Source organism: Alosa alosa, chromosome 1 (assembly GCF_017589495.1).
Source record: "Alosa alosa isolate M-15738 ecotype Scorff River chromosome 1, AALO_Geno_1.1, whole genome shotgun sequence".
Lineage (NCBI taxonomy): Eukaryota > Metazoa > Chordata > Actinopteri > Clupeiformes > Clupeidae > Alosa > Alosa alosa.
Window position 1 is genome coordinate 8,321,012 of NC_063189.1, and position 67,912 is coordinate 8,388,923.

General features: G+C 43.3%; 3 protein-coding genes across 3 annotated transcripts in view; 1 reads left to right on the plus strand and 2 right to left on the minus strand.

The window, feature by feature from the left end:
* Positions 1–966: 966 nt before the first annotated feature.
* Positions 967–29,436, minus strand: LOC125300199 (macrophage mannose receptor 1-like). The gene is made up of 30 exons (XM_048251909.1): positions 29,315–29,436; positions 28,536–28,922; positions 27,699–27,848; positions 27,394–27,549; positions 27,147–27,260; positions 26,863–27,000; positions 26,596–26,772; positions 25,949–26,106; positions 25,279–25,392; positions 25,066–25,181; positions 22,374–22,522; positions 22,073–22,272; positions 21,863–21,972; positions 21,647–21,719; positions 19,810–19,951; positions 18,953–18,988; positions 18,569–18,735; positions 18,231–18,292; positions 17,772–17,872; positions 12,307–12,452; positions 12,048–12,150; positions 10,974–11,140; positions 6,744–6,846; positions 5,461–5,690; positions 5,163–5,328; positions 4,617–4,751; positions 4,186–4,302; positions 3,930–4,088; positions 3,121–3,144; positions 967–1,527 (listed from the first exon to the last, which is right to left on the minus strand). The coding sequence occupies exons 1-30, from the start codon at positions 29,379–29,381 to the stop codon at positions 1,340–1,342; spliced, it is 4,155 nt and encodes a 1,384-aa protein (XP_048107866.1). The 5' UTR covers positions 29,382–29,436; the 3' UTR covers positions 967–1,339.
* A 1,999-nt stretch (positions 29,437–31,435) lies between these two features.
* Positions 31,436–33,563, minus strand: LOC125301109 (serine/threonine-protein kinase pim-3-like). Its single transcript, XM_048253388.1, has 4 exons — positions 33,486–33,563; positions 32,625–33,003; positions 31,794–31,970; positions 31,436–31,676 (listed from the first exon to the last, which is right to left on the minus strand). Exons 2-4 carry the CDS (start codon positions 32,962–32,964, stop codon positions 31,564–31,566), a joined length of 630 nt encoding a protein of 209 aa, XP_048109345.1. The 5' UTR covers positions 32,965–33,003; positions 33,486–33,563; the 3' UTR covers positions 31,436–31,563.
* A 15,734-nt stretch (positions 33,564–49,297) lies between these two features.
* Positions 49,298–67,912, plus strand: part of si:ch211-106h4.4 (MAM and LDL-receptor class A domain-containing protein 1) — a 30,617-nt gene continuing 12,002 nt past the window's right edge. The window contains exons 1-33 of the mRNA XM_048264039.1: positions 49,298–49,397; positions 49,663–49,755; positions 50,069–50,197; positions 50,295–50,394; positions 50,515–50,677; positions 50,823–51,060; positions 51,146–51,269; positions 51,552–51,679; positions 53,781–54,015; positions 54,399–54,673; positions 55,586–55,676; positions 55,848–55,988; positions 58,921–59,049; positions 59,220–59,347; positions 59,498–59,663; positions 59,840–59,959; positions 60,644–60,798; positions 61,163–61,258; positions 61,437–61,527; positions 61,775–61,897; positions 62,264–62,366; positions 62,655–62,808; positions 63,820–64,045; positions 64,155–64,269; positions 64,510–64,639; positions 64,771–64,849; positions 65,330–65,491; positions 65,807–65,932; positions 66,185–66,400; positions 66,664–66,783; positions 67,130–67,294; positions 67,408–67,496; positions 67,628–67,798. Of these exons, the coding sequence (XP_048119996.1) occupies positions 51,251–51,269; positions 51,552–51,679; positions 53,781–54,015; positions 54,399–54,673; positions 55,586–55,676; positions 55,848–55,988; positions 58,921–59,049; positions 59,220–59,347; positions 59,498–59,663; positions 59,840–59,959; positions 60,644–60,798; positions 61,163–61,258; positions 61,437–61,527; positions 61,775–61,897; positions 62,264–62,366; positions 62,655–62,808; positions 63,820–64,045; positions 64,155–64,269; positions 64,510–64,639; positions 64,771–64,849; positions 65,330–65,491; positions 65,807–65,932; positions 66,185–66,400; positions 66,664–66,783; positions 67,130–67,294; positions 67,408–67,496; positions 67,628–67,798 (3,753 nt within the window). The 5' untranslated portion in view covers positions 49,298–49,397; positions 49,663–49,755; positions 50,069–50,197; ... (2 more) ...; positions 50,823–51,060; positions 51,146–51,250. The remainder of the gene's footprint in view (positions 49,398–49,662; positions 49,756–50,068; positions 50,198–50,294; positions 50,395–50,514; positions 50,678–50,822; positions 51,061–51,145; positions 51,270–51,551; positions 51,680–53,780; positions 54,016–54,398; positions 54,674–55,585; positions 55,677–55,847; positions 55,989–58,920; positions 59,050–59,219; positions 59,348–59,497; positions 59,664–59,839; positions 59,960–60,643; positions 60,799–61,162; positions 61,259–61,436; positions 61,528–61,774; positions 61,898–62,263; positions 62,367–62,654; positions 62,809–63,819; positions 64,046–64,154; positions 64,270–64,509; positions 64,640–64,770; positions 64,850–65,329; positions 65,492–65,806; positions 65,933–66,184; positions 66,401–66,663; positions 66,784–67,129; positions 67,295–67,407; positions 67,497–67,627; positions 67,799–67,912) is intronic.

Here is a 67,912-nt window from a genome sequence, read left to right on the forward strand (position 1 = left end):
GTTATCTCTCCAAAATGATGTTTTGTGCAAATGGGTTAGCACAACAATAGCTTTAGGTGAACAGAGATACAGATCATCTCACTAATTCTTTAATTTGTGCATAATATTTGTGCAAGCCCATAGTCTCACACTCCAAACGAGAAGATGTTTTTGCAGCTTTGCCATCGCAATAGGCTATTTGCGTGATAGCCTATAAGCGACATTAATCGTTTTAAACTTACAACAGCCCAATTTCTAGGTGAGGCTAAGTGTCTGTGTCACTGGGCTATTATTGCATAGGCCTAAGCTATAGCCCAATTCAGCTATAATATCTATTACGTACATGTAAAATACATAATGACGGAACTGTAAGACCAAATACAAAAAAAACTTTCAAGTCAAAGCATTGTGAATCGTGTTTCAGCAAAGTTGAGGGTGGCCACCACAATGACATGGGCGTTGCAAGCAGGGGGTTGTTTATGAATGAAACAAACATACAAACTTATTTTGGCTTCAAAATAATGTCATGTTTTATATCAAAATGTCCCTGCACATTCAAACTTTTGTGTTTTACTGCTGCACAACCTTAGGATGAAAACTTGCATTGTCAGCACATTGTTGTGCTTGATGCTCTTGTGAAATCAGCCATGCTTGCTGAAAGCAGGTTAAATTAGGGAAACGTTTTCCCAGTATTTGTTTGCATTGCACAACCATTGTAATTTCTTCACCACACACTGGAATTGCACTATTGCAATTTTTTTTTCCTTCTTTTTTGTAAAATGAACCCTCACTCATGGAAGTTGAATAAGGCTAGTGTGGGTGGCAACTGTAGAGGCAAGGGTGGGGACAGTTCCATGCATTTGTTTTCTGCATGTCAACAAACATGTTATTAATGTTACTCAGGTTAACAATGAGTCTTTCAACATTGTCTTTGTTGTGTCTGGTATGATGAATAACTCACAATCAAATGTGTGAAACACAGACACGCATGATACTCACAAATAGGTATTTTAATGTATAAAGACATGAGTAACAAAAAGGGAAACAGAGAAATCTACATTAACTGAAAAAATAAATAATGTAGTAGTGAATAATGTGCAGTGATAAATGGTCACTGTAATACACTCAAATGCAGTATCAATTCTCTCATGCAATGTAATTGAAAACCAGCATGTAATTTTATGACTGATGATTGATGATTTTTTCTTCCACCTTTGCATACATACATGTATGCATTTATCCATACAGTTGCATTTATCCATACTGTTGCATTTATCCATACAGTTTAATTTATCCATACCGTTGATAAATGATTTGATTGGTAGCTGTTTGTTCTTTATTTATAAATCTTCTTATTTATTTATGATGAATGTGGATCTATCTCTTTTATGTATAGTGGGTTCTCAAAAGCAGGAATGGTGGCTAGAACTGTTCGTTTGTAGTAGTCAAACATTGCAAACATTACTAATCCCATCACAATCACCAAAGTAATAACAACACCAACAATCAGCCCTGTATACCAACGGTGAACCTCCAGAACTGGGCTTTCTGAAAAGAAAAAGGTTAGAAAAAAGTAAATGACAGCACACCAAATGGTCCTCGTCCCTACTCTATATATAGTGCCAGTTCTGTGAACACCAATCTGATCTCCATATTATAAGATTATTGTGCACAACATGTCAACAGCTCATAACAGCTCATATAAATGTTGAAGCTACTGTTTTAAAGGTTACTGGAAGAAGTAACTGTTAATAATTATTAAAACATATTAAAATATTTTAACATTATTAATTCTGATTAACATACTGTTATGTTCAAAGGAACTACTTTTGTTAAAGGGACTATGTAGTAATGCGGCACTATGTTTTCCTATGAAGCTGCGGATTTATATAGTTTACAGAGATGCATTGAATGAGTCTGTCCAGGTGGGTATCCCAGAAAGCGGGTTTACTGGCTTAACTGGGTATGTTAACCCAGAGTAAGCTGTAAACCTGAGATTTCAGTTCCAAAATGATCAGGCTATGTAAGTAACTATGGTAACATAGGCTCTGAACTTAATTTGGTGGGGGGTAGGCTTTGTTCAGGGGTGCGTTTCTAGAAAAGTTAGCAACGATGTTGCTCAACCACTGTGGTACGACGCAACTTGTGATCAAATAACAACGTTGTAACACCTGTTTCCAGAAAGTAGTGAACATGTGTCGCAATTCGCTACCTCCGGCGTTCGAACACCGTAGTTCCAACAATATTGTTGATGATGCAGCGATACATATCATTGGTGGAAACAGTGGCAACGTGTACCGGTAATACCCCACCCCTAGAAATCCTCTGCCACAGCCTATGCTGACATTTCTCCAATTTAAACCAAAACTGATTAATGCTGGCATTGTCATTGCCATCAGCAAAAAAAAAAAAAAAGATGCTAATGGTCTAATCCGATTCAATGATCTATGCTAGGCTGGAGCTAAAAGTGGTATCGCCAGGCTCAGAGAACGGCTGGATGAACTGGAGAAATCAATTGTTTAACTCAAGGGGAGGTGGAAAATGAGTGTAATTCCCCAAATGGTGGAATATCCCTTTAAAGTGAAACACCAGCGAAAATTGACCCAGAGTCTTTTTCTGCAATGCAAAACGAGGGAGCCCACTGAAGATTTGTTCCAGAAAAAAACAAGTATACTTTGTTGTTTGTGGCAGTTTGGCCAAATATAAGTTAATAACAGATGGTATAAAACTTTGGAATAGTTTGTATAAACTTGGAATAATTTCAAGACAGCAGCCCTCTCTGCACTATTGCATTCGATAATCGACTTCCTTCGAGAGGAGCTGGTAAGGGGACAGTTGGTTAGTCTTCTTAATAGTCTTCTGTAATAAACTCCGGGTTCACTAACTACAGTACGTAGCTGGTGCTTCGTTTCATGTGTAGGGAGGGACCCTGAGCAAGCTACTGATGAGGTTTGGTGCCGTTTTGAACAATATTACTGGTTTACAAAATGCTATTTGGGAAGCGTTTGGCTCACTATTTGCGATAACGAAAAAACTGTCTCCATGGCTTATTTGATGTGTTTTCATGCAGAAAAAGACCCTGGGGTCAATTTTCGCCAGTGCTACACTTTAATAGTGAAGGGTACTGTTTCAGTAACTTACCTGTAGGTTTTACAGTCCCTGGCTCTGAAAAGAAACATATGGAAAGCATGAGTTACTGTATCTTGATATTAATGTATGTAATCTTATAACCACGTGTCTAGGAAGCTAACAATAAGCTAACAATCAATTAATAGGTTTGATGTTTAAAACAAAATTCTATGACTTCTGTAATGTGATTATCTTCATGATTTATTTTCTCCTCTTTGACAGTAAACTGCCTTTGAGGTGTGGACAAAATAAGACATTAAAGGATGAAACACTGCTTCATATTTTTCACCATTTTCTGACATTTTACAGACCACACATAATTGACTTACTTGTTGAAATAATTGACAAATAATTGATCAACAATAAACATAATAGTTAGTTATAATAAGAATAAGAAACATGTTACAATGAATTCTGTATTTTTGAGAATGACCATGCCAATTTTTCCCATACCAAAATGTTGGAAAGATTTGAAACGTTATTTATCCCTCTTCCCCTTTTGCTAGCATGTGGTGTGATATCAATTGCTGCGTTAGATTGTCTAGTTTATTTTGATGCCATGATCCTAGCTGTAGCTTAGGACAGCCTCTAATGAACAAAGCTCAGTCTTGGGGTCAATCTATGGTGAATCCATGATAAATTACAATCATCAATTACAATTTCTTTAACATGTTATTTTTTATTATCATTTACAATGATTAAAGCAAGCATCTGCCCCACACTTTGGGGCATTAAAGCAAGCATCTGCCCCAAACTTTGGGGCATTAACGCAAGCATCTGCCCCACACTTTGGGGCATTAAAGCAAGCATTAAGGTCATACCTTTGGGTTTTTTGCAGATATATGGAAAATTCATGTGCTCGTAATGATCTGCCCATTTAAAGTCTGATGTTGAGATTACGGCATGGTTGTGATTTGCTGGACGCCCATCTGCCCAGTTGGTATAGTCCAGCACACTCTTGTCCAGCCAGTGCCACTGACCTAAGTGCAAAACGTATTGAATAATTTAAGAAGGTCAATATCTGGCTTCCGCTGACAAAGTGCAGTACATTGTACATTAATCTATGATAGGAATTACCTCTGAGGGTTTTGTACAGGCCAATCCAGTAGGCATCATATGTGTCCTGTTCAATCTCCAGTTTACCATTTATATACTCAGCTTCCTTAGTATCTTCAATGCTCAGCAGAGATGCACCTGACAAAAGTGTATGAGCAATGAAATGACACAAGCCATAGACAAAGTTCAATTCCAAATAAGTTGCCCATACAGTACATTGATGTGGCTTTAGTCAAACAACATAGTCATCATTATAACTTAAATGGAAAAGCTGATAAAGTGTACTGGTACTTATTTGAACCACACGAAACAATACCGAACAATTTCAATACCTTACAATTTAGGAAACTTTCTGACGCTTAAGTTTTCCAAATGTTGTTATGATTCAGATTGGGCCAAACCTTTTGAACCCTTTAGTCCAAGTAAATGCAAGGCATAGCAGTATCACATACCCATTAAAATACAGTCTGTAGAAGCTTCTGACCAGTCTCTTTGTCTGTTTGAAAAGAGGTAGCAATGGCCCTGAAAAGGCATCCATTTATCTGAACATTGACCAGGAAAGTTAGAGTCTGGTGTTGGAGCAATCTCTGTGAATGACAATGGAAAATTGAAGTTAAAAACAGCCGACCAGTGCTGGGATCTTTTTTGTTGCACATAGTTTGACTGATGTTCTACGACACCTGAAATATTCTTTCTTTCAGTAACATTCCAAAAAAACTTTGGAACAGATATTGTTCAGTATGAAAAATAGATTGAAAAAGATTCTAAATGGCTTGTCATTGGACACGGTATACTACATTGTCAAATCAACAACAATAACGACAACAATAAAAAAAAAAACATGTACTGAATAGCTATATTTCATCAGAGAAATATGTTGTTCTTTGACATGAGGTTGAATAATTCTTGGGCTAATATTTAGGACTAAAGTTTAGAATACAACAGCTCTGCTAACAACATGGTTGTCACATGTAGTGTATCAAATGATTTTTTCATACCAGTCGAGCGCTTGCAGACACTGGGAAGGGACTGATTGCATGGAGCAGGCACCCACGATCCAGACTGACCCACATACACACAGGAAAATTGGTTTCCGGGTTGTGAAAATTTCCAGTTCTCCATACTTAGGGGCCAATTATCAATCCATCTAAAGTAACCATCGGTCTGTTGGTGGGTTAGAATGACATTTTGAGAAAAAAATAATAGGAATAAAAGGAATAGCATGTAAAACAATTTTCTGAATGATTATCACTGCAAGGAACAGCTTATCATAGATTTGATAAAGTGGTATATCACCATATTTTTATTGAGGCCAATCCACATGGGCTGCTTGAGTTTGCGGAGTTGCAGTTCTATGTAGGCTTGGGTGATGCTGTCCCGAATGCTGGCCAGCTGGGCTCCATCTGCCTCACACCTCTTCTTGGCCTCCCACCAGGTCAGATTGTTTGACTCCACCTTGAAGGAGTCGTTCCCAATCTTGATGTATGATTGGGGCAGAACTGTCGTCTGTGGTATGATTTGATTATCTGTATATGAACAAATAAAGAAAAAAAACAGCCTTATCAATATCAGCAAAAAGATGAACATTACACATAGAGGCCTAATCGAATGAGGGGCACTTTATAGTGACACATTTTGACCATCATATAAATGAGGGCCTATTAAGGTTATGCTGACTCTGAACTGGTCCTCCTGACTAATGAAGTTCAAATGAAAAGTTAGTACAGTGCGATCTGTGGTCCCTCTTTACTTGGATAGTCTACCCATGAATCTACAGATGCTCAGAATATCAACAATTTATGGTTAAGGTTAGGGATTGAATTTGGATAAGGTGATGTTTTATAAGTGTTCAACAACAATTTTAAATACTGAACTTGAATCTTAAAGGATAATTCCGGTATTTAGCATTTTGAGTCCCTGTTCTGGTTTGTTTTGGATGAACTAGAGTGGTGGACACCAAAATTTTGATGATGGGTCCTGTCTCGACTTTCTGGCTCTTTTGAATAGCCTTTTCAGAGTGGCTGGCTGTGGGCATGCACAAACATGTCCTTAAAACAACCCTTAACGTTCGTTTTCAAAACTGTGCAACTCGCCAAGAAAACAAACCAGAAAAGGGACTCAAAGTGCTAAATACTGGAATTATCCTTTAACGGATTATCATTGTAGGCCTACTTAAGATAGCAAACCAAATATGAGAATGAGTCGCAAATTAGTTTAACTTCATATCAGTTGCTACAGTCCTGACACGCTGATAAACACTCCGCCAGTTGCGGGCAAAGTCCATGAAAGAAATATTCTAAGTTACACATACCCTTGTATAGGTGGCCTTGTTGCAAGTACCCACTTCTGAAGTGAGTGCTACCATGCATACACACTATACTTAAACTAAACAATCATAAACACACAGACACACATACACACACTCACACACACACACAGACACACACACAAACACACACAGACACACACATACACACAATAGTCGACTGGCTGCTGTAAGAGTGCTGAATCTTGGTAGGTAGAAGCACTTACTGATGCACTCAAACTGGGAGAATAACCATCAAATAATTATTACTCACCAGTGGGTCGTCTGCAGATAAATCCCATATTCTCAGAGCATTCGCATTTTTTCCACTTGCCAAAAGCTGTTCTAGGTTTGGTAATAATTGCAGTACAATATTCCTGGCCGGGCAAAGAAAGGTATTAGTCAAAAGAAGTGTTGTAGTCACTTTGCTTGCACGTCATGCCTGACAACTCCCCTTTTAGCTGTTCTAGCTAGCCAGAAGCTGTTCTAAAATCAGTGTAACTCACGGCCTCTCGGGGCTTATTGCTTAAATACACCTATGCTTATTTATTGTATTCATTGTAATAATATATGTTATTGCTCAGCAAGCGGCAGTGATAAGACCTATTTTCTGGTATAGCTGATGTTTGGCATAAATCAAATTATATTCAGAATTTGAGTCTTTTGTCAGTCCATTTGGATTTCATTATGGATTATGGGCCGTGTTACCGATACGATACAACCGATACCTCTGCATGCAAATGGCTGATGGGAGACCAGCCAAATACATCCTTGTTCTCAAAACTGGCCTCAATCACTCTTTTATGTTTTTTAAAGCTGTCAATATCTTGTAAAGCTGATGTGATGACAAAATCTAAACATCTAGCTTCTCTAGCGACAGGCTTTTTGTTGTAAGCAATATCAACTCAAGCAAGCTCAGGTGACGTGAATGAATAGGCACCGTTGCTCATCTGTCCATCATTGTATAAAGCCAGCACACATTTGATTGGTGCAAACCACTCTGGTGCAGGCATAGACCTCTGAAATTCACCTACAAAAAGGACCCATCTTTGGGCATCTGCCATCTTTGTCCATTAAAGGAGATCCTGGTCCTGACCGAAGCTAACTACTGATGGCAAGTTGGCTCCCATGTAGCAAAAAATCAAAATTTGCCGACTTAACGTATCGAAGATCTGAAAATACAGACAAAAGTCTGTAAGGTAAAACTTCTGCATTTCAGGCTTCTTTGTCACCACGAGAGTTTAACAGGGGCGATAATTAAAAAAAAAAAAAAAAAAAAATTGCAAGTACCCAGATCTCCTTATATGGGCAAAGATGGCAGCTTTTTTGTAGGCGGACTTCAGAGGCCTATAGAGGCTTCAATGTAGTGACTCCAGACCAGACCGAATTTCCTGACCTCAAATTTTGTCCCTAGCAATGTGCTTCTGAGTGTTTTATTAGCCTACCCTGTGTGTTTTGCTCATTGTCCTTTTATTTTATTCACTCTTTTCAGAGATGAAAAACCCAGGCTTCAGAAAGTAAAGGTCCTACCATTTATTGGTTCTGCCTGTGCATGAATGGTCGGAAAAAATATGTGACAGGACTTTTAAGTCTTTTTGACATGAGTGTGGCATACTCTGCTTTCAGCATTGGATTATAGATTTAATTGTTTTCAATACAACCAACCGTGGCCAACATGTTTATTATGATTCAGTTCTATTTTTGTCAGTGCTGCTTAATGAAATCCATTGTTCATCAAATGCTTCATGTCGGAGCCTGTACGCAGAGCGCTTTACTTTCTGAAGCCCAAGTTTTCCACCTCTGTCTCTTAAATGCTGTCTTGCCAATGGCACGACTGACTGCAGTGCCATGTTTGACGCTTTTTGAATAAGAAATGCAAACAATATTGTTAAAAGAAGCACTTTTGCCATTCTAGCCACTGTAGCGACTCCCCCTCTCACACTGCACAGCACTGAATCAGTACACACTGGTAGAAAAGTTATACAAGTGAGTGCTGTACCGAGTAAAATGTTTGGATGTGAAATATGCAACATAACAAACAGTGAAAAACAGCATAAAAACAGTGCTCTCAGTGCTTGAATAAACAAACGACAATTCCAACTTCACTGAATCGAAACAAGCGACAACTGCTAGATCCAGGATGTAAGGACAGGTTCAGAATGCCACACTCATCTACAATGAAAAGCTATTCTGGCCAATAAGTATACTGTATGAGTATATATACTCTTTTTGATCCCGTGAGAGAAATTTGGTCTCTGCATTTATCCCAATCCGTGAATAAGTCAAACGTACATAGCGCACACAGTGAACACACAGTGAGGTGAAGCACACACTACCGGAGTAGTGAGCTGCCTGCTACAGTGGCACTCGGGGAGCAGTAAGGGGTTACTCAAGGCTTGCTCAAGGGCACTTCAGCCGTGGATGTGGGCATGGGAGAGCAGTGCTCAACCACTTCCCCGCCCAACTTTTTTCTACTAGGTCGGGGATCGAACAAGCCCGAAGCTCTAACCAGTAGGCTACGGCTGCCAGAGTGCAAATTACCCCACCATAATTGGGGGGTACTGCTCCTTCACTTCTTCTGGCCATCATGGTCTATTACCATATCAATCCCCACCGTGATCACCAAGTGCAACGTGTTGTGCAACACACGGTCTAAACATGCGACAAACTGATAATCAGTAGGCTACAGAATATCTCATCGTTCTTATACTGTATATCCAGTGAGAACTGTTTTGATCAACTCTGCCCTCTGCCCTAATCGTGTCGTCTCCCTGCGGCCTGCTCACGGCTTTTATCCTGTGCCTCTCCTGTCTGCTGGGTACCCCTTTCCTTAACACATATGAACAGTGTATAAAACCTAACTGCACCTACACTTTTAATGTAATTGTAGATCTTAGTGTTAATATTTCCTGCTTACTCTTTTAGCACCAAAAAAGTGCCTGATGTCTGTGTGCCCTTTCTCATAGTGTCTCTTTGAATAAAATAAAATAGTTTCATTAAGATAGTATCAGGGTTCTCAGATGAAACTACATTTATCAAACTAAAAATATGAAATAATATAATGTAAAAACAATACCAACCAATTAAAAACAAATTCAAATACTAGCAGATATTTAGCCTAGGCTACTTGGGTCTTTTTATGTTTCCACAGGTTTCACTGATATTATGTAGGCTTAGCTACATCAGACCCTCTTGTGCATAATATAGTATAAAAACACAGGATCTGTGCCAAACTAATTTCAAAAGGGCACAATAATTTATTCAAGATATAATAAGAATGGACACCTAGGCTATGGAGTTCATCTTCTTGGAAATGACAATTGATTTTACCTACAATGTAGGCTAAAGGTTTATTTAAAGAGAATTACCTTGGTAACTAACCAAGGTCCACTTTACTAGCCTCAGTGGGTAAGTAAGTAGCAGGTAAGTAGCCAGTAATTCAATGTATGAAGAGGTGACATGAGCTATGAAAGAACAAACACGTTTATAAATGAAGGTTGTAAAATAACACATTTTCAACAAGCTAGACGTCAGTTAGCAACTTGCATTTACCCATGCACGTCAGCAGCAAACCGAATTTTGCCTACTGGAGGAATTTACCTAGCGTTTTGTCATTCAATGTTGACACTTGCTCAGTTGCTTCTAGCGCCACGGTGGTTAAAAATGGTACGGTCCACAATAGGGGTTTCTGAAATCGCTTTACATTAAAATGTTCCTACAGTGAAAATAGGAGTTGACTTGTATTGTAACTGTAATGATATTTTTTCACAATATCAGAAAAATTATCTGACCCCCCCAAAACTGATATTTCTGTCTCTTTGAGTACCCCCCAGTCCCCCCTGTAATTCGAACTATGACGGCTGCCCCCATAGCCTACAATGGCAGACACAGAGTGGGAGAGCGTGACATTACTTATGTCAGAAACTTTTTGGAAAGTCACACCGTTGCAAATTTCATATGACAATAAATCTTTCCATAAAATGGCGTTTATTTTCTCCATCATCAAGTTCTTTTAATAAGGCTAAAATAGCCTTAAAGGTGCTAGTAATAAGTAATGGGCAGCTAGCGGTCGTGAGGAGATGATTGCTAAATGTGACAATAAAATGTGATGGGCTTGAAATCGCGTAAAATCCCTGACTGCGCCTTTAACTCAAAACAGCTGTGTTAGGCCTGTCATTCTGATCTGTTAAAAAAACATTAAATGCAGCGATGCTTACTGCATGTATATTATAAACATTAGGGAATGCTGGAATTATGTTTTTTTCTGACTGTCATCTCATTTTTAAAGAAGGCCTACCTGCAGGCATGCAATTGGGGTACGGGTTTTCTACAGGAATAGGCATGTTTTGAACGGGCACTTCAGTAGTAATATATAATTTTAGCTCATTATTTTAAATAAACTTGTGTAAGTTGTAACAGTTTATGTTATATATGACTAATGGTTTTAAAACAAAGTACAAATTTAAGTACATGTTCTGTATAACTCACTTAGCAGGTGACTCACCCGCCTAAAATGTGACCAGTACGGAAATCTTGCATAGCCGCCATTCTGAAAGTTGTTATAGATGAGCTTCTTTCCCTCAGTCCACACGGGACTGAAAGGGCTTAAAAGGGTGTGCAGGCCAATCCACAAATCATGTGGCGCATCTGCCACCATGGTTGTCAGAAACGCTAAAAAAATAAGTAATTAAACATTAAAAGTCTAAAAACTGTTACATGGAGTGGCTACATTACAGAGAAATTGATACATTTGGTAGGCTATATAAATCATTTAGCCTATGCATTGAGATTTTATGTTTACTCTTAAAGTAACACCATGCAATCCTGTTACCTTCAAACAGCTTCAGACTCATTTTGATGCCACACTGACTCACTAGGAGAATGAAGTCTGACATTATGTATTGTATTGCACAATAAACATTGTTGTTGCATGACCTTTTTATGTCGGTATTAAACAAATTGGATACCCCCTTAGCGTTAAATTGAGAATTGACTAAAAGGGGAATTTCGACATTGTGTTACTTTAAGGAAAACAAATACACTGCTCGTCCAGTAACAGGCTTGGTTGAGGTGCTGGAGTTAGAAACTACAGAACCCCAGATGTCACTGCAAGATTTTTTTTTTGTGTATATCCAGACAATGTGCGCTCATTTTGCTGAAATGTGCGCTCATTTTACTAAATCATGCCTCACTCAATTTACTAGATTGTGCTCTCGATTTACTAGATTGTGTAAATTGTACAATTTAGGAAATTATGCACATATTTTCCTGAATTGTGCACACAATTTACTAAATCATGCGCACATTTGAATAAATAGTGCGCTTATTTTACTAAATTGTGTTCTCATTCAAATTGTTGTAAAATGTTTTGTAAAACATGCATCTAGTAAAATGAGACAATGTGGTAAAGTGAGAGCACATTCTCTCGATATACAAAAATATCCTGCAATGACATCTTCTGTGCTCCATAAGAAATACTCAAATCTGTGTAAAAATAAATGCTGCACAGATTTACGTATATGAGTGTGTGGATGCATTTCTCATCATGTATTTAATCTTACCAGAAGGTGATACAAACCTTGTTCATCTCTCTTTAGAATAGATACCAGATTCCCACCCACTGCTTTGCAGTATGACCTGGCTTCTGTCCATTTTTTCTTTTCAAACTGAGCTTTGTAGCACTAGAATAGTGTAGTTATTAGTTAATAATTGTACTATTTCCACACCGACTGGATTATTTCATCTACATAAACATATCTACATAGATTACTGTTGCAGTATATTTTATCTATCTGACATCTAACAAGTAGACATGTAATAATAGACATTGTGCTCACATGTTCTCTGTATTTAGTCCAGTCAGGGGCACAGCCTCCCTTAGGGCCCTCAGTAGGAGCCGCCAGTGTAGCGTTTGCAGCAGGAGTTTCATGACGCTCACAAATAAATCCCAAAGTTTTACCACAGTTAGTGACAGACCAGAGACCTGCATAAGTTAACACCAAACACAATAATTTTAGAAACTGGAAAAACTACAAGTTTATGTTAAAGGAGCTGTATGGAATTCTGTGGGCTACAAACTGTCTTGGAATACAGCCACAGCGTGTGCGTGTTACAATGTGGTATTACAAAAGAGCCGGTTGGTATATCATGCAGGTTCAGGTATTTTTGGTGACTGTAGAGCTCCCCCTAGAGTCACAATATATTTATATTTTACTCTGCCGTGGTAAATAGCTTACATGTCTTAGAAATCAAAATATTCTACGCTACGTGCTAGAATGTTTGATGGAAATGATTTTGTTGTGGAGGTGAAGGCTTAAACTCGATGATATGTCTCCTCCGCTGGTGCGTCGGGGTCCGGTTCGCCCTGTCGGGACTTATTTTCCCCATAATGACCGGCGTTCTATACATTATCCCGCTTATTATACGGCTACTTGCCAAAACGCTTTGACTACTTGCCAAAACGCTTCTTTACACTTATTTGTTACCGTTTCATCGTGGCTTTTGCTGAGAAACAAATAGTTCGCAACACACGCTGAACTTGAATCAAACATTCTTTAGAACACAGCTGATCAACCGTCTGCTTTCACTTTTGAATGAAATTCCAAGAGCAAACTCTGTTGCCATTGACAGCGGTCATTCTTGTTTTCAGAGGTCCTTTCCCAAGAAATAATGACCGCTAGAACTTTCGGAAATCCCATTCAAGTCAATGGAGCATTCTACTTGCATTGTGAAGAGCCGTATAATAACAATAGGTAAAAACTCCAAAGAGCTCCATCTCGAAAGAGCTATTAACGTTATTCATGTGATGTATTCTAGGTTCTATAGCTTTGTTTACATCCAGCTGGTAGGCAAGGGACAAGTTGAACCCATTGAACATCGTTGTCTGCAGCTGCCTCTCAGTAGGCTACATCTCTGTATTTCAGCAATGTCATATAAAGGTGATGATGAAACTTATCCCATTGTTCAATATTTGATAGCCTGTCACAGGAACGTTGTTTCGCTAAAATCGCCCTGATTTGGTGCATTGATCTGTATCGGAGAACCTGCATGTAGCCTAATGGTAGCCTAACTTTTTTCTCTGTTCAAAACTTCGGTTTACACTAAGGCGATAGCCTTTCTTAGAAGCTGTGAAATTTGACCAGAAAGGAACATGTCTTCCTTCTGAAAGCTGACACAAAATCAAACAATATTTGATCATTTAACTTCAACTGAACAGCGACAGGTTTTGGTAGGCAGTAGACTCAGCAGACTTTAAAACGGTAGCCTAGAAGCTACTGTTATAGCCAGCGTCAGTCAGCATCATAACATGCATTAGTCATGAATCCTGTAACATATTATATCATATAACAGCGATGGCTTATTCCAAGACGATCTGCATGGATCTATAACCACCCAGAAAAACTCAGAATGATAAAGTTCATTAATTGTGTGAAACTTTTTATTAGTTATCCATTGCAGCATCGCCTATATTAGGCTGTTATGCTAGCTCAGCCTTTAAATATGTTGTTATTTTGGTCATGTGGACTTGATTAAACGGGTAAAGATAATTCATAAACTGCTTATTTCTTACATGACTGAAGCAGTAGCCTAGGTTCAACAGTGGTGTTTGAGGTTGCTGTGTTAAGTTGTTGTGTGTGATCGCTAAACTATTAGGATCAAATCAGTTTATTTTGACATACGGGAGTTAGCCTAAGTGACCTGTAACGTTAGCCTATAGCACATACATTCTGTTTTCATTTATTAGCATTTGTTGTGATTGTATAATCAAATGACACACATGATAACTTGAAATAGAAGGACAGAAGATAGGTGATTGATGTCCACAAGCACGAATTTCACGAGACAAATTAGAACAAACTGTTCGGTAAAAATAATCTTGCCATGTTTAAAATGCTGCACTTTTTTTTCCTTCATAGCCTATCTCTGGCAATTCATTTTTGGATGACTGTAGATAGTTGTATTTAAGCCTACGTCTTCGTAGACAGTAGGCTACACCATTAGGCTATCTTGAGAATAAAAGACTTCACAGCTGCTAACGATCATCCTCCACAACCACGAGGATAGGTAGGCTAAACGGTAGTTCGTTAAGCCTTTTGCTTCTTATTGTAAAACCAACTGTTAGGGCCTACACAAGTGGTCGGCATCCCGGTCAATATTTGATATTAAAATTTCAATTTTGAAGCTATTTGTAACTATGTGTAGCCTATGCAACCCGACTGTTGTAGGCTTGCTTACCACTCTCTGCAGTGCCTTGCCTACCATTCTTGCCTACCACTCTAGTTGTAAACAAACGGTCACATGACATTATGACGTAGGTGCAAAACCTTAATATCTTCTAAAAAAGGTAATGTTCACGATTCTTGCGAGATGACTTCAGGCAGCAATTCTTGAAGTTGCATGACTGGTTCATTAGTGACTCGCTGCGGTTGTGCTGTCGTGCTGTATGGCTATGCTAAGTAAACGATTTTCCTATTACAAATTTGTTTAGCACCAAATTGGCTTGGTTATATAAAGGCGCTCTAAGCAATGCTGGGTAACGTCACTTCTGTTGACTTTCAAACAAAACAGAGGGCTAGATCGCTACTTCCTCCCCATCTGTGATTTGCTGGAACAGTTTGTTATGTTTTTATGGGCTAGGTTTGCCCAGGTTGTTTTAGTTGCCGTTTTTGGAGCCTAGGCTGTCCACAGAGATCGCGTTTTTTTACAGTGTATTATTCAGGACACAGACAGCTAGCGGTTGGATAGGTGATGTTTGCAGTAGGCCTAAGTGGCATAAAATATTTTCGCCTAAAAAACGTGTGGCATCGCTTAGAGCACCTTTAAGGTAAAATTCATGCATAGTGTACGCTATCTTTAAAGGAGAAATCCGGCCAATTTTAACACGGAGATCAGTTGATCATGTTCACAGAATACTGTCAGTCAGAAAAAAACATGGGTGCTGTCTGATGCGAATTAGCTGGCTAGCAGCTAAAGTAGCCAAAGTGCTTATGGAGGCATGTTCTAAACCAGGGCTCTCCAACATGGTGCCCGGGGGCACCAGGTAGCCTGCTGGAGATGAGGCGCCTGCAGCGCACCTTCTAAAAATAGCCAACAAGCCCAGCAAACATGCAACGTTCTGGGAACGTTCCCTGAAGATCACATTCAATTGTTGGGAATTTAATTGATTAACACATCACATAAACTGTTATTGAGTGTTGTTGATACACTGAACTTGTTCCGTCGGAACCAAATCTGACAGCAAGCAGCTTTAGAGTTTTAGAAGTAGGCTGCAGGCAGGCAGCTGGTGGATACATAACTGGCATGCGTAAGGTAATGGTAAGGTAAAAGCAGAGCCCGTCTATGGAGAGCCTTGCCACTCCGTATTAAGTCCCATTGTACCGAATTTTGGATGCAGTTCCACCAGAGTTCCACTGGGGGCGATCACCATGAGTGCAGAATGAATGGGAGTCAATGGAGCTAGTCTCTTTCACCTGATTGTCGTTGACAAATCTCAGATTTAATTGTAGTTTGTATAACTTCAACATGGGTTATAAGTCAAAAGTTGAATGAACGAGTACTTATGTCCTTTTGATTTCTTACAGGTTGGGTCGTTGTTGGACATAACACGCTAGCATTGTGCTAATGAATGACGTCATTGACACATTTGAAAGGCTTTTAAGAACAATTAAGTGACTTTAAAAAATATAAAACTCAACCAAGTGTATTTTCTTTGCCTCCCCTTTCGAATACAATACTCAAATTATTTGATAAAAAAATATATCCCGAGAAAAGTGGATTTTGAGGGGTACAGCTCCATAGACCTCCATGCATTCTGCACTCGTGGACGAGCGCCCTCATGTGGAACCACAGAAGGAACTGCAACCAGTTCAGAAACCGGAAGTTTTCCGAGAGTGGCAGTTCTCCCCTTATTAGACATTCTCTGGTAAAAGCAACGACCGAAATGCAGTGTTGAAACACGTGTATGAAACGTATTAAATATGCAAACACAGATCCGGTATAAACACTGATAAAAAGCTATAAAAAGCCCATTGTAAGCTCGGTGATGGGGATGGAGTTCTAAATATTTTTGAAAGTAAATTGATAAGTCCTACAAATGTACTATTCCTACAAAACAATTACCATAAATCATCAAATTATGGACGGGATTCTATTTATATCCAGGCCTCGGATAATAGCCGGTCGTGGTCAATTCGGACAAATAAAGGCCAGTCCCCACATACAAGCCAAGGTAATAATTGCCTACCAGTAGGGCTATCAGTCCACGAGCACTAGAAGACATTGTTTTGAGTTAACTCAATGAAATAAGAGCTCTTCTTAATATTTTATATTGTTGGTTGGTTTAATAGTGTTGCCAATGAAAAGTCGTTGTCCTACACCATGGGTCTCCAACACGTCACTCTCAAGCTACCAGTCGCTTGCCGCCCCCTGCTGAGCTTGCCAGAGGCTGAAACAGTACATTTAAACACAATTGCTGCCACGACTCGAGGCATTCCAGACTACGAATTTAATAAAAAGTAAATCATGCATAATTAAAAATGAACTAAATTTAGGCTACTTGGCTACACAATAAGGTTTCCATTACAGCACAGCGGGTACATTCAATGCATGAATGAAAGCAGCTGTCTTTGTCTCGCAATAAACAGCAGGTGGAAATCCCGACACTCTTTCAACTAGCTCAATGAAACATAATAGAGAACCATCCAGCAGTCCCAACATTTAGCAATATAATCAAACAGTCCAAAAGTCAATTAAATCCCAAACCAAACCAAAAATATTCTGCTTTTGATAGCCTACCAGTATGCCGCTCCAAACGAAACGCATCTCTCACAATAAACCGCAGTAAGAAATAAAGGCCTGCCTCGAATAAGCCTGCCCCAAATAAAGGCCTGTGCTTTGTGCAGCCCAAGTAAATAAAATACCATTATTAAATGTAGAGCAAGAACAACCATGTGGTGACCCTGTTTTAGTGAGTAAAGATTAATTTAGGAATCTAGGAAGACATTTTGTGGAAACATGAGAGTGTGCTACGGGAACACACGTATAAAGAAAAACTTTGTTTGTTGTTGCACTTGTATGTTTTAAAAATGAATGTTTTATGAGTGAAGTATATTGCCATTGCTCTTAGTTCTTTAGAATTTAAGTTTTCTGTTTTGGTTGGTTGATAACATGTCAAAAAACGTTTTTTTCGTCACATTCTTCTGTTATGTCAAGGTCATTTTGGATGTTTTAACCTAAGAAACATCACATAGCACCTTTAATATTAGCTTACTCTACCAAACACATCATAGCAATTTGTACATACCAAAGGAAGAATCCATTTTCACACAGGTCTCGTCATTGGATACAAAGTTTGGTTGGTTTTCATCCCATCTTTGAAAATCCACTGGAGTCCCATCCATCCACCTATAGGAAATGGTTGAATGACCTTGATATTAGTCTATTTTGGGAAGAGTATGCTTTACTTTTAATTTCAAGTCATTAATGCCACAATTGTTCTTTGACCTAAAAAAGCAGCTATCCAGAGCCAAATGAATGAACACTTCATGGCTGAAAATTCAATACAATCAGGTATAATGATTAGCTAAATTCTTTGTTCAGGCTCACCATTTTTTTCTCATAACTTGCCACGACTATAAACACTATAGAATAACCGAATAGAGATATTCATGGTTTTGTAGTATAGTCTTGTTATTCGGCTATCCTAGTTATAAATTAGAAATCACATTTATAATTGGAGTGAATTTTCTTAGCTTGGGCTTACTCTGTGTTTTGATCCAAGTCTATTTTCAGTCCAATGTAAAATCCACGATATGCCTTTTGAATCTAGAAGACATAAAGATAGCAAAAATCTGTAAAGGTTACTTATAACAATCAGCATTAGTATTTGGTTGTAATACTACAGCTATGGCTGAACAGCCATGCAGATGTCAAATACCAACCCCATTCTCACTCTCATTGCCAACCCCATTCTCTGTCTCATTGGCTAACCAAAATATGAAGTGCCAATTGTAAATATCTCTTGGTAATATAACACATACAACAATTTACAAATTACAATTACCATTTATCAACAGTATCTATAGCAAAATAATGAATTACCTGTTTCCACAGAAACAATCTCTCTGCCTCACTATCGATTACAGCAAGGTCCCCATGTCCTTTTTTGCAAATTTTTTGAGCATCCTCCATTTGTTCCATTCGGTACTTTTTGATATAATACTGATGACCGTCGAATTCTATCCATCCATCTTCTGTGACATTATAACCTAAAGGCATGAATTAATATTTCTTTTGAAGTTATTGGTAAATGTTACTGCAATATATAATTTGTTAATTTATAGGTATGATTTTACTTGACAGACCAGACAGCAATACTGTACATCAACTGAGAATTAAGGTCTACCTGACATGTCCACAATTAAAAATGACATAAAAATTAAAACTACATTTCATAGATAAATCAGACACTTGGAAGATACTTACTTGGAATGGTAACATTGGATTCCAAAGGGGTCATCCCTGTGTTACAACAACAAAAAAGATTTGTAGATCACTTGACGGAACACACAAATTATCTTTGGTAGCCTATTTTTTTTTGGTAGAATGCACCACTGTTAAAAAAGATTAAGGCCTCTATCGTGCACCCTGCAAAAAGTGGCGCAAAGCTTATTCTTATCTTACACTCAATAAAGTGTTGATATTTCACATGCGCTTCTCTTCTATTGAACCTTGTGCCCAGGAGTGTGGTAAATAGCAACATAAGATGTGGTCTGGTGCATGATCCAAAAATCGCTGTATTACTCCCTCTAAAAATCATTACACCACTGACCAAGAAAAACCTGCTCTATAGCGAAAGGCGCATATAAAGGAACTAACAACTGGCCGTTGGCAACCATCGATTTAGAACTAGTAACGGCAGTTTGTCCTGCAAGTTGAAAAATGAGTTGATATGTGGCGGAAAGAAGTAGTTCTACAAACAAGACAGTTTTAGTGATTAAAAAGTGGAAATTATAAGAGCAAATGAACACAACGCAGTGTTACAACAGTGGTATAAGCGGAATAATGGACATGGCATTCGATCATCAGAAAATCAGAATTAATGCACAACGCCGTTGCGTGTAAGCATTACCACCTCGAACATGCAATAGGCTACTTTTCTGATAACTGCACACCGTGTCATCCATTATCCCTTACTGTATATAAATAATATTTTTCTTTCAATACAAAATACCGAAGTTATCAAAACCAAAGCATAAAAGTGTGTGTTTTAATAGCTGAGTACAGTTTTAGGATTATTATACTTAATTTAAATAGGCATCTAAAGAAAAACTTTGTTCTACCTTTTCGTATCTCACAAATGAATTTCAGATTCCTTTCACAAGCAAAGTCATTCCACGTCATCGATGAAAAATAAACTAGAGCACAATTCTCCATATTGTTTTTATTATTTGGCTCTTCTGGCGCCCAGTTTGTGAAAGAGGACTAAAAAGGAAAAAAAAATGATTAGTTAAACTTAAATTAGGCCTAAATATAACTGAAGATTAATAAACTATATATAATTTACAGAAATAATATAAGTATGAGATTATGCATGCATTATCCAATCATGTGCTATGAAATGAACATGTAGGAAGAAATGTGACTTCATGTGACTTTAACCTGAGACTCCATGCCTTGTACCCAATCAGTCCATGTAGCCTTTACAGTAATGAGCAATGCCAAAATCAATTAAAAGGCTTTCAAGCTGCCTGGATGATATTGCACTCACAATTGATAATAACATGTATGACCTCATGTGTATCTTGACTTACATAGGTAGGTGGTGTGGGATAGAACACCATGTTAAAATATAAGGAAAGTCTTCACAGCACTACATTACTAATTATATTGCCAGTAGATGGAAGTGCAAGCAAGTGTAACCTGTGTTGTGTTGAACCACGGGTTCAGCCCTGCTCACGCCCGGACTCGAACCCACAAACAGCAGATCCTCGGATCAAAAGTCGAGCTTAGCAATCGAGCTAAAACCCCAGGCTGCTAGCTTCCATGCCAGGGCTACTCTTAAGGTGTCGGGGAGTGAGGTTTACTAACGTTCCACACGCACAGCTATACTAGTTGGCATCTGTTACACAAACTTGAGAATAAAAAGGGATATAACAAAATGTTTGCGCTCCTGGCTTTTAAATGGAATGGGAGAGTGCACTCTCATTTATTTATTAGATGTTACCGCCAAAAACACCTATGATTAATTAAGAAACCTGAGTACAAGCCTTTTGAGCCATGCACTTTAGCATCTGATCATTCATTCACCCGTTAAACTAGCAAAAGTGGAGTTGGACACACCCCAAATTAGCCGTACAATCCACAAGATATCTACTTTGTGTGCGCTATGTCCGAATCCACTCGTGCTAGTTTAATGGCAGAAAAAAGTTGGGGCACCAGGCACATGGTTCAAAAGGGTCTTAATTCAAAAGGGTCTTAATTGTACACTGCACATACACTTATTCTTAATACTATTATAATGTTACTGTTTCTGCACTACAATGGTGCTGTTACCACACTGCACATAGCTGTACATACTGTACATATCTGTCTATATGGTTCATTCTAAATATCCATATTCAGTTTTTCTGTAACACATTCTGTTACACTGCATATATCTATATTGTTCTTACTACTACTATAATGGCACTGCCACTAAATTGATATCTGTACATGTTGTTCACATTGTTCATATTACATGGCCATATTTATTCTGCTCTTATAAGTACACTGCACATATTTATATTTAATTTATACTACTCTAAACCACCTTCTGCAAAACAACTGTATACTGTCTACACTGCACTTTATTTCTTGTCCTGTCTATGCACCACCTGTCCATACTTTGTATATCACATTGCACTTTTTTTCTGCTTTCTTTGAACTTCTGGTTAGACACAAACTGCATTTTGTTGTCTCTGTACTCTGTACTCTGCACAATGACAATAAAGTTGAATCTAATCTAATCTAATTATGGGTGTCCTGTAAAGCTTGCACCTTGGCACATTGCTATTATAATGACCGATTTGCCAAGTGAACGCAAATCATGGGGATTTCTTGAAAACAATTTAAAACCAAGATAACTACAGTTAGTATGGTCTCTGATAATCCAAGTGCAGCCCCCATTTCTGAACTCACTGAAGACCCATCAGACCATGTGTAGCCAACATTAGGATCTGCAGCGCTGTAACCAATCCATGCATGATCATCTCTGACAAGTACAAATGGAGACAGTAAGTTCCAGGACAGGAAATCATAGCATGTTATTTGCTTAATTAGAGAGAAGTCGTTCTGAACATCATAGGTGTTATTGTAATTACAGTACACACAAAAAATTATTATTAAGATTCTTACTCCTGTTCAACTTTGAGTCGATCCAAATGACTGTGAATACTTATCAAATCCCCACCAATAGATCTACAAAACGCCAAAGCTTCAAACCAAGTTCTTTCTTCATAATACAACTTGGAAAAAAAAGAAACACCAGATTGGTTACACCAAGTTGTTACTGAATTTTGCAAATGACAGTGACGGTGCTGAAACCCGTAATTGACAGTGCTGAACCTTGTAACAGAAGTGTCTGACTCCCAGGGGTTTCCATCCCTCTGCACAGCTGGGAGCGGGTGAGGTAGGTGGGGCTGGGGTGGTCACCACTCCCTGGGCCTGGTGCTTGCAGATGTACTTCTCCTTGTTGGAGCAGCTCAGCACATCCCACAGTCCGGCCAAAGTCCCAGTCGTCATGGCCACACAACCCTGCTTTTGGCCTATTTTGACAAAACACAGAAAGTTTAAAATCTTACTTCTTAATTGATTTATTATCTTTATAAATATATATATATATATACATCATACAAAACATACACACCTGGCATACGTGTATTCCAGTGAGTGTAGGGGACATTTTGTGAGTTGGACCATTCAAACGTGTAACGGTCTCTTTGGTTAGACAACCCAATCCAGAAGTGCTTCTCTGGTCTGGCTCCCACCAGGCTGATGAGGAAGGCATTCTCTACTCTGAAGGGGAAATATTTAGTGCTGTTTATTTTAATGTATATATTACAAAGACAATATTCCTATTACCCATAGTAATATTTTCCGGACTATAAGTCACACTTTTTTCGTAGTTTGGCTGGTCCTGCGACTTATAGTCAGGTGTGACATATATATGAAAATATATATAATTGAACATGTTTTTAAATGTTAATTCATATTAACTGACATGAACCCTACATGAAACATTTCCGTCTACAGCCGCAAATGAGCGCTCTAGGCTTGTAGAATGAGATCAAGTCAGACATGTTTTCGGTGGGTTTGGGGGTGTCACCCCCGGGAAAAATGTATTAAATATTGTTATGTAAATGCACAAGTTCTGCACACTTTCAGTCAGAGATTAGTGCTTGCACTATGCCTGAAACACGTGTGCATACCTAAATCCTCAAATTATGGCCGGGATTCTATTTATAGCCGGGACTCAGATTAGGACAAATAAAGGCTGGTAAAAATTGTCTACATTGTTTCAATTTAAGTCATAAAAGAGCTCTTCTTAATATTTTATATTGTTGGTTGGTTTAATACTGTTGCCAATAAAAAGTCATTGTGCTACACCATGGGTCTCCAACACGTCGCTCTCAAGCTAGTCACTTGCCCCCCCCTTTCTGAGCTTGCCAGAGGCTGAAGCAGTAACCTACATTTAAACACAATTGCTGTTGTGAGGCATTCCAACCTACGGATTTTATCAAAACGTAAATCATGCATAATTAAAAAAAAATAACTCAATTTAGGCTATCATAGACCTTTTTGGCTATACGCAATAAGGTTTCCATTATAGTACACCGCATGTTCCATGAATGAATGAAAGCGGATGCCTTGTCTCGCAATAAGCGACACTCTTTCAACTACATGAAACTTAATAGTGAACCATCATACCCCCAGATTGCAGTGGCAATCAGTCCCAACATTTAGCAATATAATCAAACAGTCCAAACGTAAATTAAATCCCAAACCAAAACAAACATCTTCTGCTTTTGATATCCTGGTATGCCGCTCCAAACAAAATGCATGTCTCACAATAAAACGCGCCACATATGAAATAAAGGCCTGCCTCAAATACAAGCCTGCCCCAAATAAAGGTACTGTGCTTTGCGCAGCCTAAGTAAATAAAAGACCCCAGCCATAATTTGAGGATTTACTGCACGATAGTCTGTCTCCTAAACATTTCATCACCCGTTATCCAGACATGCATGAAAACATTTGAAAACAAAACTCACAGCCATAGGTTATTTTGAGAATGATGATGACTTTCTCTTCTGCATTGTCCTAACCGTTAAAACGAGGCATATGATGAGGCATTGCAACTGTTTACAGAGATACACTGTACTGTATAAGGTTGGGTGCAAAGATTAATATGCAGACTGTTACGATTGACTGACACACGCACGCACACACATTATCGAAATTATACGCCGGATGCTTTAGGCTATACTCTTTCTACATGGGTTTAGTTAATGATCAGGCTATCATAAGAACACACTTTAATAGTGATTGGCTATCATAAGACCACACTTGGTGTTGATTGGTGTAAACTGGGACATTTTAGTGTCCCGACAGGCTTTTGTCGGGACTCGGGACACGCAACTCAAAATCAGTTAAACCAGGACATCTGGTCACATTCTGTGTGAGTTGAATAACTTGCCTTTTCAGATTAAATGTCCATACTGGTTAAGAAAGACATATGAACAGTCTCTAAAATAAGGGTAGTCCTTATTAGCCTATAGCGTCATTGAAGGTTTGCACATTCTTTTAAGCACGCATCTTTTTTTCTCTCTCGCTCTCTCGGGGGTAGCCTGCCGAGCATTTGCTCTGCTGCCGGCTTGTGCGTCGACATTGCCCAAAAGTGCGTCCACATGCCCAAAATGCTTGATTGCATTGCATTCTCCACATTTTTAGCTACAGGGCGCCACAGCCGCATTCATGTACCACATCAGCATTTTTATTTAGTGAATCGTTGCCGCCTTCTTATCGCCCAGCTCACCTCATTTCACTCCTTCATCCATTTTCAACATTCCCGGTAGAATTCTCATCAATCTTTTTGGCCTCTATGTGTCCAGTTACAAAGTCTCTGTCTGTTCTTGGTCTTGGTTTTTGTGAAATAAATTTTAAATAAATGCGACTTATAGTCCGGTGCAACTTATTAATTTTTTTCCCTCTTCATGACACATTTTTTAACTGATACGACTTATACTCCGGAGTGACTTATAGTTCGGAAAATACGGTAGATAGTCTTAAATAGACATTTTAAAATGGATAGTTCCGGTCCTTGATTATGATTGGCTGAATCTTGTGTGATGCCATTGTAAAATCCACCATAACCCTACACCTTTAACGTATTTCGTTCTATGTTACTGTGCCACTGCAAATTGATACAAAAGTTAAAAGTTCCTGCGTCTCAATGTTGCTTGGCATGGTGGTGGTGTAGCAGTAATGTCTATTACCTAGCCATTTTGTTAACCAGTCAACATTAACTTTTCACTTTGACTGTTAACTTTAGCTGTGATTACCTGTTTGGTATGTCAACCAGGTGAGCTCCACTGTCTTGGCAACTCTTCTTTGCCTCATCAAATGCCTTTGTTGTTGATCCAACAAAGTAGCAGTTGTAGCCATACCTGATCCATCCCTGGGAGGAAAAAAGATGGCTTAATGATGATTGGATGGATGGTTATGATGAATAGATTGAGGAGCAATCAGTTTCTTTAAATGGAAAGCACACTCACAGCTTTGCAGCCAGTGTTCTCAGTCTCAGATTTAGAGGAAGATTGAGAGTTTCCAGCTCTTTTACAAATGAACCCATTCTTTTCTTCACAACTGGTATCTGCCCACTTTCCATCCTGATGGCACAGAGACAACAGTGACTTTCCAAAAACCTTTAACTCTCCTTACAACTTAAGCCTACTTTAATGTGTTTAGATAGACAGTACATTGTAGGTGGTGGTACGCGGGGGAAAAGGTTTGGGAACCGCTGGTTTAAAGGATGTTACTGTACACCCAAAACACCCATGACTGATTAAGAAACATAAGAACAACCCTTTTGAACAATAATCACAAAATCACATTGTTAAATTAGTAAATGTGGACTGGACATGCCTTAACTGTGTCTTTGACCAGGCATTACAAATCGCTAAAATAGGGCCCTAAAAACCAAAGAACATTTAAAGGAGAACTCCCGCAATTATTCACACTGTTGGTAGCCTACGAGGAAAAAAAAACCGAAATCAGTGCTACCTAGCTTGCTGCAGCCAATAGCTAGAGCAACCAGGCATCTTTCAAATCACACCCCTAGTAGATGCAATGATATTCAGCCTAAAGTCGGGAAAAGAGTTCAGTACACAATACTGTAGTTAAGTTGACGAGTGGTCAAAACCATTGTCAGCAACTGTATCTTACTTTGCCCCCCATCAGGACGCAGTCCTCCAGTACAGAGCGGTGGTGAGATGGCTCCTCAGTGTCCCATGTGGTGAACGTGACGGGAGACTGATCGCTCCACTCAAACAGAAGCTGTGTCTTTTGGTCATTCAGACCGATCCACAGCTTATCTGTCTCCACTGCAAAGGGAACGAACAGAGGGCAGGAGAAACACTGATGATTGATTAATCAGAAATTGCATGATGTGTCTTTTCATAAGATGGTCTTTTTTCAGATTCATTTAATTTCATTCATTCATCTCTTTTAGACTTTGACTAAAGTTTATCAACAAACAATGATCTCATGCATGAACTATAGCTATTGTGTGTGTGTGTGTGTGTGTGTGTGTGTGTGTGTGTGTGTGTGTGTGTGTGTGTGTGTGTGTGTGTGTGTGTGTGTGTTTGTGTGTGTGTGCGTGTATGTGTGCATGTGGAAGCTGTGGTTAGGATCATGCACATGGTATGGATTTATTTTGCCTAGCTGTTAAATCAGTTTTAGTCCCACCTGAGACTTTGCACTTTGCCCTTCATTCAAATTAGGGCCTTTAGATTATTTTGCTAAGTTTGTTTACTGGGAGTTTGTTTACATGTCTCATTTCATTTCACTGTATCCAATCTCATTTCACTCACTGTATCCAAGCTGTGAGAGCACAAAGCTTTGCTCCTCTATGTCATGAATGCTTACTAAATGTCCACCAGCATTCAAACACTGACTGTTAGAATCCTTCCATGTGTTCTTTGTACGATTCAGAAAATAGCAGTGACCTGCATATGGAATCCATGGAGCACTGCAAGAAACAGGTGGCCCTGAGAGACAGAGGGAGGGTTGTCAGGTGATGAGGAACTGAAAGCATTTTATATCAATAAATGAAATGTAATGAATGTGGAACTGTTTACCTGGAGTAACAGCAGGAATCGTGGTTCTTTTCTCGCAAATATATGCATGCTTTTTTGAACACAACTTGTTTTCCCAGGAATTAGTTTCTATGGTGTTCAAGGAAGCACAAGACCATCCCTCAGCACGGCTTGGCTGGCCTGAAGAAAATGATTGAACACGATTTAACATTTTACAGCATTTAAGATTTGTTCTTTACAGATACATACATGTCTTCAATCTGAAGCATTCACAGTGTGAGAATCATTAAATTATGCAGAGAGAGATAGAAAATAACACAACACACCAACATCCCATCTCAGGTAGCGAAATGGAGATCCATCTGTCCATTGCCAGCCGCTCTCAGTGTTCAGTTGGTTTAGCCCAATCCAAAAAATAGTTTGAAATCCACTTGTGATACCTTTGTGTTCAAATTAGCTTCAGAATTAGCACGACAGAACTGATTTATCTTACAATAGACATACCTTTCTGTGGCAACTGAGAATAAGGCAGACAAAACAACATGACAAATGTAATCTGAGCTATTTGGTCACCTGATATGTAGGTTTGCTCCTGGGGCTCAGTTATACTCAGCAGGTCTGAGTCCTGCTGCTGACAGCTCCTTCTGGCTTGGTGCCAAGTGAGGGCGGAGTTTTCGTTGACCTGGTAAAAGACGCCAGTCACTGGATTTTTCTTCCAGTCCTTAGTTGCTGCAGAGTGTAAAGAATATGCTAATTATTATCTTGAATCAGTATAACTGAGGGTATCACAAATCTTGAGGTGATTAGAGTTTTGGTCTATCTGTTTAACTCAAACCAATTGAGATAAGTATATTTTCTGGAATATAAAAGCAACTTACATTTAGTGGGACAGAAGCCCCAACCATTCGGGTAGTCTCTGTCAGTCAAACAAGTCTGTAGTAGGTTACAGTCTGAGTACCAATTTCCCTCATATTTGAATGGAAAATGGCATGGACTACCATAGGCGTTGCCCCCAATTGTGTACAGCTCTGTTAAAACAATTTAAGGTATTAGTAAAATTCCAACAAAACATAAAAACATATATTAGCATAGCACATATTTGTTTTCTTTTTTCAGTAACAATTGCCATACTTTAACTGTTTTATTTCAACACAGTTCCAACTTCCCTTTTAGCAACAATGCTGCATATGATATAAAATAGCAATTCCATACTGAAAACCTGCACTTTACTACCATTAAGCTAAGGGTAACAATTGAAAGTTCAGTGTCTATTTGAAGAGTTTGGTTCCAAAACGCTATTTAATGAATTTGAAATATATTTTTTTACATTTTGTTTTCCAAGTAATTTCAGTAGAACTATAATGGGGTATTGTTATATGATTTATCTTTACTCAATCAAAACAGCAAAACTGCAATTTGATTGATATTACCTGAAATACACAATTAAATAGGCTGACTTTTTATTTTTTTTAAAAACGGGTATGTGTTTTGGAACCAAACGCTTCATTTGTACCTGGGTACTGGTAGTTAGTGTACTGCACTTTTATGATACTGTCTCAAGGTGAGGTGTAATATAATGGAAGTATCCTGACCCAAAAATTGTTCAATTATGACAGATTTTTAGCAACTGTTTGACATCATAACTTGGTCCACTTGTATTTAATGTACTGTAGTCACTTATATTCAACATAACCAATAAATTCTACTCAACATACCTTGGTATGGCTGTGAGCAAAGGCCCTCTGCAGTGCCATGTATTAACCACTGACTAGCAGCTCCAATGTCTTGGGTGAGTTTCAGAACTTTGTTTTCATCTTGAGATAAGAAAAGATTGGTTCCCTTCAGATTTAACAGTGTGCCATTCTTGCACTCCCACTTTTGGAGATCACTTGTTTCATCACAGATGTACCACTGCAGGCCTGAGCCGTCCGATTTGCTCCCAGCTCCCAGACATCTGCTCATCTGAACATTAAGGATGCGGTCGTTGGATGTCCAGCGGAACTGCTGACTCAGTTGGTTGGAATCACAGTAGAACAGCTTCAGAGGCTGATAGCCTTTTAGGCATTTGTTTACATTTTTGTCGTACATCAAGAAATTATTTTCTATTGGACAAAAAACAAGGCAGTAGATTGAAAAACAATGCTAATCTGAAAAACAAGTGTTCCATTTAAATATTTTTTTAAGGCAATCCTTAAAGAGATGATTAGCTATAACACTGACTTAATCAGTGATGACCTCAATAACCATCAAACGGTTATTAGAAGCCTAATTAAGAGCTTTAACATTGTTATTAGTACAAGCAGTAGCCTAGTAACAGCGGTGATAGTATGACAATGATGAATTGTAATCAAACTCAAAATAACCATTCCAATAATGACAACTTAATTATATTGCAATTATATATTAACAATTACAACATGGTTGACTTTAATTGAATGAGTTTCAGTATGATAAGGTACACACTACAGGCTACATTCTTGCACAGTAGGCATACCTGATTGACTGGAACACAGTGTGACATGAAGTATGACCAGAGCCATTGCCCATGGTGTTGTCCTCATTGTAGCAGACTTCTGCCTGTACAAGCTCTCTGTGTGTGTGAAGCTAGGCTCTAAAAGCGTGAGCCAAGACTGAAAGTGACACAGTCAAAGGAGCGGGCTATATATGACAAGGGGCAAAATCAATGAGTCAGCTGAACAACATTTTTCAGTGTAGCTGACACGGTCATATACAGTATGCCTCTGATTATAGCCTATTTCCCCCCAGGAATTTTAAACACAATTTTGCACAACCCATTTTTGAATGATTGTCATTCTCATTGGTTTAATAATAATAATAATAATAATAATAATAATAATAATAATAAGCTTTATTTGTATAGCACCTTTCATACACAGAATGCAGCTCAAAGTGCTTTACATTTGAAGCATGTAACACAATAATAGTCAGTCAGTCATTATCAATCATTTTTCTTTGCTGTTTATGATCTACTCAGCAACATATCAAAAATATAGAAAATGACGTCATAAGACTGGCAGCCTTAACCCTCTTACCCCCCACAAGCACGCCATATGGCAACTGTGGCAAGGAAAAAACTCCCATATTCCAGGAAGAAACCTTGAGCAGAACCTGACTTAATAGGGGGAGCCCATCTGCTTCTGGCTGGCTGCGCCCTCCAATAGTAGCAGATGTAGAATAATCTGAAAATGTAGTCTACAGGATAAGATGAGTTAACTAAAAGCTTTCCTGTACAGGTATGTTTTCAGATCTTTTTAAAAATATTTACTGAACTCACCTGCTTGATGTACAGAGGCAGGGTGTTCCATAGTTTGGGGCATAATGGATAAACGCAGCTTCTCCACTTTGTTTGTGGAGCACTTTGGGTAATGCATTAAAAGATTAGAATTGGATGATCTAAGTTTCCTTTGTGGTTGATAAGATATTAAAAGCTCAGAGATATATGAAGGTGCTATGCCATTCAGAGCTTTGTAAGTAATTAACATAACCTTAAAATCAATTCTATAGGAAATAGGGAGCCAGTGCAGTTCAGCCAACACAGGGGTGATGTGTTCTCTCTTCTTAGTCTTAGTTAAAAGTCTAGCCGCAGAGTTCTGTATGAGTGCCAATTTCTTTAGATGTTTTTTTGGAAGACCAGTGAAAGTGCATTGCAGTAGTCTAACCTGCTAGTGATAAAGGCGTGAATTAGTTTTTCTGCATCTTGTTGAGTTAAAAGGGCCGACTTTGGCAATGTTTCTCAAGTGGAAATAGGCTGTCTGAGTAACTTTACTGATATGGGGCTTAAAACTTAACTCTGCATCTAAGATGACACCGAGGCTTGTTACTTTTGGTTTGACCTGGTGTGCCAAGTTCCCCAGATTACTAAGAATAATATCTAGCTTTAGTTTTGGTCCAACCAGAAGTACCTCTGTTTTGTCATCATTTAGTTTCAAAAAGTTTTTGCTCATCCACTGATTAATGGAGGTTAGGCATGCAGTGAGGGAGCAAAGGCCATCTGGGTTAGTTGGCTCCACAGAAAGATACATTAAATGATGTTACGCCCCAAACACACCCATGACTGATTACCTAGGAACACCTTGTTGCGTTATGTGCTCTACGTTTGATAACGAAAACACTCCCAATGTGGACTGGACATCCTACTAAATTTGAATAAGCTTTTGACTAGTGACGATGCGCTTTAGACTGTCACGATAGGGCCCTAAAATTGAATTAGGATGAATAAAGCTCTCTTTCACACATGATAGTGTTGCTTATTTGTCAACAAAAAACCTTTTAAAGAGAGAGAGAGGCAGCATACTCCACAATAAAACAAGTTAAAAAGTTCTGAGTGCTCCGGTCATCCCTGGGTTTAGTCTCTTTGAAGTAGCTCAGCCAGTTTCTCTTCTGAATCAAAGCTTCTGTCTTCTGATTTGTTTTTTCAATGCTTCCCACTCCCACTATCTCCACTAGGCTACTGTCTGCGTTCTGAAAAATACTGATATACTGCCTGGTATTTTCTCTTAATGCTGGTTGTCTGTATATCATAGCTATTCAAATAGAATTTTAAGGAAATAAAAAAAAAGTATATTTAAAATTTCACATCAGTTTTTATGGTGTTTTTGTCTTTCCAACTTTATTTTATTATATTGTCCTGTAGCATTAGATTGAAAAAGTGCCTTCTGTAAAACTTCTGTGCAGTGACTAATATCTCATGCCTGGTGTTTCTGGGCATTCATCTGGTTGGAGTTATTGTAAAGGTGTCTGCCATCCCATCATCCACTCATGCAGAAGAACCTGCTGCAGAACTGGTCTCCTGGTGGGGTCTGGGTGGAGGCACCACCCAATTAGATGTTTACATTCTAAAAAACAAAGCAAAACTTTTTCTTGACCTCTACTTCATCATAGTCATCAGGGTTAATATCACCACCACTCCTACTACTACTACTAGTATTAATAATAATAATAATGATAATCACCTTCAGAAAGTCCTTTTTTGAATTTTAGCTGACCAGCAATTATCTCTGACCGTTTGTTAAAGGGCAAGTCTCCACAGACCATGCTGAAGAGCAGGATGCCAAGAGACCAGATGGTGGCAGGTCTGCCACTGTACCTGCCATCCAGGAGCCACTCGGGGGGACAGTACTCATCAGTGCCTGACATACAGAATAAGACCTGTCATTCACCCAAGTCATTGGTAATGTATGCCTGCTCCACACAACTATTCAAGTTCATTCTAGTTCAGTTTTCCTTTACTGCATCTTAGTGCTTAATTTTTTTAATATTAGTGCTTTAATAAGGTCTGCTCACACAGAAAGGTAAACTAGTCTTTCTCTCCTAAGGGCTGAAGCAGGAGGCAATTAAAGGTACCGTCAGTGATCATACGCAATTTGAAGCCTATAACATTTTTTGTCACATTCAGCAATTATCTCCTCATGACCGCTATATTCCTGTACACTGATAAAAAAAAAAAACGGTCTCTAGAGGCAGCTTAGGCTCCGAAAACTGGAAACCAACAAAGTGGGGGCAGCCTGTCCCAAAACAAAACCCTGCGTGGAGTTTCTCTGGGAATACTGAAGGGAAGAGTGAGCAACCTTTGGCATGTTTTGTTTGGTCCTTGGTTAAAATATGTGCATTGTTTTGGACAAAAGCGTCTGCTAATAAATTTACATATAAATAAAAATAATATAAACACAAACAAACGCGACTTCCTGCGCAATCGCTAACTGCACCTTTAAGTATGTCAACTTATTATCTTAACCACAGGTTGGTTATTAGCGTTAAGAGCATCCTCTTCCTCAAACTCTGACCAGCAAAGTCCCGGTACATGGTATCTCTCAGCAGGTCTCCACAGCCAAAGTCAATCAGCTTGACACGGAGACTGTCCGTTTGCACCAGCAGATTCTCCAACTTTATGTCTCGATGCAGGACGCCTCGCTCGCAGCAGTGCAACACCGCATGCGCCACCTGCAGCATGACCACACGCGCCAGGCACTCGTCCAGTCGGCCCCCCAACTCGTCTATGAAGTCGAACAGGTCCATGCAAGGGTAGGGCCGCTCCAAGACCAGGATGAAGTTCTCTGGCTCCTCGTACCAGTCCAGCAGCTGGAGGACATAGGGGCTGCTGGGAGGCTGGCTGACCAGGTGCATCAGTGCCACCTCCAGAGGTAAGGCTTGTTTCTCAGCAGGCTGACAGGATGCAACAAAGGGGATATGATTACATGCAGGGATGCAGAGTCATCATGCAGGTTGCTACAGTTTCAGAATTCAAGGTTTTGTATCTCCAAGGGAACTTACAGCACAAAGTTTTGTCTACAACTTATAACATATAAGATACAGTATATAACATGTACAGCATTATGTAACATACAACACTATTAGTAACAGATTAACATACAACACATTCACTTCAGGTGGATGATATGCATTATGGATGATATGCATTATATAAGCAGGGGAATGATATGCATTATACTGTGCAAATTGCCATTTACCTCCAAGCAGCCCACACAGTGGCCACTTACCAGTTTTAAATAAGGCTCACATCTATATTTTTTCACATATTTGATAGCAACCTGCAAAGACGAACCAAATGTATACCAGTTAATAAAATGAATTCCTGTTCCATCACTCATGAGTTGATCACTGTGAGTCACTGGCCGCACACTTGCCTGAGTTCCATCTGACTTCCTCAGTCCAGAGTAGACTGACCCACATCCGCCCTTCCCTAGAATATCACCAGTGATGTAGACCTTTGAGAAGTCATCTGCAACTCACAGAAGTTAAGTTCCCTGTCAGAAAACCCTCTTGCCTGTGGCAGCATAGTCATTTCTCCTTAATAAAATTGATTCACTACAATGTATGAACTTAAAATTGATTTACTAGGATGAATAAAGCACTCTGGTCAGCCTCCCTCTTTCACACATGATAATGTTCAGTGCCTTTTCAGACCTCCATGGGCCCCTAAGCAAAATCCCTTTCCAATTTTGAATGTCTTGTCTATTGAAGTTACCAAATATAGTGTTTTGCCCCATAAAGGACTAGCATAAAGAAAATATTTGTGTGTAAATCACCTTCACAGCCAATTTTAGGGTCTGCTTTTGATGGTTGCTGTACATATCCCCTTACAAAAATGAACTGCAGTTACAGTATAGTTGAAGTACATTGCAGTTATAGGCTACTGCAGTAGGCTATAGTAGTATTATCATGTCCAAAATACTGCATTTCCTGCATAAGAACTGCAAACATTTCCTCCAAAACTGCGGTTTTGATACTCAGAAAACTGCAGTTTGACACTTGAAGTACCGATTAGAAGATTAGATTAGAGGCCTTGCATGTTTCTGCTGAAAAACTGCTAGTTTCATCTCAAGCACATTTAAAGCATTTAAACACATTTAAAGATGCGATTATTTTTTCAAAAATGTAGCCAGTCACCAGCATTAAAAAAAAAAAAAAACGGAATATGCGGTTATATTTCACAACTTTTGCAAAGTAGGCCTATTCTGACTGGGAAAGGCTGGCAAGAAAGCCGCAGACAGATCAGGGGATTCACTGTCCTTGTCATGAGCTCTCTCTCTGCCTGGTAACACACGCTGATTGAAGTCTGATGACCTCCACCTGTTCCTGCTCTGCTCTGCCTCACCCTCGTTTACCTACCAGCTGCACTGCATTCACCACTCATCATGCCCTGTATATAAAGCCTTGCTTTTCAGTCCACACTTGTCAGATCGTCTGCAACCAGCACCAGTTACCTGCCTGTTTTTTGGAAAACGCCTCTGACTCTTTGCCTGTGATCCCGGACCATTTCGACTACTTCTGTGTTCTCCAGCCCCGTAATCTTGACCTGCCTTCCGTCCCTCTTCTCTACCACCGCCTAGTCCTTGACTGTACTGCTGCTTCGTTTCAATTGCTGTTGTGTGTGTGTTTCCCCCAGGACTTCTCGGATCATCCAGCTCCTGCCATCGCTGTTCGGCTACTGGGGGAACACACACACGCAGACTCTTGGAACTCCTGTACCCCCCCCCCCTTAACCCCCAACCCTTAAATAAACTTTTTTGAGCGTGATGCTTTTGTGGTCCTCGTCCTGTTTGGTGTCTGACAGTACGATCTGACCAAACATGGACCCAGCGCACGCGGTCGAACCAGCATGGAAACCGACAAACCAGAACCACCCACCCGCCATGCAACGCCTGGAAGAGACAGAGAGAGAGGTAAACCGCAACACTGCTGACATTGCCTCCCTACTTCAAGCGGCTACCAACAAGCGTCAGCAGTTCCAGCAGCAACAGCAACAACTTGCAATGATCATTCAACTTCTCACCAACCTTTCTCCTCTGCCTGCTCCCCACCGCCCAGCCCCAGCCAGCCTGCTCACCGGCCCAGCACCCGAAGTCTCCTGCCCAGTCCACTGCTGCCGTGGCTGCGGAGCCCCAGAACCCAGGATCGGCAATCCAGAGCGGTTCAGTGGCGACCCAACCCAGGTACGGGCGTTCCTGACGAGCTGCCGTGTCCAGTTTACCCTGCAACCCAGGACTTTTGCCACTGAAGGGGCGAGGGTCGGTTACGTGATCACTCACCTGGCGGGCGAGCTTCGACTCTGGGGAACGGCAGTTCGAGCGCCAGACCCCAGCATGTGCAACCTTCAACCTATTTGCAGAGGAGATGCTCAAGGTATTTGATTTGGAATCCAACAACAGCGAGGCATCTTCGACCCTGATGAGTATTAGCCAAGGCAGAAGGACTGTTGCGGATTACTCCATTGACTTTCGAACTGTGGCAAGTCGGAGCTCCTGGAACATGGAAGCATTGGTGGATGCCTTCCTCCACAGCCTGGCGGACTACATAAAGGGCGAGCTGGTTTCCCATGATCAACCCCCACTCTTGATGAAGCCATTGCTCTGGCTGTCCCGCATCGACCGCCAGGATCCAGGCCCGCCCGTCAGTGAGAGAGGCCAGAGTCCATCCACCAGCACACGAGTGTCCCAACTGCCCTTCTGTCCAAGACCTGCCACACCATCTAGCCAGCCGGGACCAGTCTGAACCGATGGAGATCGGGCCGGCCTCCCTAACCCCTGCAGAGCCAGCGGCATCACCTCCAACTTGTGCCTGTACTGTGGTGGTGATGGTCATCGAAGTCGCCACCTGTCCAGCAAAAGCCGGAGCTCACCAGATGTAGGAGGAATCGGATGAGCTCAATGAACATTCAGCCCTCCATCAGCCGTAAACCCCTCATCCAAGTCTGTCTTCACCTGTCTGATTCCACCCACACCCTGGCAGCCCTGGTGGACTCTGGGCGGAGAAGCAAACATTATTGACACAGGACTTGCTCGTCAGCTGGGCTTGGAAAGCCATCGCTGTCCACTCCTGTTCCAGCCCGGGCCCTGGATGGTCACGTACTGGCACAGTTACCAGCATCACAGCCCCCCCATCTCAATGATGGTGTCAGGAAACCACCGAGAGACCATCTGCTTCCACCTGCTCAGCTCTCCAGGCCAACCCCTAATTCTGGGCTACCCTTTGGCTCCGTCTCTCCACAATCCTCACCTCGATTGGGCCTCCGAACTGTGAAAGAGTGGGGAAATGCCTGCCACCCTGACCTGTTTGCGTGCTGCCTCTTTGCCCCAGCTCAGTACCCCCAGCACTGCCCCGACATTTCTAATGTCCCTGAATGTTACCATGGCCTCCGAGAGGTGTTCAACAAGACCAAAGCCACATCTCTGCCCCCACACCGTCCGTGCGACTGTGCCATTGATCTCCTCCTGGGACTGCTCCACCCAAAGGTCACCTCTACTCACTATCCCCTCCTGAAAAGAAAACTATGGAGGATTACATCAGGGACTCCCTGGCAGGGACTCATCCGCCCGTCTTCCCCTCCAGCTGGTGCGGGTTCTTCTTTGTGGGAAAAGAAAAGATGGTTCTCTTAAGCCCCTGCATTGATTATCGAGGTCTGAATGATGTCACAGTGAAGAACAGGTACCCTCTGCCTTTACTCACCTCTGCTTTTGAGTTGCTCCAGGGATCCACTATTTTCACCAAACTGGACCTTTGAAATGCTTACCACCTAGTCCCAGTAAGGGAGGGGTGACGGTGGAAGACTGCATTCAACACCCACACCGCCATTATGAGTACCTGGTAATGCCATCTGGCCTCACCCTCACCCCCCAGCGGTATTCCAGGCGCTGGTGAATGATGTGCTTTCGCGGGACATGCTGAATAAATTCATCTTCTTCAGTACCTGGACGACATCTTAATTTTCTCCAGAACTCTGTCCCAACACACCCGTCATGTCCAGCTGGTTCTTCGACAGCTCCTGGAGAACTCTCGTTATGTCAAAGCGAGAGAAATCACGAAGTTCCATGCTCAGACTGTGTCATTCCTGGGATACATCGCCGCTGAAGGCAATATCCAGATGGACCCCCCGCCAAAGGTCTCCGCAGTTACCTCTGGCCAGTTCCGGGGAATAGGTAGAAGGTGCAGCAATTCCTCTTTTGCCAATTTCTACCTGGAGATTCATCTGGAACTACAGCTCCGTCGCCGCTCCCCCTCACAGCTGACCAGCATCAAACACCCCTTTTCTGGACCCCAGAGGGCCAACACAGCCTTTCATACCCTCAAGGCCTTGTTGGTTTTGCGGTTTACCACTGCCCCCATCCTCCAGATGCCGGATTCCAGACCGGCAGTTCGTTGTCGAGGTGGATGCCTCAGGCGGGAGTCGGGCCATACTCTCTCAACGGGCAGAGGACAAACAAGTTGCACCCCTGTGCATTTTCTCTCGCCAGCTTTCACCTGCAGAGCGCAATTATGATGTTGGAAACCGTGAGCTGTTGGCTGTCAAGCTTGCCTGGAGGAGTGGCATCACTGGCTGGAGGGGTCCACCGTTCCGTTCCTGGTCTGGACCGATCACAAAAACCTCGAATACATCCACAATGCCAAACGTCTTAACCCTCAGACAGTCCGCTGGGCCTTGTTTTTTCACCAGATTCAACTTCACCCTGTCATACCTCCTGCCCAGGTTCTCGAACACCAAGCGATGCTCTCCCCGCCAGTTTCATAAGGATGACTCCTTCCAGGAACCTGCATCAATTCTGCCCGATCCCTGCGTCGTCCTGCCCTGACCTGGGATATCGAGGAGGAAATTCAAGAGGCCCTCTGTGACCATCCCAGTCCCAGTGCATGCCCAGATGGTCGCCTCTCTTAGTCCCCAGAGAATTTGAGGTCCCTGGTCATACAGTGGGGACACAACTCCCGCCTTGCCTGCCACCCAGGCTCAGCCCCTGCCTGCCATCTCCTTGCCCAGCTTCTGGTGGTCTTCTTTGAGAAGGGATGTCCCGAGAATTGCCTGTGCCTGCCCCCTGCAATCAGAACAAGTCCTCCACTCGGCCCCCCCTGGTTTTCTACAGCCCTTGCCTGTGCCCCACACCCACCCTGGTCCCACGCCTCCTTGGACTTTGAACTGGCCTCCCACCATCAGGTGGGATGACGGTCATTCTCACTGCTGTGGTTGGACCGGTTCAAAGCAAGATGGCACACCTCATTCCCTCCCTAAACTGCCATCTGCCAGAGAGACTGCCCAGGCTGTTCTTGGATCATGTCTTCCCGCTTCCACACTGCCCAGGATGTTGTCTCGACCTGAGGTCCCAATTCACCCCACATTCTGGAAGGAGTTCTGGCTCGCCTCTAGGGGCCACAGTAGTCTCACCTCTGGGTTCCACCCCCCCGGTCCAATGGTCAATCGGCGGGCAAACCAGGAGCTGGAAAGACTGGGGTGCATGGTTTTCATAAACCCCAGGCTTGGCACAACAACTGATGGATAGGTATGCTCACAACTCCCTCACCTGCTCTGCCGCTGGTATGTCACCTTTCCAGTGTGTGTATGGCTACCTGCCCCCCTGTTCCCCAGCCAGGAAGGAAATGTGTCCTGCCGTCTGCCTACGCCCCTATACCCGCCCGTTGCCGTCGTGCCTGGTCCTGGCTACGCCCGCTACTCAAGTCAGCTGTCAGCTATGCCACTGGGGCTAACCGCCAAGGCGTTCAGCGTACCGCCTACCCGTGTTGGCCAGAAGGTGTGGCTGTCGGCAAGGATCTCCCACTCGCGGGTGGAATAGTAAACTGGCACCTCGTTCCTGCGGCCGTTCCCCTATCCAGAGGGTCATCAGCCAACCTTATGATCGGCTCCAGTTGCCAGCGCTTACTCCGCCCGGTGCACCACCACTCCATGTTCCAGAAAGTCAAGCGGCGCGTAAGCCAGCTGGTCCCCATTACCGCTTCCTCCTCCTCCTCCTCGCCTCTCCGTTGGCGGTGAAGCACCGGGTAGCCTGCCGTTCGGCCGCCTGCTTCGATCGAGCCAGCGGTAAAGGCCTCAATCGTCGACTGGGAGGGCTATGGACCTGAAGGAAGAACCTGGGTGCCAGCCAGTGACGTAGACGGACACTCATCATGGAAACTTCCGTCTACTCCTATAGTCAACCTGCAATCGTGGGGCCGCCCCAGGGTCCCTAACAGGCGTCCTGCCTGCCGGCTTCCTGTCACTGTGCCTGACCCTGTCACCAATTGCCGCCATCCGTCTTCTGTCCTGACCCTCGGCTCCTCAGGGACAAGGGATGTTCCTCAGGCCGCTCGGGAGGTGTCTCCACAAAACCCTCCGCCCTCCTGACGTGGTGGCTGCTGCAGGACCTGGGGACCGTCCTTGAGTTCTGTCTTGAGCCTCTCTCTCCTGCCTGGTAACCACTGCAGCCCAGTTGAAGTCCCATTGGCCTCCACCTGTTCTGCTCTGCTCTGCCTCACCCTCGTTTACCTACCAGCTACTGCATTCACCCTCATCTGTGCCCTGTATATAAAGCCTTGCTTTTCAGTCCCACCCTTGTCAGATCGTCTGCAACCAGCACAGTTACCTGTTTTGGAAGCCTTCACTCTGACTCTTTTACCTGTGATCCGGACCCGTACGCAAACTACTTCTGTGTTCTCCAGCCCCGTATCTTGATCTGCCTTCCGTCTCCTCTTTCTAATGCATCACCGCCCCAGTCCTTGACTGTACTGCTGCTTCTTTGCTGCTGTTGTGTGTGTGTGTGTGTGTGTGTTTCCCCAGGACTTCCCGGATCATCCAGCTCCTGCCATCGCTGTTCAAGCTGGGGGAACACACACCTGCCAGACCTGGAACTCCTGTACCCCCCAGGTTAATGGCCCCCCAACCCTTAAAATAAACTTTTGAGCGTGTGCTTTTTGTGGTCTCGCCCTGTTTGGTGTCTGGCTGTGCACGATCTGACCACAAACATGGACCCAGCGCACGGGTCGAATCCAGCATAAACCGACAAACCAGAACCACCCAATCGCCATGCAACTGGAAGAGACAGAGAGGTAAACCGCAACACTGCTGACATTGCCTCCCTACTTCAAGCCGGCTAAATTAACAGCCAGCAGTTCCAGCAGCAACAGCAACAACTTGCAATGATCATTCAACTTCTCTCACCAACCTTTCTCTCCTCTGCCTGCTCCCACCGGCCCAGCTCCCAGCCAGCCTGCTCACCGCCCAGCACCCGAAGTCTCCTGCCCAGTCCACTGCTGCCGCGGGCTGCCGGAGCCCCAGAACCCAGGATCGCAATCCAGAGCGTTCCAGTGGGCGCACTAACCCAGGTAATGGCGCTCCTGACGAAGCTGCCGCGGTCCAGTTTACCCTGCAACCCAGGACTTTTGCCACTGAAGGGCGTAGGGTCGGTTACGCGATCACCACTCGACGGGTCGAAGCTCACCCTGGGAACTTACAGTTCGAGCCAGACCCAGCATGTGCAACCTTCAACCTATTTGTAGAGGAGATGCTCAAGGAGCTTGATTTGGAATCACAACAGCCGAGTGCATCCACCCTGATGAGTACCTCGCCAAGGCAGAAGGACTGTTGCGATTACCCATTTGACTTCGAACTGTATGTATCGGAGCTCCGGAACATGGAAGCATTGGTGGATGCCTTCCTCCACAGCCTGGCGGACTACATGGGGACGAGCTGGAGCCCCCATGATCAACCCCCACTCTTGATGAAGCCATTGCTCTGGCTGTCCGTGACGAATCGCAGGATCTGTACGCCCGTCAGTGAGAGAGAGGGCTCAGAGTCCATCCACCAGCACACGGAGTGCGTCCCAACTGCTCCCTTCTGTCCTGGGCACCTGCCACACCATCTAGCCAGCTTCGACCAGTCTGAACTGATGGAGACGGGTCAGCCTCCCCAATCCCCTGCAGAGCCAGCTTAATGATCACCTCCAACTTGTGCTCGTACTGTGGTGGTGATGGTCAATGAAGTCGCCACCTGTCCCAGCAAAAGCCGGAGCTCACCAGATGTAGGAGGAACTGGATGAGCTCAATGAACATTCAGCCTCCATCAGCCGTAAACCCCTATCCAAGTCTGTTCACCTGTCTGATTCTCACTCCACACCCTGGCAGCCCCAGACTGGCGAGAAGCAAAACATTATTGACACAGGACTTTGCTCGTCAGCTGGGTCAAGTCACCTGCCAACCACTCCCTACCCAGCCCGGCCCCTGATGGTCACTGCACTGGCACAGTTACCAGCATCACAGCCCCCATCTCAATGATGGTGTCAGGAAACCACCGAGACCATCTGCTTCCCACCTGCTCAGCCTCCAGGCCAACCCCTAATTCTTGGCTGCCCTTGGCTCCCGCCTCCACAATCCTCACCTCGCATTGGGCCTCCTCCGAACTGTGAAAGAGTGGGGAAATGCCTGCCACCTGACCTGCTCTAGTGCTGCCTCGCTGCCACCCCAGCTCAGTACCCCCTTGCAGCACTGCCCCCGGAGCATTTCTGTAATGTCCTGAATGTTACCATGGCCTCCAGAGGTGCCCAACAAGACCAAAGCCACATCTCTGCCCCCACACACCCCCCAAATGCATTTGTGCAGGTGATCTCCTCCCTGGGACTGCCCAATCTAAAGTCACTCTACTCACTATCCCCTCCTGAAAGAAAAACTATGGAGGATTACATCAGGGACTCCCTGGCAGCTGGACTCATCATCCCGTCTTCCCCTCCAGCTGGTGCGGGTTCTTCTTTGTGGGAAAGAAGATGGTTCTCTTAGCCCCTGCATTGATTATCGAGGTCTGAATGATGTCACAGTGAAGAACAGGGTACCCTCTGCCTTTACTCACCTCTGCTTTTTGAGTTGCTCCAGGGATCCACTATTTTCACCAAACTGGACCTTTGAAATGCTTACCACCTAGTCCGAAAAGGGAGGGTGACGAGTGGAAGACTGCATTCAACACCCACACCGCCATTATGAGTACCTGGTAATGCCATCTGGCTTCTCCCAACGCCCAGCGGTATTCCAGGCTGGTGAATGATGTGTTGCGGGACATGCTGAATAAATTCATCGCCGTGTACCTGGGCTGACATCTTAATTTTCTCCAGAACTCTGTCGAACACACCCGTCATGTCCAGCTGGTTCAGCCCGACAGCTCCTGGAGAACTCGTTATGTCAAAGCGGAGAAATGCGAAGTTCCATGCTCAGACTGTGTCATTCCTGGGATACATCGCCGCTGAAGGCAATATCCAGATGGACCCCCAAAGGTCTCCGGCAGTTACCTCCTGGCCAGTTCGAGGGAATAGGTAGAAGTTGCAGCAATTCCCTCGGTTTTGCCAATTTCTACCCGGAGATTCATCTGAACTACAGCTCTCCGATAAGCCCCCCTCACAGCTGATTCAGCATCAAACACCCCTTTTCTGGACCCCAGAGGCCAACACAGCCTTTCATACCCTCAAGGCCTTGTTGGTTTTACGGTTTACCACTGCCCCATCCTCCAGATGCCGTTCAGACCGGCAGTTAGATTTGTCGAGGTGGATGCCTCAGGCGGGAGAGTCGGGCCATACCTCTCAACGGGCAGAGGACAACAAGTTGCACCCCTGTGCATTTTTTTCTCGCCAGCTTTCACCTGCAGAGCGCAATTATGATGTTGGAAACCGTGAGCTGTTGGCTGTCAAGCTTGCCCTGGAGGAGTGGCATCACTGGCTGGAGGGGTCCACCGTTCCGTTCCTGGTCTGGACCGATCACAAAACCTCCGAATACATCCGCAATGCCAAGCGTCTTAACCCCCAGACAGTCCGCTGGGCCTTGTTTTTCACCAGATTCAACTTCACCCTGTCATACCGCCCAGGTTCTCGAACACCAAGCCGGATGCTCTCTCCGTCAGTTTCATAAGGATGACTCCCCTTCCCAGGAACCTGCATCAATTCTGCCCGATCCCCAAGGCATTACCTGCCCTGACCTGGGATATCGAGGAGGAAATTCAAGAGGCCCTCTGTGACCATCCCAGTCCCAGTGCATGCCCAGATGGTCGCCTCTTCCCCCAGAGAATTTGAGGTCCCGGGTCATACAGTGGGGACACAACTCCCGCCTTTGCCTGCCACCCAGGCTCCGCCCGCAAGCCTGCCATCTCCTTGCCCAGCTTCTGGTGGTCTTCTTTGAAGGGATGTCCCAGAATTCGCCTGTGCCTGCCCCACCTGCAATCAGAACAAGTCCTCCACTGGCCCCCTTATGGTTTTACTCCAGCCCTTGCCTGTGCCCACACGACCCTGGTCCCACGCCTCCTTGGACTTTGAACTGGCCTCCCACCATCAGGTGGGATGACGGTGTCATTCTCACTGTGGTTGACCGGTTCAGCAAGATGGCACACTTCATTCCCCTCCCTAAACTGCCATCTGCCAGAGAGACTGCCCAGGCTGTTCTTGATCATGTCTTCCGCCTACACGGGCTGCCCCAGGGATGTTGTCTCTGACCGAGGTCCGCACCACCTCTACATTCTGGAAGGAGTTCTGCCGTCTTCTAGGGGCCACAGTGAGTCTCACCTCTGGGTTCCACCCCAGTCCAATGGTCAATCCGAGCGGGCAAACCAGGAGCTGGAGAAGGCGCGATTGCATGGTTTCTCGCAAACCCCAGGCTTGGGCACAACAACTGATGTGGATAGAGTATGCTCACAACTCCCCTCACCTGCTCTGCCACTGGTATGTCACCTTTCCAGTGTGTGTATGGCTACCTGCCCCCTGTTCCCCAGCCAGGAAGGAGATGTGTCCTGCCCGCCTGCCCTCGCCTATGCCCGCCGTTGCCGCCGCACCTGGTCACAAGCTCGCCCCGCGCTTCTCAAGTCAGCTGTCAGCTATGCCACTGGGGCTAACCGCCAAAGATCGCTGGCACCCGCCTACCGTGTTGGCCAGAAGGTGTGGCTGTCAGCCAAGGATCTCCCACTTGCGGGTGGAATCGCGTAAACTGGCACCTCGATTCCTCGGCCCGTTCCCTATCCAGAGGGTCATCAGCCCAACCGCAGTCCGGCTCCAGTTGCCAACCTCCATGAGGGTGCACCCTACTTTCCATGTTTTCAAAGTCAAGCCGACGCGATGAAAGCCCGCTGGTCCCGTGCCGCTTCCTCCTCCTCCTCCTCGCCTCGTTGGACGGTGGGCTGGTGTACACCGTTCGGCGCCTGCTTCGGTCCAGGCGGCGAGGTAGGGGCCTCCAGTATCTCGGTCGACTGGGAGGGCTATGGACCTGAGGAGAGAACCTGGGTGCCAGCCAGTCGGCTTGTGGACCCGGACACTTATCGCCGACTTCCACCGTCTGCATCCTGATCAACCTGCAATCCGTAGGGGCCGCCCCAGAGGGGTCCCTAACCGTCCTGCCTGCCCGGCTTCCTGTCCTGTGCCTGACCCTGTCTCCGGTACCTGTCCCGTCTTCTGTCCACGACCCTCCAGCTCCCTCCGAGGGATGAGGATGTTCACTCAGACCGCTCGGGAGGAATTCTAGCCCTCCACCGCTCCCCTCCGCCCTCCTGACGTGGTGTCACTCTTGGGGACTTCTGGGGCCGTCCCTTAGGGGGGGGGGGGTTCTGTCATGAGCTCTCTCTCTGCCTGGTAACACACGCTGATTGAAGTCTGATGACCTCCACCTGTTCCTGCTCTGCTCTGCCTCACCCCTCGTTTACCTACCAGCTGCACTGCATTCACCACTCATCATGCCCTGTATATAAAGCCTTGCTTTTCAGTCCACACTTGTCAGATCGTCTGCAACCAGCACCAGTTACCTGCCTGTTTTGGAAAACGCCTCTGACTCTTTGCCTGTGATCCCGGACCATTCGACTACTTCTGTGTTCTCCAGCCCGGTAATCTTGACCTGCCTTCCGTCCCTCTTCTCTGAATACCGCCTAGTCCTTGACTGTACTGCTGCTTCGTTTCAATTGCTGTTGTGTGTGTGTGTGTGTGTGTTTCCCAGGACTTCCCGGATCATCCAGCTCCTGCCATCGCTGTTCGGCTACTGGGGAACACACACACACGCAGACTCTGGAACTCCTGTACCCCCGGAACCCCTGAAACCCCTTAACCCCCAACCCTTAAATAAACTTTTGAACGTGATGCTTTTGTGGTCCTCGTCCTGTTTGGTGTCTGACAGTCCTGTTAGGCTAGGCCAGCAACACACGCTGGAGAAATGCAAATAAACAGATCAACTTCGTTCAAGTTTAAGTAGTTTATTGTACACTGCACTGGGGGTAAATTTAACGTTACTATAGGCTACTCCGATTATTTGTTGACATGAAACCAAAGAACAAACACAAGTTCACCCAACTGCTGTTCCCGTTATTCATTCTTATGAAGTTCCTCCTTCAGTTTCTCATGTAATGGGTAATTTGGTTTCATGATCATCTTAATGTATGAGACACTGTCACTATATAACTGTCGCTAGTTTGACTCAAGGGGAGACAGGGGAGGGGACCTTCATTAACTTGTAGGGCACTACACAACTTGCGTAGTGTGCGTATAGGGAGATGCGGCCCTGTGTGTATTTGTTTGTCAACAAAAAACTTTAGAGAGAGGGAGGCAGCATACTCTTTTTCACTATTCATTTACCACTGAGGTTGTATTCTGAGTGGGCAGATAATTCAAGTAAAGCTTACTCTATAAGGAAATTACCTAGAGGATAGATCACCCCTGTCCCTGCTCAGAATCAGTGAACAGTATACAGTAGGTCTCACCTGTTTGATTTGGCCCCTGGCTGGGGGTAGCTGGTGCTGGGGACCTCGGATTCTGAGGCGGTTCTGGTATATGACAGCAGGGTCCTCCGACACACGGCGGTTCTGAGGAAGAAGATTTTGGGTTTCCTCCTCAGCGGCCTCTTCACCTGTCTCACCGCATCTCTTTTTACCCTGCCACTCTCTACACCGTTGCCTCCCATCTTTATGCTATCCATCTCTCTATCCTTCTCTACCGCTGCTTCTTTGACTGCATCAGCAGGCTGGGGGCTGTGTGCAGACTTGTTGTGCAACCTCTTCTTCTTCGTCGTCAAGCTGTCCTGCTTGGGTCCTCCTTTCTTTCGCCCCCATTTCAATTCATTGCTTCCTTTTCTGCGGGGTCTCACCTTCCTGACAGTGCAAGGCTGTTTTCCTCGCTTCATATCTGCCTGCTCTCCGCTGTAATGTCTATCTCTGTTTGAACGACACTTTATAGGCTACCTACCAGGTTTTGTGGTGTTTCACATCAATGTAGGGGCATTTTTTGATCACACTGATGTTTCAGGCGATGGTTGCCCGTCCTTGTGTCAATGCACCCTGTTGTAGGCCTATGACAGATGCAATCAAAAAACTATAGGCTGCTGATTTGTCTGTATAATACTTGTAAATTATTATTATTATTATTATTATTATTATTATTATTGTATCATTTTGGTTGGGATTATCATGTAGTCTATCCTATATTTTCCGAGCGTATCAGAATTGTTATTTGTTATTTATATGTTATTTGCTACCTAAAGCCAGGTCTACATACCAAAGTGATGTAGACTAAAAGACGTCCTGGTGATTCATTGGCTTCAAACCAGCCACTGTAGTTTTATTTAACTGGTTTCGAAATATAGTTCCGAACAGTATTTGTCACAATGTAATCTCATGTAACAATTGTCTTGCGTCAGCATTCTTTTGAATGTCTGCATTTCTGTTTGTTATGCTTATTTGGGGCTCTTTGCATGCTAGAGCGCAGCTGCTATCGAGACAAAGTCCAACATGCTCATTGGTACACTCATAAAAAGCAAATTTACAGCTATGTGCTGGTTTATGCTGACGTGGTCTATGTCTAGCTGTGCAGTGACGGTGGCTATCACAAAAGCACCGCGATGCAGGTTGGAGTTTGGGAAGATATAGGCTAGCCTCCGTCAATGCACAAATATTTAATTCGCTAACAACCAAACGCCATTTCTATGCAGCAGTATTGTAAACAACGGTCACTTCCTCAGGTTGATAATGTCAACTACTGCAACGGTACTTAACGGGAAACTATTTTACCAGCAAGGGTAAATGCGTGTTGGGACTCAATTATTAATTCTAAAAGTGTCACTGGTTGAACTTGGTGGGAAAGGAGTCATTAACGGCGGAGACACTATCAATTGAAGCGGATTCGACTCGGGAGGGTTGCCTGACGAGCCATTTGCTGCCGCTATGGTGCGTCTAGATTTCTAGGCTTTTATCAGGAGGGCCCAATGATTATCACTTTTGCTTTCCATCTGTATACTGTGTCCCCTCCATGCTGTGTCCTGTGTAGCAAATGCCTGAGCAGAGTAGCCAATATGATCAGCGCATCAAATCCAAGTGCTGCTAAAACTTGATGGCTGCTAAAAAGGCTTTCCTTGTAAGACAGAATATCCACATGGGATGGGTATTTTTTTTCTCCAATTTGCGAACCCTTTTAGTAGTGCGCCAATGCCAGACTATGGCACATAGGCTACTCAAAGTTGTGTGTCAGTCTAGTACCAGTAACCTTTAGAAGCACAGCCAAATCAATTATATTGTATGGTCTCCATCGTTTTCGCACTTGTTATGAAAGAAAAATAAACAGCTCATAGGTTAAAGGAGCCAAGTTAATACTGTAATACTGACATACATACCCAAACTACACAAATGCAGAAAGCCGATAATGTCAGTTACAGCAAATTAGATGTTCATGTGCTGTTTTGTTTATTGGTCATTTACTTTTAAGCTACAGAAGATCACGTTGCATGGAACTGCAGATGTCAGCATAAATCTGACCTGGACATGGTTTCACTTATTTCATTATGCAATGGGCAGTGGGACCCCAGCATTTTGATAGCTCCAATCTAGTTGGATAATGCCTACTGATGTGCAATAAACTGTTTAAACTGTTTTCTCAGACTCAAGGTCACTTTACAAAGCCAACACAAACAAAGCAAGACAACACAAAAACAAACAGACAGTCAAAAAAAAAATTGCGATGAGTCTAAGCAGTGGCGGAAGAGGAAAAGTGTTCCTGAAACAGAAAGGTCATGAAAGGAAAGGAGGGACAGTCATGGAGGGATTGAGGGAGGGAATTCCAGAGCTTGGGAGCCATGGCGCTGAAAGACATGCCACCTAGGGTCGAGAGTCTGGTGCGAGGGACAGAGAGGAGATTTTGGTTAGAGGATCTGAGGGAGCGGGAAGGAGCGTACAGTAAGAGATCAGAAGGTCACAGAGGTAAGGAGGAGCAAGGTCATGGAGGGCTTTGAAAGTGAGTAGTAGAATTTTGAATTTGATTCGGGACAGAACCGGTAACTAGTGAAGCTGAGAAAGAGTAGGGGTGATGTGTGCAGATCTCCTGGTATGAGTGAGTAGTCTGGCTGCAAAGTTCTGAATATATTGTAGTCTTTGAAGTGATTTAGTGGGGAGGCCAATGAATAGGGAGTTGCAGTAGTCTAGGCGGGATGTAATGAAGGAGTGAACCAGGGTCTGTGCATCAGTGGTAGGAAGGAAGGGGCGAAGGCGGGCAATGTTCTGGAGGTGAACGAATGCAGTTTTAGTGAGGAGGGATTTAATGTGGGGGTCGAAACTGAGTGAGGAGTCAAGCAGTATTCAGTGTTGTCTTACCAAACCTTTCTATTTTTGTGTCCAGCAGACTATTATGCTTGTTATTCAGGATGACATAATTAAGTCAAGTTCTAGAAAAAAATATATGAACTGATGGCATCATTGGGCCATCATTTAAATTTTCACATAGGCTATGTCAGAATGCTCTGACAACCTCCACCCACCCATTTATTGTTGTGCCAGACACAGCTAGGATATTTGGTAGTGGTGGCAGTGGATAAGTAACTAACATTGTTTTTCACAGGCTATACCTCATAAAGCTGTCCTGAAACTTAAACAACACTGCTGTGTGTTGTATAAAAACAAATAGTACTTCCCATCCTGATTTTGAGCACAGTAGCATGCTACCTGAAACACTCTCTGAAACATGTCAAACGTGTGCAACAGGGAGCAAGGAGCAGTTGGGTTCAATATGAGCTGCAGAACATGAGTCAATCATCAAGGCCTTTTACCAGGGCGATCATGGCCATAAAAAATCCACAGGAAGGAGTTAGATTTACAGGTGTACACTGTGGACTTGCATACTTCTGATAAGAACTGGGTGAGATAAAGTGTGGATTTTGCCACAGGGGCTTGCACAGTCAAACAAGGTGTCTTGTGGGTGAAGACACATGTGGATATTCATGTCACTGTCTTCATAAAGTATTTTTCCAGGTCTATGTTTTCTTCAAAATGAGAGCATTCTTTATTCTTCTGCTAGGTAAGGGAGTTGCTAACTCTACCGTACCACTCATTGTTTGTGTGTTTAGTGTACAATCACAAGATGTCCAATAAAATCTTGATATTCATGTGGATCCTATGTGAGTCCATGTGGACTAATAGACTAGCAGTCTCTTAAATATACCATTAACTGAAATAATAATTGACTTTCATTTTTAAAATAAGATATTTGTGCATTGAATAGGACAGCTGGTGTAGGCCCATAACCCTGATTAATTGTATTATTTTCTTTCTTTTTTTTTCAGTGGTCCAAGCTGTGTCCTCTGGTTCTAATGGAAAGGCACAGAACATGATGAATGAAGGCATCAGTGGTGACTCTTCTGGATCAGATGACTTTGGTACCTTTATGACATCTCTGTGTCTTAATTTTGTATTTATTCATATGCCATGTGACTTTCTGACATTATACATGGTTTGCAGGAAAGCATTTGCTAATCAATCTATATGCCAATGTATTGATGTTTGATCATTTACAGATTGCAATGCACAATATTCAATTCAGTATGTTGATAATCCACAAATTTGAATCATACTTTGTTTTGTCATTTATCATGATGTTTTTTTTATAATCAGTCATATTCTGATTAAACAAGTATCTTGAATTGCTCCTTATGCATTTGCTAGAGTATTTCTACTTACTGCCTAAAATAGGGTCATGTGACTTTGAGCAAAACGCCTGTGGGTGGAATGATACCAGTAAGGATGAATTTAAATGGAGACTGGAGACGGCTAACATCAGTTCCATACCAGGCTTTGACCACACCACTGGACAGCCATACGGTATCTGCTACATGCCATTTCACTAATGTTAATTGCTGCTTAGAATCAGATAAAGTGCGAGGCAGGTGACCATCATTTGTGTATGTAAACCTCACAGGAAAAGTCATGCATGTAGAAGGAAATACTTCCAGCTTATATTCAGTGGCTGTGCTGGAAAGATCTTTCTTTAAGTCCACTGCTCTTGCTTGCCAAATAAGGTAGGTGAACTAATTACTACTGTACATGATTATAGATAAACTTTAACCACTGGCAAAAGACTGTTACTGGGACTGTGCACTAACTGCTGAACGACCTCTTGTTTTCTGTCCTCCCCCAAGTTTCTGGTACCATCTTCATGATGATATTGGAGTTAGTTCAGGCCTTTATCTGAGTGCTTATACAAATACTTCAGTATTCAATCTCTGGAGCATAAGGAAGGGAGCAACTAAAGGCTGGGAGAATGCCACTGTATTTATTGGGAATCGACCTGCGGTAACTAAGGTATGGATGACAGCTGTCTGACAATGATGTTCTTTGGTCAAGAGACTTGTTTATTCGGAATATCACTGGTTATAAAAAGCACACACACTGTTTGCGTATTAGCTCATATTGATTTGTTGTATCTTTGTGTCTCATTAAATTACAGTTGGCGTTTTCTGTAAATCCATCATTCATTGGGGAGCAGGATGTTATGTTGGATGACATCGTCTTTCATAGCTGCAATGAGGGGGATGTTCCTCCTGGGTACGATTCCCTCACCTGTGACTTTGAAAAGGACACTTGTGCCTGGTACCCTGACCACTTTGCTAGCGTCATGTGGAGAAAAGCTAAGAGTCCTCAAAACTTTTACCCTGCCCCAGAGTTTGACCACACCACTGGCTCAGGTATGAGGTCATCACATTCTGCTATTGACTCAGCCATCTTCCTTTAATATGTGCTCATGTGTAATTTACATTGGCTCTTGTTCAGGCTATTATATGTACATTGGGACTAATAGGACCACTAACCCCTCCATGACTGCCAGACTGATAAGCTACCCTCAAAAGGACTCAGTGCGTCAGCTTTTGGTATCACATGTATGGCCCCAGTATAGGTAAGAGGGAAATTGATACTTTTTGACTTAAAAGAAACCCTTTAATATGTTTATAAAAAGAAAACAGCATGGTGCAACTCTAGTGTATTCTTCGTTAAATATTATGCAAACTCACTCCCTCTTTTTCTATGTGATGTCTGGACCTGTACTTGATGTAATTCATATATCACTGTAATAATTATGAAAGTGGTTGCACTCTACTTGCCTGATAGGGTTGAATGTGTTTAACCCAATACATACTGCCCATGTGTATTTGCATCTAACACTGCTCTAATATCACAGGTTCTCTGAAGTTCATCACTAAGCGACCAGGTGAAGAGGAAATTGTTGTCTGGATGAGATCTGGAACACAAGGGAACAAATGGCGCTTTGCAGATCTCAGTTTTCCAGCTAGTGATCTTCCATTACAAGTAATAGTTTCATTAATTACATGTTCATAATATGTTTCCAGGCCATTGATATTCAAAGTTTCTACATCCATCATGAAGGCCTTCTACACTTCAGCGGTTGAGAGTGTTCTAACTGGTAGCATCATCACCTGGTATGGGAACTCCACAGTTAGAGATTGTAGTACTCTGCAGAGAGTAGTGCTCTCAGCTGAACGCGATACTATAAGAACTCAACTCCCTGCTCTACAAGATATCTATTCCAGAAGAGTACTCCTAAGAGCCCAAAAGATTCTAAAGGACTCTTCTCATCCTAACAATGGATTATTCCTACCGCTGAAATCAAGAAGACGCCTATGTAGTCACAAAGCCAGAACTGAGAGACTCAGGAGAAGTTTTTATCCCCAGGCCATCCGAACTCTGAACTCACACTATACTGACTTTGCACACATTCACTCCTCAGCACTCTCAAACATTTCCCAACTCTGAACTCACACTATACTGACTTTGCACTCATTCACTCCTCAGCACTCATGACCCCCACACACACACACACACCCACACACACACCTACAAGACTTTTAGCACTTTTACATCCCTCTCCCTATGCTACAGACCTTTTATTTATTTTCTTATTTCATCACACGTCAAAACACACACACACACACACACACACACACACACACACACACACACACACACATATCTGACTTTCTCCAACTTTTGCACACTTTTTATTTATTATTTTTGATTTCTCCTCCATCTACCCATGTCCTTGATTGCCTAGCCTTTCTGCCCACCCCCACCCCACCCCCATCCCCAACACACACACTTACATCATCACTGTCATCACTTCACATACATACAGCACACTGCTTGCTACAGTAAGCCTCCTCTACATACTTGCTGCACACTGCCCCCCACATACACAGCACATTGTCTTCAGGATCTTCTCCCAACACACATCCTCTACATACTTACAGCACACTGCCCCACCTACCCACACACACACACTACACACACACACACACAGTCACTGCTCCCTCCTCCCTCCCACACACACACACATCTTCACTGTCATCACTCACATACATTACATACAGTACTCTGCTTGCAATAGTAAGTCCCTGACCCCCAAACACACACACACACACTACATCATCACTGTCATCACTTCACATACATACAGCACACTGCTTGCTACAGTAAGCCTCCTCTACATACTTGCTGCACACTGCCCCCCACATACACAGCACATTGTCTTCAGGATCTTCTCCAACACACATCCTCTACATACTTACAGCACACTGCCCCCACCTACCCACACACACACACTACACACACACACACAGTCACTGCTCCACTCCCATCCCGCCCACACACATCTTCACTGTCATCACTCACATACATTACATTCAGTACTCTGCTTGCAATAGTAAGTCCCTGCCCCCCTACATACACAGCACATTATTTCATCAGGAAGCTTCTCCAACACACATCCCCAACATACTTACAGCACACTGCCCCAATACACAGCACATTGTCTCATGAGGAAGCTTCTCCAACACACATATTGCACACTGCCCTCTCCCCACATACACAGCACACTATCCCATCTCCCCTGTCATCCCCCCCCAACACACACACCAAGACCCTGGCAGTTGGGTTAGCCCCTTGAGCCGTGGATCTGCCCAAGGTTTCTTCCTTGGTAAGGGAGTTTTTCCTTGCCCCTGTTGCTCTTAGGTGCTCCTTGTTGGTGCCCCCACCCAATCCCAATCCTCCCCCACCTTTTTTATGCAGCCCTTGCCACTTAATCTACTAAACCCCTCTTCTACTGCACTTTCTACCCCCCCCATTAATGCACAAATAGGCTGACACCAGACATAATTTCACTGCATTTCTTACTTCCAGTAACTATATGCATGTGACAATAAACTTCCTTGTATCCTTGTATCCTTGATATCTTTTCCAGGTCGCAGTGTGTTTTGAGGCTCAGGTCATCTGAGGATGTGTCATAAATGAAATGATGTAATCTCCATTGTCCTTATGTACTCTCTTATATTGCTTTGAGTACCTTGCATTACCCAGTGTGAAGACACCATACTGAATTTCACCTGTGTGTCAGTTCATTTTCGAGGCTACTCTGGGAGGGACTGATGGCAGCATTGCGATTGATGATGTGGACGTGTCGAATGGTGTGGACGGGTCCTGTCCAGCAGAGCGAGAGTGCACTTTTCAAGGCTCCCTGTGTGGCCTGCAACGTGACTCGTCAGCAGACTTCACTTGGGTCAGAACCACGGCGAGCCTTTCCCCCAACACCTCCAGTCCAGCCATTGATCACACCTTGGGAACTGCTCATGGTGAGACTACACGACTGCATCCTAAAATCTGCACCTTGACCTTGCTCTCTGTTTTTTCATTGCCGTTATGAACTCACAACCCCCTGGATTGTGTTTAAAGCAACACGGCTATAACCGCACTATGCAAGTTTGCCAGATCGGGTAGCGGATCTGTAGTTCGATGGAATGAGACATAAGAAACTACAAATTTGACTTGCTTCTGATGTCGCAATACATCATACTTTCATAAAATCATGCAATCAACGTACTCTACCTTGTCTGTAGACATCGTTATTTCCAAAGCCAGTGCTGGATAAACAAATACTGTAGCGTGCGTGCGACAGGAAAAGTGCTTTGGTGTTGCTTTAATTGACATCTGCATTAAAGATGTTATGTGTTTTCAGGATATTATCTCAGTGCAAATCTTTGGAAGCATGGTAATGGCAGCCGAGGTCGGATGCAGACCGATGTGAAGGCCGCGACACCTGCGAGTGGGGAGTGCTGGATGTTCTGGTACCACATGGATGGAGAGGACGTGGGAGAACTCAACATCTACCTTCATCAGCCAGAGAAGAATGGCACTGCCAGCCTGCAACCTCTGTGGGGGAGGAGAGGTGACCAGGGGGACCTCTGGAGACACGGCAGGGCTACTGTGCACAGTCCAGATGCTCCTTACCAGGTGGGGCTTTCGCCATGTAGCCTATACACGCGCGCGTGTGTGTGTGTGTGTGTGTGTGTGTGTGTGAACAAAGTCTCTCCTTGTGTTAATGAATGTGACAGCTAAAATTTGATTGGTTCTAATTGGCTATTAGCTTTTTATCGTTCTCAAAATCGCTCTGAAAGTGATCCCCAACGATATCGTTCTTCATGTCAATATCGTTAGTTTGTGTGTGAATGTCATCATTCAGTTAACGAGAACAATATTTGTTTATAGCTATCGTTATCGTTATCGTTCTTGGTGTGAATAACCCTTTAGTCCGGATATGACTTCTACTTTATTACCATGAACTCAGTGCACCAGTTCAAGTTACTGTATAAAAGAAATAAAAGCATTTATGGACACGGAGCACCTATACACCAGATCACCACCTCACCCACATACTGTATGATAATTTTCTTTTTACTTTTTGTGCTAAAAGACCTTAACTTATCAGTCATAGTCATAGATAACAGTCTCTTTTCATTACACAGTAGTTGAACCATACCATATAAAGAGGGGCATGAACTCTTTCATGGAATTACCATATAATTATAGACACTAAGGGGTACTGCCCAAGAAATATCTACTGTATCAACTACTTATCATCTATCAACAATTCCCATGTAATTCTGGTTATAAAATATTTTTAGCTACTCTAGGTATTAAGATATTGAATAACACCCCATGAGGCTGATCTTTGTCCCACTCACTCCCCTGTAAACAGCTGCCCGAGGGTTGGGGTGCTGTATACAGTTAATAACTGAATATATTTAAAGTACAATTACCTTGCTGCCTTATTGATGAACACTGAATCCTTCATGATCATCATATGGGCTAATGACAAATGGGCTAATGACTGAAGTTTGCTGCTGCTCTTCACTGTTTTACCAGATTGTTTTTGAGGCAGTCGTGGGTGATGGCTTAACGGGTGATATTGCCATTGATGACCTAGAGATCCTGAATGGACCTTGCCCACTGGAAGGTGCGTGTAGTGTTAGAGAGGGCATACCTGCACAAAAAGTATACCGGTAATGCACTGTAGACTGAACAATTAAGCTCATATGAGTTATTTGTCTAAAAAGGTTGTCTTGCAAAATATATATTTTTTATTATTATTATTGACAAGAGATTGCATAGTATGTGTTTCTTCTAGGCTTTTGCGACTTTGAGAGGGACTTGTGTGGTTGGCTAAACAGACCACATAATGTCACAAGGCAAGACTGGGACTGGACCTCTGCCATAAGTGTGGGACCGTTCAGTCCTGATGTTGACCACACAACCAATTCTGCCCTGGGTAGGACTGTGTGCTGACTTCATACTGCTGTTTTCATACTTCTCCTCCTCTTCCTCATCTTCCTCCTCCTCCTACAACTACTACCACTACTACTATTATGACTACTACTACTATTACTACTACTACTACTACTACTACTACTACTACTACTACTACTACTACTGCTAGACAACAAGTACCAAAACATGATTAGTTCATAGATTTCACATGTAAAATACATTTTATACAACCCCACCCCCATCTTGCCTGTTCATAATTCTGAGAAATTCTTGAATTGTGTGCATGTGTGCGTGTACATGTTTATGTGTGTGTGGGTGTGTGGGTGTGTGTGTGTGTGTGTGTGTGTGTGTGTGTGTGTGTGTGTGTGTGTGCGTGCTTGTGCTTGTGTGTGTGCCTGTGTGTGTGTGTGCATGCATGCATGCGTACATATGTCTGCTGTGTGAGTATGTGTCATACGCATGATTACTGTGAATGTATGTGTGTGTGTGTGTATCTGTTTATGCACATGTGTGCATATGGAATGGGTTGACATGACCCCTGGAGGCAAACATACGCAAAAAATTGGTCATCCTAGGCCCTACGGTTCTCAAGATATTCACAGAAAACTCTGTTGGTGTACGGTCACTAAATGTACACATAAATTAATTTATTGTATGGCTCCCCGTCAACGAAAGTCCACGAAACTTGGCGTGCATTCAGAGGGTGTCATAGCGATCATAACGAGTTCGTGCAGTTTTGACCATGTTAGGTCACAGATACAGTACCTGCGATTACAACACCTCATTTTTACTTTTTTGTGTTTAACTAGGTGGCGCTATACATGAAATGAGTGGTTATGGAATGGGTTGACATGGCCCCTTAAGATCAACATACAAAAAAAGGGTGGTCCTCCTAAACCCTACGGTTCTCGAGATATTCACAGAAAACTGTGTCTGCCCTACCCTCCTTTCGGGGGGTCCAGTCCAGCGGGGGGGCTACAGATCAAAAACGAACGAGGGTTCCATGCTATCCATGCCCACCAAGTTTAGGTGTACCCGGTCTTTCAGTGTCCAGGGAATCCTTGACGGAAAATTTGCCATGCGAAAAAAAAAAAAAAAATCTGACTATATTTATTATGATTATTATGACCGCTGCGTAGTGAAGCGGTGGTCATATAGGTTTAGTCAGAGTTTTTTTCTTCCGTTTTTTTTTTTTTTTTTTCGCATGAGTAATTTTCCGTCAAGGATTCCCGGGACACTGAAAGACCGGGGTGCACAAAACTTGGTGGGCATGTAGCCCCAAAAGGATAGCATGAAACTATTGTTTTCGTTTTAATCTGTCGCCCTCGAGAACCGTAGGGCATAGGAGGACCACCTTTTTTTGCATGTTGGTCTTAAGGGGCCATGTCAACCCATCCCATAACCACTCATTTCATGTATAGCGCCTGACATGGTCAAAACTGCACAAAATTGAAAGTGTAGGATCATTATGACACCCTCTGAATGCATGCCAGGTTTCGTGGACTTCCGTTCATGGGGGGGGCCATACAATACATTTATTTATGTGTACATTTAGTGACTGTACACCAACAGAGTTTTCTGTAAATATCTTGATAACCATAGGGCCTAGGATGACCAATTGTTTGCATATGTTTGCCTCCAGGAGCCATGTTAACCCATTCCATATGCACACATGTGCATAAACAGATACACACGCACACACATACATTCACATTAATCATACGTATGACACATACACACACAGTAGACATACAGTATGTACGCATGCATGCACATGCACACACACAAGCGCACACACAGTTTCACACACAAGCACATGCACGCACACACACACACACACACACACACACACACACATAAACATAAACACGTACACGCACACATGCACACAATTCAAGAATTTCTCAGAATTATGAACAGGCAAGATGGGGGTGGGGTTGTATAAAATGTATTTTACATGTGAAATCTAATGAACTAATCATGTTTTGGTACATTGTCTAGCAGATACCAGTGAAATTTGAGTGTGCATAATGCAATTCAGTGAGACAGTTAGAATCATATATGCCTTTCACCTTTTGTTTTTAGCCAGCAGCCAGACCAGCAGATACCCTGACTTTGCTGAATTACTGAAGCTAAGCATGCTTAGTTAGTACTTGAATAAGAGACCTCCTTGGAAGAGAAGGTTCCTGCTGGAAATGGTGTTGGTGGCTGGCCAGTAGGTGGAACTCTTCCCTGTCGCCAAAAGCCACCAAACAAACATCAATCCCAATGCCCTATTGCAGGGACAGGGACACTGTATTGCAGGAGATGTTTTCCTTTGCATGAATGTTAAATTGAGGTCTTGACTCACCATGGTTGTTAAAGATCCCATGGCACTTATCGCAAAGAGTAGGTGGTTCCCTGATTTGCTGGCTAAATTCCCAACCTGGTTCATTCAATTTGGCCTTGTAATCATCCTCCCAGTGTGTAATTGGTTCATTCACTCCTTCACTCTCCACCTGAAAGTTTGAAACTAGTGTGTGGTGAAAATTCTGGCACATAATGGCCGTTGTGCATCACTCAGATGGGTGCTACACATTGGTGGTGCTTAGTGAGATTCCGCCTCTCCTGTGAAGCACTTTGAGTGTCAAGAAAAGTGCTATAACTATAATATGTTGTTGTTACATTAACCCTTCTCACCCCACCCTACCCCTTTTTACTCCTGTTAAATTACTTGTTTTTGTGGAAAACATGTGCTGGACTGGGTGGCGGTCCTATTTTGTACCGATCTGCGGTACATTTAGTTTATATTCTGATTATTATCATTTTATATTGTTTCTTATTTAGTAATATTGTGTGGTGATCCTTTGTTCATATATGTTGGCTTTTCTTGTTTTGGTGGTTTTATTTTTAACATGATTCAGCAATTATCTGACAGTGTGGTTAACTTCCAGGACACTACATGGTCCTTCCTTTGACTGATCGAGAAATGACACACGCATATTTAGAGAGTGAACACATGGAACCAACTTCCAATGGTTGCCTTGATTTCTGGTTTCACATGGAATCATGGTTTTATTATGGTAAGATATTACATACAGTGAAAACAAATGATATGTTTGGCAATATTCTTAGGCATGTCTTCAATATGGATATTCATTCAATAACTGTTGCTATCCATTTCAGAAAGCCCGAAATAAAAGCTTTTTTAAGGTAGATGGAATAAGTGGTTTCTTTGTTTCTCTCTCTTCAGATACAATAAGGCTCACAGTGTATATGAATGGTTCAGGTGTCTTGCACTCTCTTTGGAATAAAACTGGCAACCAGGGTAATGTGTGGCATCACGTCATGATAGATTATATGGCATCCAGTCGATTCCAGGTGGGTGAATAGTGACTATGCATTTCCTAATAGTGTGTAAGACTGTGGCATGTCTGTTGTTTTGCTTCTTTTTTTCTAATTGTGTTTGTGTTGTTGCTCTGAGGTGATAGAAACATGTTCACTCTAACGTGACGGTTCTTTTTCCTGCAGATTGTGTTTGAGGGGAAAAACGACAATGACGCTGGCAGCATTGCCCTGGATGACATCTTTTTTCGGCCAAATATAACATGTTCTGAGCTGCTTCCAACAACACCTGCACCTACAACTGAAGCCACCACCCCTTCTGTCTCATCAATGGATTGCAACTTTGAGGAAGGTGACGAGAGTTCACTTACCTCACCTGATGTCCTTGTGCAGTGTAACTAGATGGATTTAGATGAAAAAGGGACTCATATTTTGTTCAGTTTGGTGATTTATTTATGATTCTGTTTTTGCATAAGTAAAAGAATCATGTCTTTATGGTTTACATGGTTTATCGTTACTTCTTATCAGGTCTTTGTGAATGGGAGCAGGACACAGAGGACAGCTCTGATTGGCTCCGTCAGAGTGGTCTTCAGGCAAATAGCCCCTGGCTGGGGCCAGCATATGACCACACAGTTGGAAATAACAAAGGTAGATTCCAGCAAACAAACCTCATTCACTTGAATGCTTTAATTATGACACTCTTACAGGCTAGCAGTTCGAATCTGAGGAATAAATTAACATTGAAGAGTTTATGTTGTGTTGTGTGAAATGCAGCCTGCTGTACCTGTATGTTGTGTTGTGTAAAATGAAGCCTGCTGTGTGTTGTGTTGTATTGTGTGAAATTAAGCCTGCTGTGTGTTGTGTTGTGTGAAATGAAGCCTGCTGTGTGTTGAGTTGTGTGAAATGAAGCCTGCTGTGTGTTGTGTTGTGTGAAATAAAGCCTGCTGTGTGTTGTGTTGTGTGAAATGAAGCCTGCTGTGTGTTGTGTTGTGTTGTGTGAAATGAAGCCTGCTGTGTGTTGTGTTGTGTGAAATGAAGCCTGCTGTGTGTTGTGTTGTATTGTGTGAAATGAAGCCTGCTGTGTGTTGTGTTGTGTGAAATGAAGCCTGCTGTGTGTTGTGTGAAATGAAGCCTGCTGTGTGTTGTGTTGTATTGTGTGAAATGAAGCCTGCTGTGTGTTGTGTTGTGTGAAATGAAGCCTGCTGTGTGTTGTGTGAAATGCAGCCTGCTATGTGTTGTGTTGTGTGAAATGAAGCCTGCTGTACCTGTATGTTGTGTTGTGTGAAATGCAGCCTGCTGTATGATGCCCTGTTTTGTTTGGGCCTTTGGAAGGGTTTTATCTGGTGGTGAACATGTCGGGAGATCAGACCCCGAGGCTGGCCAGCATCTCTGTCCCTGTGCTCCGCCAGGCTCCTGACGTCTGTGTGGGCTTCTGGTACCACATGCTCGGCCCCTCTGTGTCCAGTCTGGACCTCCAGGTGCAGACGGTACGTACATGGTGGGAGAGAAACATGCATACCTACATGGTCACAGAGTAAACTTCCCCAGGTATTTCTTTCAAGGTACTTTGGGGGCCCCAGGCATAAGGAACCTAGTAGCAGCAGCCCCTAGCCCCCAACCCCTAACACGCACTGCTGCTAAAGTATAAACCATATCATAGTTTATTCCAATATTCAAATGTCAGGATCACAACAACAGCATTTCAGTGATGCAAATGATACATCCAGTTCATTAACAACATCAGTTTTAAAAACTACAGGAAAAAATCAGTGGTCAAAGGCTTGAAAAAGGTCAACTCTGAACTTTGTATTGCCACTTGTCATCATGTAAGTAATCTCTGTGTGTTTCCAGAGGATCTGGACATCGGTAGCTTGGACAAGAGTTGGAACACAAACAGCTGAATGGTTAAATGCACAAGTTACTATTCATACTGTCGACATGCAAAGAGTAAGCTCTGCCTCATCAAGGCATTAACTCACTTACAACATATATGCACGCACACACACACAGACACACACACACACACACACACACATACATACTGTATACAGTCACACAATCACACATGCACACATACATGCATGTCATGTACTGTACTGTAATTAAGTGACTCTTCCTGCCACAGGTTCTTCTCTCCGCTCACTTGAACAGCACTGGGCCTGGCTTTATAGCTGTGGATGACATCACAGTCAGAGAAGGACCATGCCAGGACCAAGGTACGACAGCAGAATGGACCTGACTGAATCTGAATACGTCAGCCAGTGGCTTGTTATTGCTGCATTTCATTGGCTCTGTACTGTACCTGTACACTGCTAAATGACAATAAAGTTGAATCTAATCTAATCTAATCTAATACACCAATCAATTGTGCCCCTCGTCCCTAGCATGTTTACAGCCAGCAAAAACTTGGTTCACAGGAGATGTTCTCTGAAAGCTGCTTTCACTTCTCCTGTCCTTGTACAGATCCCTGTGGTTTTGAGAGCCAGTTAAACTGTGGTTACGAACAGGATGTGACCAACAGTGTTGACTGGGTGCGTGTGAGTGGAACTGCAGAGAGAGTGGACCACACTTACAGAACTCAGCTCGGTGAGTGGACAGCAAGGAGGAAGCTGGCGAGTTCCTGTGAAACATTGTTTCATCGTGTTTGTTCCCCTTCCAGAGTTCCCCTTCCATCTGTGTTTGTCCAGTTTGTGTGTGTATGTGTCTGTGTGTACGTGTGTGTGTGAGAGAGAGAGAGACAGAAGGAGAGACAGAGAGAAGAGACTGTTTGAGTGTGCCCATCTGCCGTCTCTGTTTTTCTGTTCACTGTTCACCATTCCGCCTGGACAGTGTCCTTTATTGCCCTCCATCCAGGGCCTCCCTATCCCTCCCTCTCCCTCCTCCCTGCTTCTCTCATTCATGTCAGCCTACAGAGACTGTTCTGAGGAGATTCCTCTGGTTGTGTGCTGACAGGTCACTCCATGGCAGTGCTCTCAGCAGACCTCCAGATGCCTTCGCTCTCTCAGCTCCTGAGCCCAGAGAGAGGCTCCACTCCTGGGACGTGTCTGCGCTTCTGGTGAGGCCCATGCAGTTCAACACTCCTGCAGTTCCTCATCCGAGTTGTTTTGAAAACCCTGCGCATGTGTATTGCATATGGACAGATTCATAACATGTGTACATCAGCAGGTTCACAGACAGATTATGTCATTCATTTTTACACACATTGCAGTGTGTGCATACACACACACACACACATACACACACACACACACACACACACATATATATATGTATCATACAGACAGAGAAGGGAGAGAGACAGAGAGAGACCAATCTAAATTACCAATTGTCTGTCTCTGTGTAGGCACTGGATATCAGCTGATCATAATGACTCTCTCTCAGTGCACCTACTACAGGAAGAGGAGCTGAGTCCAGCGCTGTGGGCTCTGCCAGGACACGGCTCCTCTCCTGGCTGGGCGGTGTCAGAGGTCACCGTCTCCTCTCCTTTTAAACACAGAGTAAGCACCTTCATCCCACCGGTACTCCTGCCTGGCTCCTCATGCTGAAATGTCTACGCTCAGTGTTTAATGGAACATGCCAACGCTTATGGAAATAAATGTCTGTGTTCAGTGTTCAAACCCCCACATATATGTCTGTGTTCAGTGTTCAAACCCCCACATGTGTCTGTGCTCAGTGTTCAAACCCCCACATGTGTCTGTGTTCAGTGTTCAAACCCCCACATGTGTCTGTGCTCAGTGTTCAAACACCCACATATATGTCTGTGCTCAGTGTTCAAATCCCCACATGTGTCAGTGTTCAAACCCCCACATGTGTCTGTGTTCAGTGTTCAACCTCCCACATGTGTCTGTGCTCAGTGTTCAAACACCCACATATATGTCTGTGTTCAGTGTTCAAACACCCACATGTCTGTGTTCAGTGTTTAAACCCCCACATGTGTCGGTGTTCAGTGTTCAAACACCCACATATATGTCTGTGTTCAGTGTTCAAACACCCACATATATGTCTGTGTTCAATGTTCAAACCCCCACATGTGTCTGTGCTTAGTGTTCAAACCCCCACACGTGTCTGTGTTCAGTGTTCAAACCCCCACATGTGTCTGTGCTCAGTGTTCAAACACCCACATATATGTCTGTGCTCAGTGTTCAAATCCCCACATGTGTCAGTGTTCAAACCCCCACATGTGTCTGTGTTCAGTGTTCAACCTCCCACATGTGTCTGTGCTCAGTGTTCAAACACCCACATAAATGTCTGTGTTCAGTGTTCAAACACCCACATGTCTGTGTTCAGTGTTTAAACCCCCACATGTGTCGGTGTTCAGTGTTCAAACACCCACATATATGTCTGTGTTCAGTGTTCAAACACCCACATATATGTCTGTGTTCAGTGTTCAAACCCCCACATGTGTCGGTGTTCAGTGTTCAAACCCCCACATGTGTCTGTGTTCAGTGTTCAAATCCCCACATGTGTCTGTGTTCAGTGTTCAAACCCCCACATGTGTCTGTGCTCAGGTGGCTTTCCGTGCTGAGCTGAGCCCTGCCCCTGGTGTGTGGGTCCTCCTGGACGACGTGTCGGTCAGGGCTGGGGCCTGCACCCCTCCAGGCAGCTGTGACTTCGAGTCGGATCTGTGCACCTGGCTGAGTCAGGCCGAAGGGGCCCCCCACAGGCATGACTGGGTCCACGCAGACGGCCATGCTCAGGGTCCTGGGTCTGACCACACAACCCACTCTCCTGACGGTGAGGCTCTCCTCCTCTCGCGCCGCTTTGGCCTCTGCGTCCCTATGCCGTCTCTATTACCAATGCAAACTTCAACTGGGTGTATTTGTGTGTGTTACTGGCTCTTCAGGAAGGTTCTTACTCAGCAAAACGCAGAATCCCAACAGTAAGGCTGAGCTGGCCTCAGAGTGGCTCCAACCAGACACTGACACTTGCTTTTCTCTCTGGTTTCTCATGGGTGGGAGGTATGAATGAACAACATTGTATAACACGATTTGAATTGTTGTCCACTCTCAGACAGTATATAATTATGTATATATGTACTGGCAAATATTCATATACTGTAGAATGAAAAAAACAAAAAAAATGACAAAAACGAGATATGCTGAATACATTCTACATGTTAGAGTGCAGGTTAGAATGTACAGTAGAAAGTGAAAGGCTGGTTGGACAGTCTGGGTGTGAAAATGTATCTGTCATTTTAGTGACTCAGGGACACTGCGTGTGTTCACGCACACTGTGGACAATAAGCAGGACCTGCTCTTTGAAAAGTCCCAGAGTGGACAGACGTGGAGTCAGACGTCACATTCTTTACGTAGGCCTTCACATTTTCAGGTATGTTGGATCGAATTTGAAACAAGTCAGTCTTATTATTTGTTTGAATATTGGTAGAGCATGTAAAATGTACCTTTGAGTCTGTTACAAACCTCTAAACTGATTCATATCACTCATATCCCTACCATAAGATTATTATAGAGGCAGAGTCTGGTGGTAAAGGATTCATGGCCATAGATGATATTCTGGTGACCCCAGGGCCTTGTAAAGGTGAGAAAACCGCTCAAATAACTACAGTACACTGCAAAAACAGCTTATCTAATAAAAAAAGTGATTGTTAATCTTATATTTGGATCAAAAAATCTAGTTGGTATTGTTTTAGTATTAAGAGACTTAGCACATTCTCGTAAAATCATTTGACTTAATTTAAGAAGAGTTTGACTTCTTTTAGGAATTCTCTTCCTGAAAACAAGCAAATTTGTCTGCTAGTGCGTCATACCAAATAGATTTTTTGATCCAAATATAAGATTAATAACACATTTATTTTTTGCAGTGTAATACTGTATTATAATGGAGGAGGGAATGACAGTCTTTCTTTTTGGGTTCTTTTAGTGAATGAATTAAAGTGGTTCTGTTAAATAATGTATGTTTCTCCTCTATCAATTCCATTGCGCATTAAACAAACCTAACTGTAAATAAACACGGTAAGATAAGACACTATCAGTTCTAAGTTCCACCTTATTATTTCAGACAATGTGCCCATCCTTGATTTCGGCCCTTGCCAGTTTGAAAATGGCACATGTGACTGGCAGGATGTCAGTGATGGTCAGTTCAAATGGCAGCGGGATCGCAATGGCACTGCCACAGCTAACACAGGCCCCTCTGTTGACCACACAACAGGGACTGGACTGGGTAAGAGAAGCAGAGAACTATCTCCACCTCCTCTCAACTCCACACAGCAGATGCAGACATGAGTTCAAAATTACAGATCTCAGATACTGTATGTTGTTCCAATGTGAAATTATCAAGATAGGCAGATGTTTAATAAATAAAAAAGTCAGTTATAAACTTGTCTCATAGATACAGTAGTAGCCTACCTAAGCTATGTGGAGGCTGAACCAAGGTTGTAGGCAAGACTCTTCTCTGTAAGATTTTCCAAATTCAATATGGTGCAGGGATTGCCAAGAGCCTGAGGCTAGTGTGTCATTCCCTCTGTGCTTGTGCCAGGCTGGTACATGGCTGTGGAGGCAAATGATGGTGAGCATAACAGCTATGCTGTTCTCCAGAGCCCAGCCATGGAACAGGCCAGCGCCGACTGCACCCTCCAGTTCTACTACCATATGCACGGGGAGGGTAAGCCAACCACACAGACCCTGAAGAGCTGAAACATGGCCTTGAAGTTCATATGAAATTCACATTGTCTGTCATGTTTACTTTACTTTACTGATAAGAGTCTACATTGCAGACTCTCACCTCCAAAACAGCAATACAGTTATTAGCAATAAAACAGCAATGTATTGCAAGGTTGACTGTAGAAGTACTGTATGCAGACACCTGTCTCTATTTGGTGTGTCTATGATAATATAAGTGCTCCATCTCTCTCAGGCATCGGGGAGCTGAGAGTTCTGCTTCAGGAAGGTTCCAGATTGACCCCATTGTTACAGATATCTGGTAACCATGGAGATGAGTGGCAGCAGGCAGAGCTGGGAGTGGGTCGGACCCCTCAGGTCTTCAAGCTGCTCTTTGAGGCCACCCGCACCTTCAGTGAACTCGGAGACATCGCTATCGATGACGTCAGTCTTCTCAACTGCACTCTGTCAGGTAGAGTTTATCAGGCTATCAAATACACCTCAGATAGCTAACAGACAGTATGCATACTGATCAACAAGTCGTGTGTGTGTGTGTGTGTGTGTGTGAGTGGAGAGTCCTCTGATTCTACAGAAATACTCTCCTGACATTTCTCAGCAACTGTGTCACGTAGCACTACATCATAAATGATACTTGACCAGAGCTGTGACTTGCTGCTGTCAGCACCATTGGGTCATGTTGTTGTCGTTTTTTTTTTATATTTCTCCCTTTTTTAGTGGCAGCTGACCACTGTGAGCCAGGATTTTTTACTTGCACCAACCGTGTGTGTGTGGAGCCCAGCAGAGTGTGTGATTTCACTGATGACTGTGGAGACAGAAGTGATGAGATTCAATGTGGTAAGATGAGGAAATGTTGTGCTTAGGCCAGATTTTAAGATTTCTCAATGAATTACCATGAAAACACTGTAGTGTTTTATAAGTGGTCACACCCTTCCAGACCTTGGACGTCAGCAAAATAAGTGTTTTGTAATCATTTGGAAACACTCTTTGTCACTCTTTGTGCCAGTAAATTTCATGGCTCCGGTTCTCCGAAACGGCAAATTGAGCTGACACGACACACAGGTGTCCATCTCATGTGGTCATGAAAAAAAGCTGTTCAAGTTAATCGCCAGCCTGCCCCCTACACAGCCCCTGTGAAAGCTGACTCAACTGAGAGTACTCACTGCACTTCCTTTGTGGCCAGAATCCAAGGGCTACGCCGAGCACTGCAGCTTTGAACAGGGCCTGTGCTCGTGGGAGAGTGGCGCTGGGGTTCCACATGGGTCCAGATGGACATGGCAGAGAGGCGAGTCCGCCTGGCCCGCTGGTCGTGGCCCGCCGAGGGACCACACGCGCAACACTGCCGCAGGTAGATGGAGTACCATGCAACTCAACAATCTGGTCAATACAACACAGTTGGTACATGCATTTCATTGCAATTCAACAAATTCTCACATGGTGCATATGTGTTGCTTCCTCCAGGCTATTATATTGTACCTGGTTATCCACTCTTGCAAGGGCAAACATCAGAAGTTCTCTCCAGCACCCTCCTGCCTAGCTCAAACTGCACAGTAGGTTATTTACACTCTCTCTCAGGACCCTGCCTCACCTCCATGCAGTGCTAGTGCTGTCAGTCCTGAGCTCCAGGGTTCCCTCACAGTGCATGTGTTTCTCTGAGCCAGTGCCCCCTCTCCCTACACAGGTGCGCTTCTTCCACTACGCCCAGGGAGGAGGCCCCCAGGGCAGGCTGACGGCGCGCCTGCGGGTGGAGCAGACAGGCAGCTCCGATCGGATGCTCTGGAGTGACAACGGCACTCAGGCCTTCCGCTGGCGCAGGGCAGTGGCCAGTTTCTCCTCCTCAGGCCGCAGCAAGGTCAGTAGGAAATCCACATGTCCCTATGAGGAAGGTCATAGGCATAGGCATACAGCTTTGGTGACCTGAGGTGACACTTTCATATGAAAGAAATCTGGATCATAAAACTCTGCA

Coding starts and splice junctions, on each gene's coding strand:
- LOC125300199 (XM_048251909.1), bottom strand. CDS start 29,381: ATGAGGACAACACCATGGGCAATGGCTCTGGTCATACTTCATGTCACA. Junction 27,261..27,393: donor GGAGCAAACCTACATATCAG/GTGACCAAATAG, acceptor TTGAACACAAAG/GTATCACAAGTGGATTTCAA. Junction 22,523..25,065: donor CTGGTTGACATACCAAACAG/GTAATCACAGCT, acceptor TTTCCCCTTCAG/AGTAGAGAATGCCTTCCTCA.
- LOC125301109 (XM_048253388.1), bottom strand. CDS start 32,964: ATGCACCTGGTCAGCCAGCCTCCCAGCAGCCCCTATGTCCTCCAGCTG. Junction 31,971..32,624: donor CATGTACCGGGACTTTGCTG/GTCAGAGTTTGA, acceptor TCTGTATGTCAG/GCACTGATGAGTACTGTCCC. Junction 31,677..31,793: donor CAAAAAAGGACTTTCTGAAG/GTGATTATCATT, acceptor TTTGTTTTTTAG/AATGTAAACATCTAATTGGG.